Genomic DNA, 72,089 nt, shown 5'->3' with positions numbered 1-72,089 from the left:
TCCAACAGGAAAACTGCAGTTCTTGGGTTTGTCACCATACACAAGCGAGGCTATTGCCCACTTCTTATCATGTCTTCAAGGTCAGACAGTTGTTAGAAAAATCAAAATTATACAAATACCTAGGCCTGGTATTATCACGAGGTACGGCACAACGGCAATAGTTGACGAAATGTCGGATACCGTTAATGGGATTGTAAACACGATGCACACATATAATGAGATCGAGAATGTGTATAAGGAATATGTAGAAAATCATCGAAATTCAAGTGACTTGGAGAGTTTCATTAAACTCTTTGGATCTAGCAATGCAGACGGACTCCATATGATTGAGCTTTGGGAGTATTTCAAAACCTGGCATTCATCAGACAGTCAAATAAATACCGATCCAATATTAGATACAGTCAAGTTCACAAGATTAGAAGAACTTGATTTCACAGAAATCAAATTGAAGGATGCGGGACAGAAACTTCTGACTGTCATTGAACAGGGTCATCTCACCTATCTCACACACTTGATACTACCAGACACTGAATTGAGTATAGCAGTCATGAATGGCATCGTGTTGTGTCTGCCGCAATGTATTCCAAATCTTCAGGCTTTAGATTTTTCATACAACGATTGTAAAGATCGCCAGGTCGTTCGTAACTTGACAAAGTCATTACCAATACTATCACTACATGAGTTAATGGTGAGTGGTATGGGTGCACCAGCAAGCAACATGACAGCCCTGGCTCAAGTAATGCCACAAATTGGCACCAATCTCACCGTATTGCGTATCAGCAATAATTACATGGATGATGAGACTGGTAAGACACTAGTGCGTACACTGCCATACGCGAGTCAATTGAAGCTGTTATGGATAGATGTCAATGGGATGAGTATGGAGACACATAGGAAACTGGTGATGACGATGGGTAAACTCGTACTATTAGAGACTCTGAGGATGTTTAGAAGCCCATATGTAGATGACCTTCTGTTGTGTGTGGGAAAGGTAATAACATCCCTCTCAAATCTAGACTGGCTTACTCTTGGCGCTGAAGACACACGTGATATGAATAGCAGTACTCAGTCACCATGGTCACGTATGTTGATTTTTCTCACGATCAAGAAGTTGAAAAATGCAACTTCGTCATTGCAGTCATTCATGTCCGGTCTGCAACCCATGGCATCACATATGCAATGGTTGGAGCTCCAGAATATCAATCTAGATGAAGAAGACTTACGCAATCTTCTGAGCTTGTGCAGGGAACACAACTTGGCACTTGGGTAAGATACAGATGAAAACTTGAGTTGAAGATAATTATTGGACTCCTTTATTTGTGACCGGACACTACGAATCAGCCATAAAGTCGGCCCTCGGTCTATTTTGTTTTATTTTGTGTTTAGAAAATATTCAGTTTCAGTTTCAGTATATTTCACCTTTAAATAATTATTACAGATAAAGCAAAATCATATGGTAGGAAATCAAACAGAGCAGAGCTCGACAATTTTTGGCCACCCTTTATCATTAGCTTTAAAATGGTATATCATTTGACTTCAAATGATATCCAGAAATGGGGTTATGGTTTGTTGAACTCTGCTCCTTCAACAAATTGGTACCTTTTTTCGGTTCTACATGTGTCTCTGATCCACATTGCTGGTAATAAAGTCAACGAGGTTCAGGAATGTCCTCTCATTGTTAATTGTTGGTTATACATACCTAGACAAAATACAATGCAATTGTAACCCACCACTTAAACAGGATTTAGCCAAAACAAACAAAGACTAAAGCTATTTAATGATTCTATAGAAATAGGTAGAAGATTATTATCCTCTTCAACAATAGGATTATTGATTGGTTTAAACGCTATCAAATGAGAAACATGTCGCGCCTAATTGAGGTACCTATGAATACGACCTTCACGCACATTTTACACTGTATCTCAGAATACAACTTGCTGACTTTACGGCTCATTCGTAGTGTACACTCACATTTATATTCTTTGACAAGTCATTAACAACATAACGTTTTCAAACGTTATGGTAAATGTTCAATAGTGAAGAATGAACATCAATTGTTGAGTTGTCTAAACGAGTAGAACCTAAACACCAGCAAATTGATTGAGAACTTATGAAATTGATATACATGTGAGATCAATGTTGTAAGCTACAATATAATGCAAGCAGAAATCCAAATTCGTCCCAATTTTAACGATGTTGTCAAAGTTGGTGCGATTTGTTCTATTACCGGTAAAAATTGCATGTTTGTTATATTTTTCCCCACTCTCAGATATAATCGACGCCTGTGGCCTGCTGCGATGGATATTCCACGAGATATTACGTTGAGCCTTATTTGATTTGTAAGATTGAAGAACCATAAGGTGTGTTCATCAAGTGACTCAAATAGTATAACGGTAAAAATAATATTAGAATCGGTTATTTTAACCCAGCATAATGGAAATATCAAAAACATTTGGCTTGATCATTTTGATCATGTTATCAATTTGCCCTTCTTTTCGTTGCATTTTCTCAAATTCCATATGACCTACGGATGTTAGTTTGTATGGTTTGAAAGAAAGATATATTTGTATATGATTTTACATTTTATCTTTTTTATCTTTTTTCTGCAGAAAACAGTAATCCACTATTATTCGAGTAATGTTGTACAGCTGGATTACAGAACCTTAGGTAGTGAGTGGTGAAGTTTCATTACTGCTGGTGAATCCAAGAGTAATCGCACGGCCTGGCGCAGGCGGCGCATTACGGCGCAGCACTATGATAGTAAAAACTATCACACGGAGAGGCTGATGGTAAAAATGATCAATGCCAATCAACCAATAGATTTTATGCATGAGTGATATAACACTAATTAATCAGGCGGCGGATGACATGATCGAGCCGGCAACTTGTGAAACCGCCCGGCCGTATGGCATTTTCCAATATAGTCGGTTAGTTTTGTGGGGTTCATTATCGAACCCCAACGGTTTTAGCTTGTATTTATATTATTTATCAACAAAGGCCTATTTGTTTGTGATATTTCAAGCGTTTTAAAATTTCAAAATAATCCCATTCAATTACACGGTTGACGATGAAAATTTACTGAATTTAGATAATGCAATGCGGCCACCACCTGAATTAATAAACGACCACCGAAGTGAGACAAAAATATCAAGGTCATTTTGGGGTCATCCGGTATAGATAATTGTTGCAGGTTCATGGAATTTGGTGGGTATGATCCAATGACCTCTATACATGGATAGCAGGCGGCGACCGAAAAAGTGAAACAACCTGGCCGCCATATTGGTGAGGGCAAAAAAAAAATTCACCTCACTGATGAGTAAAAAAAATCCCCAACCAACTCTGTATAAAGGTATACATTAAAATTGAAATTAAAATTAAAGTTGAAAAAGATCGCTTGCGAAGGCGGCGTAAAAACAATTAGTTCAAATCGTCCTCCAGCAGACATGCAAATACATGGAGTACAAAAGAATCAATACCGCAAACAGGTGATTAGTATTGTACTCACTGACCTTTTACCATATTGGCGAGGGCAAATGGCCATAGTCGGTGGTTAAAATCGGCGACTACCCTATTACGTGCGAGTTCCCCTCTGACGAAAATGAAAGAGGAAATCAGGAAGGCAAAGAATAAGAAAAGGGTCAAGGAGCCCGTTTTCCACCAAAATTCACCCAGATCATGGGCCAAAATAGTTCAAATACAAAATTGTCCCAAGAAAGCCCTTTTCACCGCGATCATGGGCCAAAATTATGTAAAATACAAATTGTTGTCACATTGTCCCAATAAAGCCTTTTTGGAAGCTCGAATACTTTACATGTACAGTGGTCAAGTTGTTGAAACTCTGGAATTCTGACGGGTGTCAGAATTCCGGAATTACGACAACTGTCAAAAAGTTGACATTTTTGTAACGTCGGATGCATGCTATTTTCATAATCAAAGTTTAATGGGATTTTCAGACAGGGTGAAAAACACGATTTAGTTAGAGGCGCACTGGCAAGCTACCGGACAGTCCTATAGGGGCAGCCCTGTTAGTAACTAGGGGTGGCAGGAGGGTTGGGTGGGAGAGGGGTCCTTCTCAGTCCTATGCCGTACGGAACATATTGAAACGGGTATGCACATAAAAGTGACAGTTAATAATAATGCAAAGCGGCGAGGATCAGGGAAGGGGAAATATACTCTGGAATTAAGCCAGCTCGTTCAATTGTATTTTGTATGGTGTTAATATAATTGTTATATTGATGAATGAATGAACTGGAATAAAAGAATGAATGAAAAAACAATGAAACAAACGATTTCTCTATTGTTTTAAATTATTATGAAAAAATGTTAAAAACGTGGTTTACAGTGCTTCTGATCAGTGTGGTCTTTGTGTGTGCGTGCGTTTTCACCAACGAACGAGGACACCCACATTTCACTTATAAACTACAGACACACACAAAAACGAGGACGTCCTCGTTTTTTAACGCTTGCAGAGGGCGCTATACAATGATATACATATGGATTTTCTCTGCCTTGTGATAATACATATTGTGAATGAGGGATTTTTATGCTCAGCTGTCTTAGAAATGTTTATGGCTGGGTCTGGCAATCCCAATTAACCTCACCTATCTAACAATTGCATGGGGGTAGGTCCCCCATTGCTGGTAATATGTCAAAGTCCTCGGTTAGTCGATTAATTGTCAGGTTTTCACACAAAAGTCCACGCTTAGAATGCAAAAATTCAAATGTATAAGGTCCTCGGTTGTACAGTGAAAAGTTAGGTGTCCTCGTTTGGCGGTGGACACGAGTAGGGGAGTGGGTGTGGGGGGGGGGTGAATCCTTAAATGAGATGGTTTGCCAACTCAACCCCCCCCCCCCTCAAATCAAAGCCCATCCCAGTGAAAAATTAACCTTAATTTTGGGCTAGTATTGTGAACTTTAAAAATATTTTGCGCTTCACTAAAAATAACACGGAACCAAAATGATGTCCATGGGATTTTTTTTTGTCTTTGCCCATTCAGACAACTGACCCTGATACGCCTTTGAAGATGTAAAATACTTGAATCCCTACAGGATATTCCCGAAGACTACAATGCTTCTGATGAATTAATAACCATGCAGAATACACCTTAAAATCAGTTTATCGATTATATCATCCACAGTCTAAGTGTATTGAAATCCCTTACATATACAGCCTGTCTCAGAAACAATTGTGCAAGTGAAAAGCACCCTCTTTGGCAATTAGAAAATACCGTTGTGACATAATGCTTACATAAACGTTTAGGGCGTAGTCTTAGCTCTCAAATGCCGTTTGTTCTTAAGAACGAAAGGGTAAAATCACAATTGTGCCACTTTTACTAGGGAAGAGGGCTGTACATGTAAATCAATGATAGCATCACGTTTATCAAGAGTTCCTCCGTGAAATCAAAAGAATGCATCAATTACACAACAATACAAAATTGTTTTTACTGTTTTTACTATTTTCTCATGATAAATGTATAATGATTCTCTGTTTCCACTTACGACAAATTAAAAGATAAATAAATATTTCACATTCTGCTGTAAAATTAAATCCATGATTTTATCATGGTAAATACTGTTCACTTTGTCACTCAAGACATATGAAAAGACAAACAATTATTGCATACTTAGACAAGTTCATGAAAGTTGGCAAATTAATGAAATTAGACAAAATAATGATGTTGATGCGTCTAATGCACAAGCCCCGAAGGGGGGAGTACATTAGACGCATCAGCTATCATTAATTTACATGTACAGCCCTATTCCATAGTAAAAGTGGCACAATTGTAATTTTACCCTTTCGTTGTTAACTTAACATATCTCGAGATTTAAAAAAAGCAAATTTAACAGAACAAACGGTATTTGAGAGCTAAGACTGAGCCCTTGACGTTGATGTAAGCATCATGTCACAGCGGCATTTTCTAATTGCAAAAGAGGGCGCTTTTCACTTGCACAATTTTTTTTGAGACAGGCTGTACATTATAACGTTTATCTCACTTCCCAGCCACATCCAGCTGGTAGTGGTGATGCGCCACAAAATTGTTTCTACTTGAAGTTATCCGTCAAATTTCAGGAATTTTAAAGTTTTATTGTCAAAATTCCAAACATTAATAATTCCTACTTAAAAATGATACAATGGATAAATAAAATAAATAAATAAATAAATAAATAAATACATTTTTTTAATAACGACCCATTGGAATCACGAGTTGCTCCCTTTCAAATAGGAGAAAATGAAGTTGATAATGCATTTTGCGTCACTCCTTCGCTAACGGTCTTATGAACGGTAAGGTGTCATGTTTTATTGAATAGTGGCATTATCAGTGGCGTTCTGCCTGTACTTGTTTAACTCGGTATTCACTACATGTACTGGAAGCTTTAAAATAATAAGCGAGTTAAATGTTAAGTGACCCGTTTTATTTAGTTTGCATATGAATTATATGGTGACCTGCTCTGAATATATATATATATATATATATACAAAGTAATGAACTAAAGTTTCTTCAGAGAGTGCTCAACTTTAAGTGTAAAGGAGCGATAAATAAATAAATAAATAAATATACAGATGGATCAGTTCATTAAATTTCATTAAATTTTATTCATATCCTATTCATATCCTTGTAGGGATTCAAGTATTTTATTCAGGATATGAATAAAATAAAATTTAATGAACTGATCCATCTGTATATTTATTTATATATATATATAAATATATATTGGGAATTTTTGCGAACTAGCAGACACGTAGTTTTGTACCGTTATCCAACTTTAATTATGAAAAATACGCCATTTAGCGATTACCACCATAGATATTGATTGGTAGGTAAGTAATCAACTCCATTAAGTATTATATTATTAAATTGTTGAACTTGTGCAGTGTTGTGGATATTGTGACGGTTATAAATTGGGGTGTTGTTTTGCCGGAAGTACAACAAAGGACATAATATTATCCTGGTTTTTTTTCATGTAAAACATACAAACTGCCTATAATTGCATTATTCTATGTTCAATTCATGTACTCTTTAAATACGGCTCGTGGTAGCCCACAACATAATGTTTACAAATGAATCGCGCTATGCTAAGTGAAAGCCGGAACATGTCAAGATTGTACTTTTGAGAATTTGATGAAGCTATAAGATTGGAAAGTCCGTTTTAAAATGATACCATCAGCTTCGTTTTGTACCATGTCTACTTTAAAGTAGTACTTTTAAGATATGGTACAATGTGTTAATGGTTTTCTGGATCATTGGTATCAATGCAATTGTGAGAAATACAGCAACGATGTTGCAAAATGAAGCCCCAATTGAAGCCATTTGGTGCAACATTTTGGCACTATTATTGTGCATTTGTTTGAAAAAGCCGACAATGTGTGAAATGAAGGCCTGATTAAAGCCATTCGTGGACAACTCTTCACTTTTATTGTATGAATGATTGTAGAGTGCCGGATGTTCAGAGCAGAAGCGAAAAGGGCAACTTTTTTATGCATACGCAAGGTGTGTCTGAGGAGATGTTCCCCCTGAGACATTTGTGAGAAGTTGGAAAATTGTGCAAAAGGAAGGTCCAATTGAAGCCATTCGTAGACCATTATTCCCTATATATGTGCTGTATATGCCATATTATTCGGGTGTTCCAAACAGAGGCGAAAGCGACCTCTTTATGTATACGCGGGGTGGTGCAAACATAAGTCACCCAATTTCGAAAACTGGACGTTGAATGTACACTCTCATATTGATTGGCAACATTTTCCAATATTTCAGCGCTCTAAAATCAGACACAATAGAACAATAAACCCTGCAGTACGTTGATTGATTCAATCCATGATTGCAAACAGACGCAGATGATGAGTACAATCTGCTTGTAGTGCCGGGCGATATATGAAGAGTTTGGTTCCAAAAGGCTGCTTTGTGGAATTTTTTATTTGAAGATATTCCTAAGAGTAGCAGTAACCTTGCCAAACATAATAGAGCAGTAGAATAGTAATAGCAACTTTTGGTTGCAAATCTCTTTAACCTCCCACGTGCCAAAAAGAAAACAATAAAAATTATATATTGGGTGTGCTTTGGGGCGCGACTAGCCGCGCGAGCCTCCGGGGTAAAAGCAGGTAAAAGGGGCGGCAGAAGAGAAGGGGCGGCATAAAGAATTATGAAAGTAAAAAGGGTAGAAAATAATTGTTAAAAATTTTTTATTGTATTTTGCTCTTAACTTTTTCAATCCATTGAAAAAAAAATGTGGGTCAACCTTTTCGGGCTGTTGAGGGGGTGGCAAATGTACCTTTTACTCCAGCGCCCCCCCGATAGGAGGAACCTGGGTACGCCACTAAAACGGGTAGCATTGTAACCGATGCCAGCCACATTATCAATGGAGTTTCTTTCTAGTTTCTGACTGATATTTGTACGTTATTATGTTCATGTATATTGCAGATACGCGTAGATACCAAGTCATGACCAGACATGGATAACTTTGTACGATGTCATGAAGCTGTCCAGCTGGTGTGCTCTGTCATCCTGCCAACCCTCCAGAAGGTACTAGAAGACTGGCATCAAAGAAGTCAACGGAACCTGGGTACATGTACACAGTCATGTCCAAACAAAGGGAAACCAAACCCAAAGAAGGGATTCTGCCAGAGCTGTGTATCTTGGGGAGCAGCAATAGAGCAGGCTTATTTCCCACAATCGAATATCGTCTCTATGAAGTGGAATAACATTGATCCGACGTTATTCTGTAAGGATCCGATAGAGGTCGCTAAAATGTTTGTACTGAGGCTACCACGAGGTCAAATATACGGTTGTTTGGATAACTTTGATGTTGCAAGCTTACTGATGTTGGCAATACACTTTACACCATATCACCAAGGGAACCAAGCCTTCTATGATAAACTCCAAAAGGTATCGGAAATATTAAAAAAAATACACTGCGGTGCTCGGCGCGAAAAAAAACCCCGCAATTATCTATCTATATCTATACTGCTAAAATAATGAGCGAAGTGTGCGTGGGGTGTGTCTGTGTGTGTGCCTGGTTGTCCGGCTGTGCGTCTCGCCGCGCTTCGATGCATCGATCCGATATTTTGGATATGGATAGCTATCGGGAAATCATCGCATCGATCCGATATTTGGGACATGGGTAGTAGTCTCGGTCCCAGCCGATTTGTGCTCCTTCGTCACTAAACAAACCGCGGTTTGTTTAGTGACGGAGGAACACATACCTACTGGGACCGAGACAACATGGGTATGTGCCGGGAAAAGCATGTTGACATGGTAGTTTCAAAGGTCATCACGGAGGTCAAACGTCACCAAAATTTCACGGAGGTCAAAGGTCACTAAACTGGAGGGTCAAAATTTAACACTTCATACGAGTGAAATATATGTGCGAAATAATATCGAGATCAACCGAGGTCAAGTGTCATCTTGGCGCTAAATTTTAAACTTCGCCGGATTAGGCTTAAACTTGGCAAAAGTCATTCTCCATATCACAGCAGCATGTACAAAATCAAAATCAAACCAAGGTCAAACCTTGTTGTATTTTTCCTTAACTTCTAATCTCGTGATTATCTTGTTTTTCATTATAATTTGTTTTTTATAATTATGTTATCTGTAATTTTTTATTTTGTTTTTTATATTTTATCTGCACTTTTATATATATTTTGTTTTAATATTGTTCATCGCTTTGTGATCTTTTTGATGTAATGCGATATATTAAATTTTTCTTAAGAGTACAGTTTGAAAAGTGAACGGGCCGAAAATTCTAATCTAGTGCATTTGCTTGATAATTTAAAATCCGTAGTGTTAAATAGCAGCTGTTCATCGCCAATATAGTGGGCTATATTGTGCCCATATAGGATCCCAGCAAACACAAAACGTTTTCGACATCATTCGCAAAAGGTTATAAAAGGTTGTCAAAAAACATTTAAATGTCGGGTTATATAAAGGGTATATTAAGAGCATAAAACGTTTTCATAACCTTAAAAAACATTTTTTGATAATCTACTGCTCAGCAAACAAAAATGATTTACAGAAAACGTTTAAATGTCGGGTTATATGAAGGGTATATAAACGTTTTAATAACATTCCAAAAACATTCTTGAAAACTGGATACAAAACATTCTAAACAGAATGTTATTTTGGGAGTTGAAAAAATATTTTGCGAAAAATGTTTGCCCAAAATATTTTCAATAACGTTTTAAAAACGTTTTCATGACCTTTATATAACCCGACATTTAAATGTTATTAAAAGGTTTTGAAAAAAACATTTTAAGAACATTTCTGTGTTTGCTGGTTTCAAATATTTTAACATAATGTTATTTAAGTATTGACACAATATTTGGCAAAAATGTTTACAAAAATAGTTTACTATAACATTTTTTGAAAACATTTAAAAATATTGTGATAGTGTGTTTTTCATACAAAACGTTTTAAAACGTTATCATGACCTTTATATAACCCGACATTTTAATGTTATTAAAACGTTTTTACCTAAACCAAAAGCCAAAATATAACTTATTTAAAACGTTTTTAAAACGTTTTTGTGTTTGCTAGGATGCCAACATGCAATGTAAAATTGCCAATAGGAAGCCAAAAATGTTCCAATATGGGTCAGCAAAATAATGTCAGGACTAATCTTATTGTTCATGGCCCAATATTGGGCCAATAGCATCACGATTGTTGGATTCATGCTTGCAGCTGTTCACAACCAATATTTTGTGCCTATATTGAACCAATTTAGGCTGCCACTGTGATGCCAAAATGAAGATTACCAACGAAAAGCCAAGATCGGCCCAATATGGCCAGCCAAATAATGCCAATGCCAAGATTGGCGATCGAAGACCAATATAATGTATGTTATCTTTGATATTTACAGGTTTTTAAGGTACGGAATGAACTTTGCCATCTAAACATCGAGAACAGCATGGAATTAGACGATATTGTCACTGCGCAGTACTTTGATGACATCCACGACCTTATTCCTTGTTTAGCTCCTCGCTATTACACGCAAGATATAGTCGATCAGATACAACTCGATATATCAAAGGTACGTGTGCATGTGGCATAGCCATGTGTCTGGTTGTTATTATGAACGTAATATTAGTCTCATTTCATTTCGCTGCTTTTTGTAACAGAAATTTCGAAGAAAGTTTTACTTTTACTTATATCCCGACGAGTAGGACATGTTACTTAGTTACCAGACTATCTGCTCATACTCTGATCGCTGAAGAAACATTAACCACGAGAGTTCACTAACCACCTCCATCCGGGTGGGCGTTCATTGGACTTTCGCGATTCGTCTTACTTACACCATTGGAGATAAACTAGTTAGTAGACTTTCGCGACTAATATTTCTTGAGCAATCAGAGTTTAAGTAGATAAGCAGTCTGACAATAAAAGGAATATCAGGTCCTATTCGTCGGGCTATAAAACTTACGGTTAGTATTATGATGGCCGGAGATAGTTGGTGGGTGATGTTTAGGATGAAAGTACCGAGATTTAATATTAACTTTAGAAGTAAAATTGAGGTGGTATTTATTATTCTCAAGTTATACTGAATGTGTCCGACAGTATGGTTTTACACTTTGCGTGTGTTGCAGCGCAATTTGTCGAAATAAACATGTGCTGATTTTTTCCAGCGGCAAATATATGCCCTAACAACAAACTATCGACAAAATAGGGCCCCATCAAAGCATTTTCTTTCAACGGTAAATCACAAGGGAGAACAAATGACCATACCATGATACGGTACGCGGGTGTGCAGCGCTCCCCGCAAAAGACCCCTTTTTTTGGACCGCGTAACTCCGAAAGACTTCTGAGAATTTGACCAAAACAGAGCGCTGAAAGACCATTGATGTTGATCATTTCAGCCTAAAAGACCCCTAAATTGCTCATTCTTCACATTTCCCGGCGGTTTTTTAGGCGATATATTTGACCAGAAAGCCAAGATATATCCTTAATTTTGACCGTTCGCAGCTCCGAAAGCCCCTCTTTTACCTGTACACCATCGGTTCTCAACGGCCCACCACCTCAAAAATCCGAGCATACCACCAAAAATGATGATGTGCCCTCCCCGGGATATTACTATATAATGCCTGATATAGACGAATCTCACAAGCCAAGTCATGCGCAGTAAACTGGTGTTTTAACCGCCCAATTGTGTGAATAAAAGCCGCTTAACGCCTAGAGAAGATGCAAGGACGAGGAGGGTTAATAGAATAATAATACAATAGAAATAATTCCGCGTAATCACGTCGCATCTATTCATACATAGTCCTTTTGTTCGTAAGTACTAGACATCCATTTGAAGTAGCGTTTGATATGGTGTATGACTTTTCGTTGTACCCCACGTAAAAGGCAATAGAAGCTGTGTGTTTTGCCGAAGGGAATTCTATTGTATTGTAAACTTTCATCATTCTCTTGTCTACGTGTGTTTTCACCGCTGGTGTAAAACGAGGCAGTTTAAAATTCCCGCCAAGGCCGAATCATTTCACATTTTGGGTGCATTGTAGCCGACTGGGACCCAGTTATGGCTGCCAGTGAGGTGTAGGAATGCGTGAAATGAGATTCGTCTATAGAGGCACCGCTAAAATAAATAAATGTAGTTGTCTGACAAAATAAGGTAGAGAGCTGTATACATGGTAGAGGAAGGAAGAATAGTAACCCCATCACAAGACGAGATTTTGTGCAGACCTCATCCCTATTATGACTATGATTGTTTGTCTAGCTGATTAGAGCACGTGTTGTTACTTTTCCCAACTTATTCTGCAGATTCAGACATCGACAGTAAGTGCACGTATGAAACAACTCGCATTAAGTCCGCTCAGGGAAGCTGCAAAAGAAATGGTGTTAGAACTAATAATTGACGAGAAGTTGAAGTTGCAAGAGGGCAACACAAAGGAAATTCCTGGTCATGCTGGTAAGAACTATATTTCCTTCAGATAATTTTCATTTTGTTATTAGGTGATGTAGTCATACTGGGGAGCCTTGCGCATTCAAGTTATGAAGTGATCAAATTCTATGGAGCGCCAGTACGATTTTGACCAGTGTCATAAGTTGCACACAGAGACGTTAAAGGTCATGTAGGGGTTAGTAGTCTTCTGCTCTGATTTTCATGTTATGACCACCCAACTTGGTCAGAAGAACCGCTAGTCAAGCATATTATTATGGGTCATATTTTGTGAAAAATCTTATGATTGCAACTCTTACTTGACATTATAAGCTGTGATCAAAAACTTGGTGATGAGAAGAGCCACTTACCCAAGCTTCATCATATAAGTTGAGCTATGGGGTCATAGATCAGATCAGGGTCAGTATAAAGGGGTATTGTGCATCTTATGCTCCTAGCAAACTTGTTCTTACCATACCATCCAACATGCCATTGTCTGACGACGAGCGCACTGTCCTCAGTAAGGGACTCAATGTCATTCCTTTAGAATATTCCCGCGGTGAGTTTGACATTTGCTACGACGTCGAAGCATTTTTTCGCAAGCTCCGCCTGAAATACCATTTCCAGGACGAAAATACCTCTGATGTCCAAGACTCTGATCTGTTTGATAATCTTCAACCCAAGACCGCAAAATCCAAAAATGCTGCTTCATTTAAACAAAAAGTGTTGCGTTTTAGCAAAGAAAGGATATATAAGAGCAGATAAGAACTGAAATCAAATTTAATGTTTTTCTTAAAAATGCCCAGAAAGACATTTATGCAGAAATTGTCAGTGTTAGAAAACACAGCTATCTGGAAGCATTTTAAACCACCAATGGAAATGGCACTTGCAAACTGAACTACATGTACAAGGAAACTAATCTGAAAATAGCAAATGTTGGGTATCTTTATTTTTAACTTTTAGCTCTGATAAAGAACTAAAATGCCATTGGTCATGCATTTCATGTTGTTTCAGTTATAATCTGTTGCCATAATCATAACACCTGCATTACCGATTCCGGTGTATCAAATCTTATTTTGTTTATCAGGTCACCTGCACAAATCTGGTTAAGATGTCAATATACATTTGCTCAATCTTTGTGGGTGACATTCTAATGTATAATCAAGATGAGTATGAAGAAGTTACCATTTACAGAACCAAAGTTGTAAGAGTGGACGTACAACTTATGCAATGGCCCTCTTGTTTTGATCCAAGAATCAACCTTTTGAATCCCATACCTAAACATGAATATTGTTGAAGACTGGTCCGTATGCATAAAAATACTAAATCTGATGATTATTTTCAATCTATTCTATAATTCGTTACAGGTGGAAACCAACCGACTAGTCTCGACATCGGTGCATGTAAGCGTCAGCTTAAACAACATTATCTACAAAGTCTTTGTAAAATTCCAAAGCATCCGGGAGATTCTCAAACATATTTGGATATGGATGAAATTTACACCAATTTATCCATACACTATGATATGGCTAAGCCTTGTGCGCCTGTTAAAATACCCTCAACTCCCGCCACGAAACATTTACCAGACAGGTCAATGGCATGTTACCAACACGGATTTTGGTTCTTGGTAGAGGTGGTTCTGGAAAAAGTACTCTTCTTGCACAGATTGCTTATGATTGGGCAACGGAGAATGCCGACTCTCCTCTGAAAGACCTTCCTCTTCTCTTTGTTTTGAACATGAGATGGATGCAGTATACTTCAAGTCTGGAAGAAGCCATTCTTCACCAGTTACTGCCAAAAGACACCAAATTATCGAAAGAGTCTATTAGGTTTTTCTTGGAACAAAACCCTGATAGCGTCATGATCTTGTTGGATTCTTATGATGAGTTCAGTCGTGGGGAGATTATTGGTAGCAATCAAACTGACGGTGGTAATGTTGTTGATACTCTGGCAAACAGGTATTTGACTAGTTGTCGAGTTCTTGTTTCATCGAGGCACTGGAGAGCATCTGATTTTTCTGTTCTCAATAACATTTATGCCAAAATTGAAGTGGAAGGTTTCTCTGAAGAAAGCGTGAGAAAATATATCATGAAGACATTTAAAGAATCCCCAGATTCAGGAAATCGGCTGTGGGATTATATCAACAATAATAACTTGATTCAGATAGCGTCGATCCCACTCATGGCTCAGCTTTTCTGTCTCTTTTGGAATGAAGCAAACGAAGAGGACATTCCAAACAAAATCAACGATCTGTACACATCAATTTTTCGCATATTGCACAACCACTTTCTTGCCAAAAAAAAGAACATAAATACAACATTGTCTCTACTTTCACATGAGGATGTGATTGTGCGACTAGGAGAATGTGCCTGTCTTGGTCTTTGGCCACCACAAAATAAACTCGTGTTTCCGTACGAAGAAGTGAAAGAACTTACATCGGCAGCGTGCGTAGAGGACGGATGCAAAATTGGCATAATTTCCATTGAAAAAATGACGTCAACTTATAAATCTATTCATCGTAGTGAGATTTACGAGCAGAAATCTGTCGTTTTCTTTCACAAATCAGCTCAAGAAAAGTGTGGCGGGGAGTACCTGTCTCATTTAGCGGATAAAAACCCCGATGAGTTGCGAAGCAAACTTCAAAAGCTAGATTCCGCTAAGAAATGTCTCAGTGTACAGATGGTGCTTCGATTTGCGTGTGGAAGTAGTCTCAAAGCAGCCAAGCTTATTCTTGAGAAACTAGTTGAAATCATGAGACTAGAATTGATTGTCGATGTTCGAGCCTACTATGCAAATACACTGAGAGATCCAGAAAAAGCTAAACTAGTTCAAGAATTCATAGAAACGTGCTTACTGTGTAACTACGAGAGTGGATCAACTGGGCAGTTTAACCAACTCTTGGCTGAGGTGTTTCCAACAGGAAAACTGCAGTTTTTAGGTTTGTCACCATACACAAGCGCAGCTATTGCCCATTTCTTATCAAACCTTGAAGGTCAGAGAGTTATTACAAAAATCAAACTTGTTCAAATACCCATACCTGGTATTTGCACGAGGTATGGCAAAACAACGGCAATAGTTGACGAAATGTCGAATACCGTTCAAGGTATTGTAAACTTGATACCCACATATAACCAGATTGAGAATGTTTATAAGCAATATGTAGAAGGCCATCAAAATACAAGTAATTTAGAGAATTTCACCAAAGCCGTTGGATCGGACGCTGTAGTCGGACTCCTTATGATTGAGCTTTGGGAGTATTTCAAAACCTGGCATACATCAGAGAGTCAAATAAATACCGATCCAATACTAGATACAGTCAAGTTCACAAAGTTAGATGAACTTGATTTGACAGATATCAAATTGAAGGATTCGGGACAGAAACTTCTGACTGTCATCAAACAAGGTCATCTCAACCATCTCACTCAACTAATACTTTCAGACACTGGATTGAGTGCAGAAGTCATGAATGGCATGGTGCTGTGTCTACCGCAATGTATTCCAAGTCTTCAGGTTCTAGATACGTCATATAACGATACTGAGAGCCAGGTTATTCTTAACTTAACAAAGACATTACCCGATCTATCACTACATGATTTGAAGGTGGATGACATGTGGGCATCAGCAAACAACATGACAGCCCTGGCACAAGTAATGCCACAAATCTGTACCAATCTCACCGTATTACGTATGAAAGGTAATTACATGGATGATGGTACTGGTAAGACACTAGTGAGTACACTGCCATACGCGCGTCGATTGAAGGTGTTGTGGATTGATGTCGCTGGTATGAGTAAGAAGATACATAGGAAATTGGCGATGACGATGGGAAAACTTGTACTATTAGAATGGCTGGAGGTGTATAGAAGCCATTATGTAGATGACCTGATGTTGTGTATGGGAAAGATAATCACATCCCTCTCAAATCTCGATCAGCTTACTCTAGGAGCATCATATGCTGATGACAATACTGATGTGAGTAGCACTCAGTCACGTCTGTTGAGATTTCTCACGAGAATCGAAAAGTCCCAAAACAAAGCTTGCGCATCCACCATACCAATAATGAACAGGTCTTCATGGCAGTCATTCATGTCCAGTCTGCAACCCATGGCAGCACAGATGCAAAGGCTGTATCTTTTGGATGTCAATCTACATGAAGCAGACCTACGGGATCTCGTAACCTTGTGTAGGGAACACAACATGAAACTTGGGTAAGATGAAAACATGAGTTTAAGATATTACAGTTTCAATTCTACATTTCTGACTTAAGGTTAGTAACTATTTTCAACTGCTGCGATTTGGACGTTCACAACATCCTGCTAATGGTAGTAAGCTTTGAAAAAAATTGTTTTGATCATTTCATAGTGATCATCATGTAGAAGGATTCAAATAGCAAAGATATACTTTTGTAGGTCCTGTGGTTCTTGAGTTATGTTGTAAAGAGAGCTGAAACCACAACACATTTGTAAAACGTATATGGTATAACTCATTAACAACAATAAATCAAGCAAGCTTTCTAAGTATATGATTTGCAGGCTGAACTTCTGCAAAACATCAAGGTATATCAATATATTGATTTAGACAATGAAAATTGATCTTTTTGGCTTCCTCGACCAACAGTACTTAGTCAACCCTTAAATAAATGAATAATCAATAGGAATTTATACAGAGCCTTATAATGTTTATCAAAGGGTTTGTTTACATTTATTTCGATGCCACTAGGATCATGAGGATATGTCACGTCAGTCGGCAGCCATAATCGGATATATCATCCCATAATAAAACTGTGTACAGCTCCACATTCACACCTAGGTGGAGTGAGACAAGTGAGAAAAAAGTTTCTTGTCCAAGGACACAACACGTTGGCAATGCCAGGGTTCGAACCCACAACAAGTGATCATGGGTCTAGCGCCCTAATCATTAGACCACCGTTTACTCATTATAACAAATGATATTCAATGATAAGTCAGTAACGACAACTCAGTTATATTTAGAATGTTTAATTATTCATGTCATTATGTTAATGTTTCATTAATAGTGAAGAATAGACATTGTGTTGTCTAAACTAACGGATATATAGTTCACCTCAGGTTTACATAATAAAAAGTATGTAATTCGGAGGAAGTACGATTCTTAGAATGTTTTAAGTAAATTGGAATGCAATAGGTAAACTATTATTTTCAATGTATACATTTTATGTACAATATAAATGTATGTTTATTTCATCTATCTATTTTCTGTCCGATTAGATATACGAGACGCATGTGGCCAGTTGGGGTGGATATACCACGCGACATTGCGTTGCAACTTATGTAATTTGTGAAAATGAAGGTGTGTTCATCAATTGACCCAACTGCTAATAACACAAGTGTGTATCAGTTTCAAACCTACAATCAAGGAAGAACAAAAAATCAGCCAGGTGGAAAAAGTAGATCAAAACTGTGAGAAAAGGCTGCCTGGGACCTGATAAATGAGATCAGTAGAAAGAAAACTGCCAAGAAAGGAGAACATAGAGCTTGAAGATACATTCTTGGTATTCCCATTTCCACAGACATTTTAGCAGCTACTTGGGAATTCACCAATCATCGCCAATAAGGATGGTATAACACAAATGACCATATGGGTTTACTCCCCCGGTAAGACTCCTGTTTTGGACTGCGCAGCTCCAACAGACCCCTGAATTTGACCAAATACAGCGCTAAAAGACCCTTGATTTTGATATTCTGTTCTAAAGGACTCCTAAATTGCTCATTCCTTACATTTTTGGGTTTTTGAAGGCGGTTTTCAACCAGAAAGCCAAGAAAGACCCTTGATTTGGACTGTACGTCGTCTTTTACCGACAGCTCCCAAATACCAATCTTCTCACAATTCCGAGGGAGTATACCCACCAAAAATATATGATGTGCCCCCGGGGTTCGATACAGCAGGTGCATCGGAAATGTAACATACGTACAGATGCCTTCGATCAGGAAGTGTATGAGACCGCAAATAACATCAGGGTGAGAAGGAAAACGCAGATGAAGATGAAATCCCTCAAGAAATTAATAAAAGATGTAAAAATGACCTTGACGATATCATACTCCACATTTGTAATAAGCCTTTGCTGCATGGTAGGAAACCCGAGCAGTGGTGATCAGTTCTTAATCTCATCTGTATAATACAGTGGCGTAACTTTGGGTCAGGGTGCCCGGGGGCGAAAGTAGATCGGGTGCCCCTGACCAAGAGTGTGCATGGTGTAGAGCAAATCAATTTTGGTATTGAAAGTCATATATACATGTACCTACCGAATAACAGTTACTTACAAATAGTAGCTTTCAGATCAACTTTGTTTCATGTTTCAATGAACTTCATGTTAATAAAAAATCTTGTCCAGTGTCTTTACTTTTGAAGATTCTTCACTAGCTGCGCGGGCGCACGAAAATATGCATAGATACCACTAATTTGGTATAAATGGTCTTTCAAATTACAATTTATGTTGTATTGCGCGCGAAGCGCGCGAAAATTATCTGTTGAAGGGGGCACCCAAATGAAGAGTAATTCTATGCATGGTGGATAAAGGTTTATCAATAAAGGATAAAGTATTATCGTGTCGAAATGGTTTCCAGACCTGGGTGCCCCCTTAGCCCGGGTGCGCGGCCCCCCAGAGCGCATAGGAGTTACGCCACTGTGTACATGGAAATCGATGTCAGTTTCAGAAAAAGAGCATCGCGGTTAATAAGAGTCTTTATAGAATCTACCTCTCAGTTTACCAAAAGGATTTTGTTAATAAACGCATGAAATTGTTATTAGTTATGTTTAACTTTTCTTATTTCTCACGAACTTGAAATTGCTTACCGAGATGAAGCTTTCATCCAGTATTCTCTTGGACGTCTTCAGCCCCAATATTTGGCACGTGGGGCGCTGTTGGCTATTCTGAGCCACCGACACCAGACGGTGTCAGTCGGCTCAGAAGAGAGTTGTACACGGCGGGCAGGTAGTATCTCCCGGCATCCCTGTTGAGGTCGCTCTTATTAATTCTGATGTGGCAACAGGCTTCGCGAACTCCACGACCTGTTCGGTGGGAATGTTATGTCCTGTATCCCTGGCATGTAGCGCTACAGGAGAGGGTTCACGTTAATGCTCGCGATTTCTAACCCCTAGAGGGCGTTTAGTTTCACCGATGTAGTGGCGTTGCATGACTCTACTGACAAGCGATGTTATACACAGTGTGGCACCGTTCTGATCTTGTCCTAGAACTAGAAGTTCGCGAAGAGTGTTGCGGGGCTTGAAATGGACTTGGATCCCTTGTTTAGTGAGCACACGTCGCAATCCCTCGGACACCCTCTTGAATAGGGTATGGTTATGTGACCCCTGCTAGAGGGTACAGATGTGACCTATTGTATCCACTATGACCAAGGGTCTTTTTATCTTTTCAGTTTCCGTAAGTCTTTTGTTCATATACGATATTTATTCATATTACGATCCACATTGGTACAATATATTAAGTTGAATGGTTGCGACAGGATTTTCAAAGTTTACAGTAATATCTAAAAGCAGTAATTAACTTCTAAAAATCCATTTACTACCCTTGCGCATGAACATTCACTCAGATATCCTTGTATCATCACAATTAATAATAATTGTCCGTGCATATGAATTAAGGCAGAATGTACGAGGGGGTAACAAAACGTTTTAGAAGGAGGAAGTGAAGGAGCCAGAAACTTTATTTTGATATGTAATATTTAAGACTTCTTTACATAGTCACAGAGCAAAGTCGCACATTTCTCCGACTATTTATTGACTGTCCATAGACAGCTATAATTGTAGAGATCCTCAGATTGCGAAGATCACATAGTCTCTCTTAAGGCTCACTGCCCAGAGTCACACATTTCACTCACCGTTTCTTGACACTGCGCATGCCACCATTCTAGAGGTCTTCAAATTACGTTGGATGGAAACCACTGTTCCACCTCTTGAATAATTTCATCAGTGTCATCAAATCGCCGATTCGCAGTGGAGTTTTCATCTGTGGGAACAAGAAAATATTACTTGGATGAAGTGATATGGACATTGATAAAGCACCAGCTATCCGCAGTAGATATGGACATTGATAGACTACCTGCTATCAGCAGTAGGTGTGTGTAAACCATATTCTACTGCTGATTTGCCGGTACTTAACCAATACGAACGTTTTCTGTTGATACCAGGAAATTTAACAGTGCACACATCTACTGCTAATAGCAGAAAATTTGTCAATGCCCATATCTATACTGCTGATAGCAGGTAGTTTATCAATGCCCACATCTACTGCTAATAGCAGGTAGTATCAATAGTCGCATCTAATGCTAACATGTAGTTTATCAATGCCCACATCTTTTTAATAGCAGGTAGTTAATCAATGCTTACATCTAATGCTAATAGCAGGTGGTTTATCAATGCTCACATTTACAGCTAATAGCAGGTAGTTTATCAATGCCCATATCATGATATCGACTGCTAAAGCAGGTAGTTTATCAATGCCCACATCCAATTCTAACAGCAGGTAGTTTATCAATGCCTGCATCTAATGCTAATAGCAGGTGGTTAGCAATGCTCACGTCTACTGCTAATAGCTTGTTAGACTTCTCCGTATTCCACTTGCCCATTGTGCATACTCTTAAAACTCTGATTTAATTAATTTGTGCACAATTGATAGATTTTTACATCTGATCTTTTTAGTCACCGTACTCCCTCTGTTTGTTGGCTTCGCGATTTTAACTCGGGCTTTCGCGATTATTAAACTTATAAATTAAAATTAGAACTGTTCAGTATTGAAGTGCCATTATGATATGTACCATTCAATAAGCCTACGTATACTTTACTGTTACTGTCACTAATATAATTATATAAACTTTTTTCATAACCATTTACTAGTATTTTGATGTAATAAAATATATAATATCAGTATAATATCGAGTTCAACTGAATGCGTTCATAATGATTAAATAACATATTTTTATTTATCAAAAATCGACTATGTCTAATATAGACTATATAGTCTAATACAGGGTGTCCAAAAAAAGAGGCCCCTCATTGCGCCCTCTTTTTCTCCTATTTCTGAAAAGTTGATGAAATATATTTTGGTATGTAAAGAAACCTTGAGTCATTAGCTTTAATAAACCAAAACAATTATATCAATCGGCTCACAACTTTTGAAGATATGCTCTTTTCAAGAAATGTACCCGTTTTTCACTCTGTCCACAGAGAAGGTTTGGCTACTTCAAAGATTGAAAAGGAGTACACATACCATGCATGAATATCAAACATTCCTCAATGATAACTTTATAAAATAACTTTATTTATGGAATGGGCTTTACCGGTGGGTTTATGGGCAATGGATTTTGTTAATAGTGTCATTAATTTGTGGATAAAATGGATGCCGAATGGGACTTCTTTTGCTCTACTTGCAATTACTTATTTTTTCTTGGTTATTTATGTCTTTTTGTTTTATTATGTTTCTTACTTTCTTACTTTGTTGTTTCTTGCTTTTTTATTTTTTATTTACAACATAAGTCATTTCTCTTTTTAGGATAAAAGGTAGCCCTAAAAGGCTTTTTGGTTTGTCTTTGGTTCTTCTGAAGTGAGTTTACTGTGCTGCTCTGCCCTCTACCTGGTTGCCTCCTTGGCGAATACAGGTTTCAGCCCTGGTCCTCATTACATCAATTGCGTTGCGTACCATCCTTGTGCGCCGGATACTTGCAAATGCATTCAGTAATACGTTTGCGAAGATCTTGGATTTTGCCACAAAGGAATAAAAATCAAGTGGTGTGAGGTCTGGTGATCGTGCAGGCCACTCCACAACATGAGACATCCCAACCATGTTTGCTATCCGTGGACAGAGTGAAAAACGGGTACTTTTATTCAAAAGGGTATATCTTCAAAAGTTGTGAGCCGATTGAAATAATTGTTTTGGTTTATTAAAGCTAACGAATAAAGGTTTCTTTACATACCAAAATATTTTTAATCAACTTTTCAGAAATAGGAGAAAAAGAGGGAGCAATGAGGGGCCTCTTTTTTTTGGGACACCCTGTAGCTGGTAGTATCAACTGTTAATAGCAGGCATAGGCCTAGACCTAGTTTATCAATACTCACATCTACTGTTAATAGCAGGTAGTTTATCAATGCCCACATCTACTGCTGATTGCAGGTAGTTTATAAATGCCCATATCTACTGCTGATATCAGGTAGTTTATCAATGCCCATATCTACTGCTGATAGGAGGTAGTTTATAAATGAACATACCCCTACTGCTGATGGCAGGAAGTTTATCAATGCCCATATCTACTGCTAATAGCAGGTACAGGGTGTATCAAAATGATTGGTACCGACGACTTCTCATTTTTGCAGATTTTTGTTTACTATTTTTGTACCAGTTTGGGGTTAATTGTTTTAATATTTGAAAATATAGTAGTTTTATCTTCTCTAAGAATTTTAGATCATAAAGATATCACATTCCGTTCAGATGTTACATGATTCTAAAGGAAAGTAGGTGTTTTTACACTTCTCATCGTAACGCTGGATCAGTAGAGCACCATTTTCAAAGCTCTATTTTACTACAAATACCTTTGTTAAGTTCATTCAAGATGGGGCTTCACCTCACACTGCCATAGTCGTAAGGCAAAGACTTCAGGAACTACCTTTCTAAAAGTACATTTTGTGAAGCAATTTTATGTTATGTAGACTGAAATGATATTGATTGAGAGCATGTATGCAATAAATAGTTCAAGCAGTGAACCTATTCATCTTGTGTTCTGTAAGTGAAACTATGATTACGACGATCTTCGTTTAAATGACAATAGCGTCCAGATGAAACAATCTAATATCTTAAGATTATTAGATCAATAAGTCAACACATGCCCCTTTCTATTTATGGTACAAAAACAATATTATTTGGCAATTTTATATTTTTTATTTATTTTTGAAAATGTCCCATATCCCGGTACCAATCATTTTGATACACCTTGTAGTTTATAAATTTTAAAAAATTAAAAAATTAAAGCCCATACCTACTGCTGATGGCAAGTAGTTTATCAATGCCCATATCTACTGCTGATGGCAGGTAGTTTATCAATGCCCATATCTACTGCTGATAGCAGGTAGTTTATAAATGCCAATACCTACTGCTGATGGCAGGTAGTTTATCAATGCCCATATCTACTGCTGATGGCAGGTAGTTTATCAATGCCTATATCTACTGGTGATAGCAGGTAGTTTATAAATGCCAATACCTACTGCTGATGACAGGTAGTTTATCAATGCCCATATCTACTGCTGATGACAGGTAGTTTATCAATGCCCATATCTACTGCTGATGGCAGGTAGTTTATCAATGCCCATATATACTGCTGATGGCAGGTAGTTTATCAATGCCCATATACACTGCTGATAGCAGGTAGTCTATAAATGCCCATATCTACTACTGATGGCAGGTAGTTTATCAATGCCCATTTCTACTGCTGATAGCAGGTAGTTTATCAATGCCCATATCTACTACTGATGGCAGGTAGTTTATCAATGCCCATATCGACTGCTGATAGGAGGTAGTTTATCAATGCCAATTTCTACTGCTGATAGTAGGTAGTTTATCAATGCCCATACCTACTGCTGATGGCAGGTAGTTTATCAATGCCCATATCTACTACTATTTTATAGGACGGGTCTAATTTGCTTCACTATAGCCTAGGCTTTTTTTAAATAATTCAATAGGGCCTATAGGCACCTGCCGCTAGGTAATTTTGAGTGAAATAGCGCCGTCATTACGGGAAATTGGATGTTAGTCAAATATAGTTTATCAATGGCCATATCTACTGCTGATAGAAAGTAGTTTATAAATGCCCATACCTACTGTTGATGGCAGGTAGTTTATCAATGCCCATATCTACTGCTGATAGTAGATAGTTTATCAATGCCCATATCTACTGCTGTAGTTTATCAATGCCCATATCTTCTGATGATATCAGGTAGTTTATCAATGCCCATATATACTGCTGATAGCAGATAGTTTATCAATGCCCATATCTACTGCTGATGGCAGGTAGTTTATCAATGCCTATATCTTCTGATGATAGCAGGTAGTTTATCAATGCCCATATCTACTGCTGATAGCAGATAGTTTATCAATGCCCATACCTACTACTGATGGCAGGTAGTTTATCAATGCCCATATCTTCTGATGATAGCAGGTAGTTTATCAATGCCCATATCTACTGATGATGGCAGGTAGTTTATCAATGCTCATAGCTCTGATGATAGCAGATAGTTTATCAATGCCCATACCTACTGCTGATGGCAGGTAGTTTATCAATGCCCATACCTACTGCTGATGGCAGGTAGTTTATCAATGCCTATATCTTCTGATGATAGTAGGTAGTTTATCAATGCCCATATCTACTGCTGATCGTAGATAGTTTATCAATGCCCATACCTACTGCTGATGGCAGGTAGTTTATCAATGCTCTTATCTACTGCTGATAGTAGATAGTTTATCAATGCCCATATCTACTGCTGTAGTTTATCAATGCCCATATCTTCTGATGATAGCAGGTAGTTTATCAATGCCCATATCTACTGCTGATAGCAGATAGTTTATCAATGCCCATATCTACTGCTGATGGCAGGTAGTTTATCAATGCCCATACCTACTGCTGATGGCAGGTATAGTTTATCAATGCCCATACCTACTGCTGATGACAGGTAGTTTATCAATGCCCATATCTACTGCTGATAGTAGATAGTTTATCAATGCCCATATCTACTGTTGATGGCAGGTAGTTTATCAATGCCCATATCTACTGCTGATGACAGGTAGTTTATCAATGCCCATATCTGCTGCTGATGGCAGGTAGTTTATCAATGCCCATATATACTGCTGATGGCAGGTAGTTTATCAATGCCCATATCTACTGCTGATAGCAGATAGTTTATCAATGCCCATATCTACTGCTGATAGTAGATAGTTTATCAATGCCCATATCTACTGCTGATAGCAGATAGTTTATCAATGCCCAAATCTACTGCTGATGGCAGGTAGTTTATCAATGCCTATATCTTCTGATGATAGCAGGTAGTTTATCAATGCCCATATCTACTGCTGATAGCAGATAGTTTATCAATGCCCATACCTACTGCTGATGGCAGGTAGTTTATCAATGCCCATATCTTCTGATGATAGCAGATAGTTTATCAATGCCCATATCTACTGATGATGGCAGGTAGTTTATCAATGCTCATAGCTTCTGATGATAGCAGGTAGTTTATCAATGCCCATACCTACTGCTGATGGCAGGTAGTTTATCAATGCCCATATCTACTGCTGATGGCAGGTAGTTTATCAATGCCTATATCTTCTGATGATAGTAGGTAGTTTATCAATGCCCATATCTACTGCTGATAGTAGATAGTTTATCAATGCCCATACCTACTGCTGATGGCAGATAGTTTATCAATGCCCATACCTACTGCTGATGGCAGATAGTTTATCAATGCCCATACCTAATGATGATGGCAGGTAGTTTATCAATGCCCATATCTTCTGATGATAGCAGGTAGTTTATCAATGCCCATATCTACTGCTGATAGCAGGTAGTTTATCAATGCCCATATCTACTGCTGATGACAGGTAGTTTATCAATGCCCATACCTACTGCTGATGGCAGGTAGTTTATCAATGCCCATATCTACTGCTGATAGTAGATAGTTTATCAATGCCCATATCTACTGCTGTAGTTTATCAATGCCTATATCTTCTGATGATAGCAGGTAGTTTATCAATGCCCATATCTACTGCTGATAGTAGATAGTTTATCAATGCCCATATCTACTGCTGATAGCAGATAGTTTATCAATGCCCAAATCTACTGCTGATGGCAGGTAGTTTATCAATGCCTATATCTTCTGATGATAGCAGGTAGTTTATCAATGCCCATATCTACTGCTGATAGCAGATAGTTTATCAATGCCCATACCTACTGCTGATGGCAGGTAGTTTATCAATGCCCATATCTTCTGATGATAGCAGGTAGTTTATCAATGCCCATACGTACCTACTGCTGATGGCAGGTAGTTTATCAATGCCCATATCTACTGCTGATGGCAGGTAGTTTATCAATGCCTATATCTTCTGATGATAGTAGGTAGTTTATCAATGCCCATATCTACTGCTGATAGTAGATAGTTTATCAATGTTCATACCTACTGCTGATGGCAGATAGTTTATCAATGCCCATACCTACTGCTGATGGCAGATAGTTTATCAATGCCCATACCTAATGATGATGGCAGGTAGTTTATCAATGCCCATATCTTCTGATGATAGCAGGTATTTTATCATTGCCCATATCTACTGCTGATGACAGGTAGTTTATCAATGCCCATATCTACTGCTGATGGCAGGTAGTTTATCAATGCCCATATCTACTGCTGATAGTAGATAGTTTATCAATGCCCATATCTACTGCTGTAGTTTATCAATGCCTATATCTTCTGATGATAGCAGGTAGTTTATCAATGCCCATATCTACTGCTGATGGTAGATAGTTTGTCAATGCCCATACCTACTGCTGATGGCAGGTAGTTTATCAATGCCCATATCTTATGATGATAGCAGGTAGTTTATCAATGCCCATATCTACTGCTGATGGCAGGAAGTTTATCAATGCCCATACCTACTGCCGATGGCAGGTAGTTTATCAATGCCCATATCTACTGCTGATAGTAGATAGTTTATCAATGCCCATATCTACTGCTGTAGTTTATCAATGCCTATATCTTCTGATGATAGCAGGTAGTTTATCAATGCCCATATCTACTGCTGATAGCAGATAGTTTATCAATGCCCGTATTTTTATATGATAGCAGGTAGTTTATCAATGCCCATATCTACTGATGATGGCAGGCAGTTTATCAATTCCCATATCTACTGCTGATAGCAGATAGTTTATCAATGCCCATACCTACTGCTGATGGCAGGTAGTTTATCAATGCCCATATCTTCTGATGATAGCAGGTAGTTTATCAATGCCCATATTTACTGCTGATAGCAGATAGTTTATCAATGCCCATATCTACTGCTGATGGCAGGTAGTTTATCAAGGCTCATACCGGTATCTTCTGATGATAGCAGGTAGTTTATCAATGCCCATACCTACTGCTGATGGCAAGTAGTTTATTAATGGCCATACCTACTGCTGATGGCAGGTAATTTATTAATGCCCATACCTACTGCTGATGGCAGGTAGTTTATCAATGCCCATATCTACTGCTGATAGTAGATAGTTTATCAATGCCCATATCTACTCCTGATGGCAGGTAGTTTAGCAATGCCCATATCTTCTGATGATAGCAGGTATAGTTTATCAATGCCCATATCTACTGCTGATAGCAGATAGTTTATCAATGCCCATATCTACTGCTGATGGCAGGTAGTTTATCAATGCCCATATCTTCTGATGATAGCAGGTATTTTATCAATGCCCATATCTACTGCTGATAGCAGATAGTTTATCAATGCCCATACCTACTGCTGATAGCAGATAGTTTATCAATGCCCATATCTTCTGATGATAGCAGGTAGTATCTTTGCCCATCTACTACATCTGTTACAATTTCCCTTTACCCTGGGGACATTAGGCCTATTGTAACACGTGACATGCCTGCTGAAATATATTTAGGCCTAATATATCTGTTTTAGCCATATAAATTCTGCTTCGCGCGGGATATTAAGGATGATCGATAAGACCCGAATCTCTCTAATTTAAGCAAATTTAATAACCTGCTACCTATTAAGAGCCTGTTACACTCAAAATGCAAAATCTGTTACAACTGTCCCACGTAGGCCTATTGATATGCTGGAGAGTTAAGATTTGATAGGATAACAAAAGCGTACGGGTCTAATTCGCTTCGCTAGGCTAAAAGTCAATACCGTAAAATGGGGTAACTTTGGGCACTTTTCAGAGTTTTTAAACCACTGCTTCCAGACAAAACCAGTTCTATTTCTAATTACATCTTTTTTATGACATTAGGGTTCCCTTCTACACCTTGAAGTTGAAAAAGATTTAAAAATAATTTTGTAAGGGTGCGATAGGGGTTAAAAATAGCCTGACCAAAGTTACCCCGCATTTGGGGCAACTTTGGTCAGAGTATTATGCCTACATCCCGAAAAAAAAAAATCAAAAAAATTGATCTTCGCTGTATATGGGCAAGTTGTTATTTTTTGTGACATTTGACCCCTTGAAAAATTAATCAAGCACACATCCATGCTCATAAATATCGATTTTTATTTGACCATTCAAAAAATATATTTGACCGACCAAAGTTACCCCGCTGACCGTAGTAACCCCATTTTACGGTATATGGCCAGGCACCTGCCACTAGGTAATTTTGAGTGAAATAGCGCCACCATTACTAGAAATTGGATGTTAGTCAAATCTTCTTCCGATTTCAGTAGCTCTACCACACAGGTGACCGTAATTTGCCGGAACGAAAGAAAGAAAGATGGATGAAAGAAAGAAAGATGACATGAAATGAATTGAAATGAAATATGTGAATGAAATGAAATGAAATGAAATGAAATGAAATGAAATGAAATGAAATGAAATGAAATGAAATGAAATGAAATGAAATGAAATGAAATGAAATGAAATGAAATGAAATGAAATGAAATGAAATGAAATGAAATGAAATGAAATGAAATGAAATGAAATGAAATGAAATGAAATGAAATGAAATGAAATGAAATGAAATGAAATGAAATGAAATGAAATGAAATGAAATGAAATGAAATGAAATGAAATGAAATAATTTTTAATAGGCCTAATTAGGCTAATTCTAAGAAAAAGATTTTATATGCGAAGAAGTTCTCAGTTTTATGGAAGCAGCTCACGGAAATGACATCGTTGATTAGGATTCACAAAGGTCATCAAGAAGCGCTCTGATTGGACGATAGTTCATCCATATTTATAAACTGAAGGCGAAAAAACTCTTCTGTTTTCATTTATTCCTCGCAAACACACGTTTTATTCTGTAATCTTTGTTATTCATAATGTGAAACATTGTTTAATTCATAAAATGAATTATTAACATCAACATTCATAATAAAATAATGTTACACATACTCAAGGTGAACGCACTTTCAGAAAAGGTCAATCCATGTAAACATCGGCCCATCGGAAAGAACGATATTGTACCAGACCGTAGTGAAATAGTGGTGTTGAAATAGGACTAGAATTGACTGTAGTCTGTTTAAAATTATGCAAGGTAAGTCTAAAGAATATATTATAGACTTTGGCTTATGAAATTTGTACGATATTTATGTAAGAAGGTGTGGTACGATTCGTTTGAACTTGAAGTAAAGCTTCCGCAAAATCGATCTACTCAACAACAATGCACACTGATGCATGAATGCATGAATGGCATGCGTTGTAGTATACATTGTACATGCAGTCCGCAGTTGACAATCCATGGTCATGATGGTGGTGGTGCGAGCTGAGGTGACATTGCATTCAATGTCGTGCACATTTTACTTACAAAAGAAGTAAGAAACAAAATCCAATGTTATGCAAGTGACTCTGAAGTGCAAAGTACCGACACGGTTACACGGACGCATACATTGTGCCGACTCTGCAGCAGAGACGCAGCACTACGCACTGTTAACGCGCGCGTATACAACACGTTGTCACTTTGTACTACTAGCCTATCGTGAAATGGATCGCCACATCTTAATGAGTTTACATATCCTCCGGCGGAAATGTCAAACTGTTTATTACAATACACTATAGGCAAAATATTAATTCTTGATCATGATAACCAACTTGGGGTATGCACAGATATTGGGTCGAGCGTACTACACAAAGACTACACGCTTAGGGCGCAAGTACATCTTTTGAGAATTGGCCAATCACAGTATTTGGTCGTACGATCGTCTTGTTCCACAAAAAGTACACTGACGCAGAATGTACATGGTTGTATCCTATATGATCAATAATTAGTTATTTTGCCTATGATAGCGGACTGGTTTTTAAATTTATCCACTATCATCAAACTAATCAAAACTGTAAACTACATTTTATCCAAGAAATTAATAAAAAAGAAGAAATTGGGGTGGAGGTGCCTACGGTTGATGTGTTTTATATTTGATTTTAGTGCCTCTCGAATTTAGTTTTTTTGAGCAACTTTATAACCCAACAAGGTATGAATTTATGTACCGGTACTCATGTTTTGGTATTTAAAAAGGTAGTTTAAAATGTGATCAGTTTTACTCCCAAGCTACATGTTAATTTGTTGCAAGTGTATTGCATTCTGTGTTGTAGATTCTAGGTTTTTCCTGTACATTACTAAGTACCCTGGTATGCATTTATCCCCCAAAATGTTTTTAATGTCATATTTCTCGAGTTACCCTACATGTACTTCTGTAAAAGTTAGAATTTTGTTAAGGAAATTTGATTTAAAAAGGATTTCATGTGATATTGGTTTTTTGTGTAGGGCATGGAGGGAAAAAATTATGTAAAATTTTCACTTTTGAGCACCCCATACAGTAATCTCAGTAAAGCAACATAACTCATTATCAGTTTGCTCTTGAAATCCGACAATGTTATTAGCACTGTATCTAAAAAGGTTTTAGCAGAACAAGTTCAATGTTAGTAAACCAGAGAGGAACAATATTTTATTACTTTTTGAACCGTAAACCGGGGTGCAGTGTTCGATTTAGCAGAAAAAAGTTACTTGCATTTGTGCAGGTACATGTAACATAGAAAATCTACCTGCACAAAGTGAAACTAATAACTTGCAGACAATTTAAAAATAAGAAGTTTGTGCTGTGAAACTAATCATCTTTTTACAGATGAAAAATAAAAATTGGTGTCATTTTGTAAGGGATATATGCCTTATGAAATGACACAATTACTTCTTTGATTTAGAGGCACATTGTATCTCTGATTCCAACTGTGTAATTTAAAATTTTACATGCACTTGTGCAGGTACATAAATCAAACTTACCTGCACAGAATCAAAGTCACCTGCATATATATATGTGCAGGTGGTAAATCGAACACTGCCGGCGTGGCTTTGGACAAATTTAAATAAATAAAATAAATAAATTTCGGATTTATATAGCGCCTTTTTCGAGCTAGATCTTGAAGGATTCAAAGCGCTGTAATTTCGCTGCCATGGTGAATCATCACAATCAGATCGTATCATCTAGGCCAGTTGCAGCCGAACCTCAGACGCAGACCTTTCCGCACTTAGATTGTAACATCCACCAATTATCTGTGCAGCTCCCCAAATTCCATTGGGTGAAGGAAGTTTTTGATAACCAAACAACTAATCACTGATTTTTTTGAAAGCAGGAGGAAACCGGAGATCCAGGGGAAAACCTGCGAGAGCGAGCATGGAATCGGGATAAACCAAGTGCACACGAGTCCTTGGGCCGCGCCGGGGCTTGAACCCGGGACCTCAGTGGTGCAAAGCGAGGGAACTACCGCTGCGCTAACTTGCCCTGTATTGTCGTAAATATTTTTATAATGATCAGTAGAATTCTGAGTTTCATGTTGGGATTGGCAAGTACAGAGGACAGTTCATGCCCATAGAGTCAACTCAAGTTTAGTTTATTTTCGGGTAATTTTGTTTTGGGGGGGGGCAAAGTTTGTCCAAAGTCACCCCTGGGTTTGGGCCCTTGGGTGACTTTGGACACCAGGTATTCAAGTGTGTGATCCTTAGTCACCCTAAACTGAAGAGTAGAGCAATGGAGAGGGTGGAAATAGGTGTGAGGTGTGTAGGAGGTCACTGTTGGGGTAAGGGCATGGTCACTGTGGTGTATTTAAAAAACAAAGTGTCAAATATAGTATTTGTTTATTATATCCGAAGTCAACCCGGAAAGGAACCCAAACCCTGGGGTGACATTGGACACAGCCTGCTTTTAAATTCTTAAGAGTGGGTAGATATCACGAGTACCCAGGTAGGTTATTGATTCATCTGTGTTCACTATCCATCCAACAGGCTTGATGAGTATCCATTGTTAATGATTGTTATGTTCCGGTGGAGTACCGGAAGTTTGACCACCACAAAAATCCTGTATTTTATGGGCCCAGCTAAAAAGTTATGAAAAACATTTAAGATAACACATTTTACTGGGGAACTTTTTAATATCCATACATTACCACATTAGAAATATTAAAAGGTAAAACAGCCGACATGAAATAATAGTTTTTCCTATGTGTGTCCAAAGTCACCCCAGCGTCCAAAGTCACCCCGGTTTAACCAGTTACTTTTCCACCTTATAGTAGGACATTTGTGGCACCCTGTCAACTTAGAAGTTGCAAAATTGTCTACCTTACACTTTCAGCATGATAAATAATTTAAAATATAAAAGTTTTTCTTACAAAATAAACATGCTTTCACACAAAACTAATTTTATTCGTCTCAGATTAATTAATTTTATTTTTTGTAAAAGCATGTTTATTTTAAAACAACTTTAGCAATGAGAATGACATCTTTTTTTGTGTTTTCAAAATTTATTTCAGAAGTTGATTTTCATAGATCATCATGAGTGAGAAAAAACCCAAACCACCTCGTCCACCAGCACCCAACATCTCAAAGAAATCCAAGCGGCCTATAACAGCTGCAACGATCTCCTTCAAAAACCTTAGTGCAGACAGTGATGGTGGACTCAGTGATGAAGAGGACTTTCAAAGACTTATTTTTACTACTAACAGTCACTCTGAAAATGGCAAAACTAATAAATCCCCTACTGTTGGTGTCTCCACAAAACCACCACCAGTGCCTGCTGTTGCCAGTCAAGAAACTAAGCCAAGTCTTGACATTGCCAAAGGAACAAGAACGTGGAAATGATAGTAAAGGGAGCCTGTCCAGCAAAGAACTTGAAGATCTCATCGATAGCTTTGGTGATCCCAAACCAAGTGCATCTTTTAGCAAAAAGAAACCATCTGCAGAAGCAAAACCCATCAAGTCAAAATCCTCTCCACTCGAAGAAAAAAGACCCACTGTAGTTGATAGGGCACCCTCTCTTGATTCAAGAACACCATCCATTGATGAGAAATCATCTCTGGGTGAAAGAACAAATAGTGCAGGCTCTCTAAATGAATATAAAACTAAAGAAGAATCAAAAGCTTTAAATAAACCGGTGGAGAAAGTCCGTCAGCAGTCATTCAGTAATTCTCATTCAGCACCTAGTCTTAATAGAGTTGAGAAAGAAAAGCCGGCCAAGCCATTTCAGAAACCTTTGAAACCAGTTAGATCCTTGAGTGGGCTTGTGACAGTATCCAATGAGGTGCTCCAAGAAGAAGAGGGATTACCAGAGTTGCCTAAAGATTCTATGACAGATCCTTTGAGCTTTCTTGATAAATTTATGGATGATGATGAAGAAGATGAATTTGTGCCTATTAGGAGTCAAAAGAAACCCCCACTAGCAGAAAAGAAGCGTGCGAAAAGCTTAGATTGCGAGAAATTCAACTCGGTATCCAATCATGCAGAATCAGAACCGCTCAATATTGAACAGTTCTACTACAGTATACCTACACCATCAGAAGTCAAAGACGTACCGGTTCGATCCAACTCCGATTCCCAATCCCTAGGTCGCACACCTCCAGAGATGAGTCTAACTTTATCTGGACTCTTATCAAGTCATCGTGATGAATCTGAAGCTGCAGAGACTTATTTACCACCCAGAAACGAATCACCTCCTTCTGTCAGTAGCCCTGATTTTATCAAACAAGATATTGATTCCGATAAAGAACTGTCTGATTTGGGAGATATATACAGTCCATCAACTCCAAAATCACCGGAAAGTGTTGATGAAACGGGGACAGAATCGCCCAAATCTGAGCTACTGGATTTGGAATACACTCCACCAGGGCTGTTCCTGTCAGTAACCACCATGTTCATATTTGCTCTCTTAGTATTTCCACTCCCGGCTTCTCTTAGCGGTTTCTTTGCTGGAATGGCATTTGCATTCTACCTGATACTGTTTGTAGTGTGGCTGTCGGTCCCACAGCTGGAGAGAGAATACAGAGAACTGGAAGACCCGAACACCTTGCCACCTCTACAGATACCGGGACCAAAACTGACAGCATCAAAGGTGCGAGCAAAAGAGCAAGGGAGCATGCTGCATAAGGTAAATGTTTTTCACCGTAGTCTTAATGTATATTTGTTATTGCATGGAAATTTTGAACAATTGCTTGAAGATCTATACAATGTATATCACTATGCATGGAAGTGTATTTGATCACACTGTTTGTCATTTGCATCCGCATTCAAACTGTATGTGCACTCCGGTATTTACACTGTGGATCCTTATCACAACTGTGGAGCTCCACGATTTGAGCCATAAAGGAGTTATAACTCCCCCAGTTTGTGAAACAGACACCTCCAGTAAGTCGATTCTATGTTAGAATGTGTGTGTGAAAATCCATAGTTGAAAACACCAGGGGAGTAATAGGGGATGTGTTTGTGCCCCCCCTGTTGCCAAAGGAGGACAAAAGCATATAATCAACCTGCAACTGCCTGACTGATGATGAAATTAAAATTACACATTGTAAACCCACAGTTGTTCATAGTGACATAACAGCTGGTAGCTCCATGTAACAATCACCATTGTTCAAATACAATTTATATTGTTTCAATATTTGTTACTAGTTGATGGAGGCAAATATTTGTGTTTGCATTCAGATCATGTATATTTGTCAAGTATTTTTTATTTTAATGAAAGTGTAGTGAAGAGACAAATTTGTCGCATGAATATATTGCAATGGGCTATTCCAGTTGAAATCCTTACACCTGAGTTCTATGGAAGACATTCACTGTACATCATGTATCTCCAACACGGGGCGTAAATTTCAAATGGAGTCACCGATTCAGGTAACCCCATTTGAAATCCACACTCCCTGTGTGGAAGATTAAGGTCATGTGTTTCATAGGGGTGTATGTATTTCAACTGGCATAGCCCAATGCAATAAATGCTAGCATGGCCAAAGGTCTAGATGTGATATGAGCGCATTGATCTTTTCTATTAACATTGATGCCTTGTATGATTTAGTCTAATTTTATCCATGATTGTAACCTTTGGCATATTGAAGTGCTCTGTTTGACTTTATTAGCTTTTCTACCTGTTGACTACTCGGTGCAGCTGGCTATGATTCAAATTGATTTGCTCAGTCCTAACTTAAAGCCAGATATATATGATTTCAGTCAAATTTTAATTTTGTTATTCGTCGCCAAAAATAATGGAATAGTAACATCTGTCAGGAAGATCTTATGGTCATGCCAAAATGAGATAAATTCAAAGGAAGCCCCTTGCAGTACTATCTTGACCACTTTTTTATGAGGCACAGTCTTTTAGACAATTTCAAAATGGCTCTGTTTTCCTTCAATGTGTCCTGACCCCAGGACATGTCTAAAATTAAGGTTTGAAACCAATGTACCAAATTCATTTCATAAGATCATACATTTGGACATCTTAATTTAATCAAAGCCCCCGCGCGCATTTGTAAAGTTGCCTCGTATTTTTGCGTGTTATTAAGTTTTTTCGCTGTTTTATTTATTTTTTCCTAATCCACCACACAAAAATCTCACGTCTGACATCGCCAGATGTCAAAATAGCCTAAATCGTAAATCTCAATCAAATCCATTGTCTTGAACACAGTGAAACCTCTGTGAGAGGTGAAAAGGTAGTCTATTGTTATCAAACAATTCATCCCACAGATAAAGAAAAATTTAAGTAAAATAAAACCGCTAAAACCCGCATTCCGCATTAATTAGGTTTTTAACTTAGGAGAAGCCTTGACGAAATATTAAATTATGATGGCCTTATGTCTTTAAAAAAAATTAATAGTTTTATTTGTACATGTATCTAAAAAGAGGCATGGTCTGATTTTTCTTGATCAGTTTTCTATTGATCATAGATAAGCAATACCTGAGTGGAAGAAGGGCCCAACTCCATCAAAACTGTTTTTGAGATAAAAGAAAAAACTTAATATTTGGAAAAGTTTTATAGACAGAATGTTTTCATCTTCAGGGGACCTAATAATACATGAATCATACAATATTACATACATTCAAAATTATATGATGTTTCCATGGTAATGGTACAGGTCTTAATACAAGCTAGAGTTGGGCCCTTCTTCCACTAATATATTGTAAGTGCCAGTTCCGTAAGCAGATGTGTTACAGAAATTTGATAATTATCCATTAATTGCACAAGTAGAAGCATGAAATATGTTAGCAAGAAAGTTTATTGTAGTGAAAAGCAGATATCATGGATGAACAAAATTCCTCTTTAACCCAATATTTGAAAACCATGATTAAGTGTATGTGGAAGAAAAGAGCTCTAGTGGATTTTGGCTCATCTTTCACACACAAGGAAGAACAGTATGCAGGCAATGAAATGCTGGGTCTAACTCATTTAAATTGTAAAAAATTGGAGTTGGGCCCTTCTTCCACTCAGGTATTCAATTATGTTTCCAAATATTGAGTTGCATTGCTGCAGAGGTTTTGGTATGAGAAGCAGAAATGCTATATACACTTCCTGTGTAGTAACCACAAATCGCTACAAAATGTATGTTTTTGTTCATGCACCATTTTTAAAACAAAACATATCTCAGGCATTAAATTTCTCTGCACCAGGGTAATGAGACGAGTTTTCTTCTGATACCAAAATCTCAGTTTTGATGAATAAAAATGGAGGATAAGGCTGTCGATCGGGGGTCATGTATGTATTATGGGGAGGCGGAAGTCTGATTTTAATCTATCTTGCCAAGGGGAGAGTACTAATGGGAGAGAACATTGCCCGGGAACATGTACCTTTTCTGATTTCCTTATTTCTGGAAGTTTAGTCCAAAGTATACAATAAGTTCATTTTTGGAAAGGAAATGATCCTGTGGTACCTTCTGATTTTTAAAAACAAAAATATTCAGTTTATGAAAAAATTACAATTCTTCTTTTTGGCCAAAACTGATCTTTTGTGACAAAATGCAACAAAATTAGTTTGGAGTAGGATTTTTTTTCAGTTAGATTTTCACACTATTTCAGACAGACTATTCAATAGAACCTTATGCTTACCAACCATTCAAGTTATAGAAATAAAATCAGAAAACAGGAACTGAAAGTATATTGATTTGATACAAAGAAATTCAAAAGGCCAATTGAATTATTGCGTGTTCCCTTTCAGAAAACTAGTCACTGTAAAAGTAATAACAAGAGTACATAAAAAATGCATCAAGTATTCATTTCTAGTGTGATATTAATTACGTGTAAATCATTATCATAAAACATGTTTAACGCCGTGAACTCTGAAAAGGAAATCTATAAGCAAAAAAAAAAAAATCTTGTTGATCCTGAATGAATACTTCCAAAAGGATTGTGCACAATGTGATGTAAAGCCTACTTTGTACTTTGTACTATTTTCACTAAACAGGTCATTCTTAAAATTAAAGTTGTAGGTTATTATTATTATTTTGTTTTACGGGTTTTATGAAGAAAAAGTATTTGGTATGATTTTTTGCAAATTATCCTTTAGGTGACGAAAAAAGAAAATCTTGTTCTACGGGCTTGACCAACCCAGCGTTTGAACAAATTGGGAAAAATATTTCCTGTACAAATGAAAGCCGACCCAAATTTCTGAAATTTCAGGAACAAATATGTTTGTTTTTTTGTATTTTCTCAAATTGCAAATTATTTGCAGATTTTGGTGCTTTTTGGGTCATTTTCAAAAAAAAAAGAAAGAAAAAGGCCGACCGACCGAGCCTACTTGAAAGGTCCGTCCGCCTGTAGAACAGGGTTTTTTTTTTTTTTTTTTTATTCTAGTTTTTTTTATTTGTCAACACCTTCATGACTATTTTTGGCTGTACAGTTAATTCATAATTTGCTGACATCAGTTTCATCCACTAGCATAATACATTCACTCGCCTAAAACATCAAAAAACATTGAAATATTGTATACATATCACCATGTGTGTTCAATGACTATTCTATAGATGCAGAAAGTATACAATGAATTTGGTATCATGTATAATTTGTATAGTGCATATTTCAATAGGGAAAACAGTGTTTGGCCAAGAAGAAATTATTGAAAATTTATGTGCAGAAGTATTACAAACAATATAATAATTAAAACAATAGTTTTGAATACTAAATGCAAAAGCTGCATAGCCAATCCGGGCCTGTATAAGCTGACAATCCAATTCATGCGCTGATGTATTGTTATGATTACAATGAACACGATGATCACCTGTGATGTGATTTAATTAAGCTCACGTTTTGTGTGGAAGCTGTTAATTTTACATCATGGGTGATTTGATCCATCTCTCTCAGAGGCAATTTATATGCTAATTTTATGGACAGGATTGGTAGTATATTGGCAGCAAGTGATGTATTTTTAATTTAGCAAATTATTGTACGCATACAATGTGAAATTGGTTGTGTAATTCATAATTGATATCAATGGTAAAATATAGAATTTATTCATTTGTGTGTTTTTTTTTTTTTTTTTAAGCAATATATAGGGAAGTAATTGTAGGGGAAGGGATTATATTTGCTACATGTTGTTATTGTTATTTATGTAAAACTGGGGATTTTTTTTTTGCAAAAACAAAAATGCTGAAATTCAAGGTTACAAATAGGATCTGCAAACCTACATGTATTGAGACTTGATGCCCAGATTATGAGCCTTAAAATAAAAAAGTTCAGGAAGGGGTGTTAATTAATTAGGTCAAATATGGGCTTCCTGATTCCTTAAATAGTACGGTACCCAATTTCACTGTCCACCTTTTTAGCCGTAGTCAATCCCTCCCAACCCATTGGGTTTCCTAAAAATGCAGTATCAAGTATACATTAGATACAGCATATTTATACTGTTTGTGTCAACATTGCTGTGTTGGATTTGGAGACTCATGCATGCAGACATAATTTGTGTTTGATATTTGATGTTTAGGGAGTTTAACTGTATGTTGTGTTTGAGAAATGGTTTTAGGGCCCATATACCTACCAAAGATGTATATTTTTCAAGTGCACAGCCTTCCCCAGCCAAGCTGCTGCAGCTTATGCAGCCACAAAAGCACCCATTGAACGAGGGATTCCCCAGCCAACCTGGTGAAAGCTACACACTGGTATGATAGGTATGGGCCCAATCCTATAAAATGTAGCTTGATGTTCTTTGCTGAAATGAGTTTGAATGCTAAACAGCACTCAAAGTCAAGATAATGGGAGTAATTATTTAAAAACTTGAAATCATATGTATGAGGTATATAACAAGAAGAGGTCACAGGTGATGGGTCCTCCTTTGCTGTCACAAATGGGCTGGCAACTCAATTGCAATATTGCAGTGCTATGGATATTCTTCTGTCCAGATTAGACAATTAGGCAAAAAAATATTTTTTTTAAAAGCCTCATTCGACATTCGTTTTTGAAACTGCCATGGGCTTTGAGGCATAACCATAAAAGCCTTATGTGCAGTGAATTAAGGAAGGATTTGATTTTGACTAAGCTTTAACATACTATATGGCTCAGTTTAAATATTTTCTAATATAGTATCTCCTATTGTCACTTTTAAACGCACAAAGCACATACAATTGAAGTGATTTGTATCTGTTATTGAACAGTAATTTCCAGACTTGAGAAGCTGCACAGTCCTGTATTGAAGTGCTTTGAGGCATGAAACATTTCAATTGAGAACAATAGAATATTCATGAATGATCTATAATTAATAGACAACAATTTTAATTTCTCAGAAAGGCAACAGATTTTTTTTTTATTAAATGTTAGAGTGAACAATAACCCATGAGGAGTGACACAAGGCCCTGCATGGGAAGATTTTCAAGACAGGAATGGATTTACAATTTATACACAACTTAAGGGGGTACTACACCCCTGCACAATTTTGTGCCTATTTTTGCACTTTTCTCAAAAATTATAGCGCATTGATGACAAGTAAGATATGTATATTACAGGGGCAAGGACTACAACTACTGCACTGGAAAATTTATTTCAGCACAGACAACAGTTGTGGAGTTACAGTCAAAAATAAGGAAAACCACTATTTGATCAATAAATCAATAACTACTTGCCTTGAGTTGCTGAATTTTCAGTGCAGTAGTTGTAGTCCTTGCCCCTATAATATACATATTTTACTTGTCACCAATGCGCTATAATTTTTGAGAAAAATGCAAAAATAGGCACAAAATTGGCCAGGGGTGTAGTACCCCCTTAAAAGGGCTCACTGGCACAATTCTAAAACTCATCTCAATTTGTAGAGCTCCAACTCCTAAATTTGTTGCCTATGCTCCCAGATTGCAAGTCAAATCAAAAATTGCACTTTTGAAGATCAGTTTAAGAAGCTCCTGAAGAGCCACCTACAGGATGCTTATCAGCAGTAGTTTTTGAGCTAATGAGCTCCACTAAACATTTTGAAATGAATTTGGCGCAATGACATAAATTTAACTCATTGATTGATTGATGTATGTTAAAACTTTCAAAAATGTTAAGAGATTTTCTTTATAAATGTAGTACCTTAAAAACAATCCATACATATAAATTGAAATATGACTCGAGTAATAATTTTTTCACAGGGGTGGATGAATGAGCTATCAAGTCCATACGACCCAGAGAACTATCACATAGCACAGACACATTCTCTGTATGTGCGTTTGGATCAGTACAAACTACGCTTGTCAAGACCAAAGTACAACATACCAAGAAGAGCCATGTATGATGAGACGGTCATCAAACCTGAGTTTATACACCAAAGACACTATGATATGAGAGGAAGCAAGGTAAGGCTGTGCAATAATTATATATGAGCCTTGGGGGAGGGTACAACGGGGGGCGGGGTAATCAATGTTTGGCCTGCTGGTGGGGGAGCAGTTTTTGGCAACCAGAGTGGGTAAAGCAATTTTTGGCACACATTCATGGGGTGCCTTGTAAATCGAAGGCTCTAAAGTAAACTAGAAACTAAATAGGAAAACAGTGCGGAAACGGAATGTTGTTGGAAATTTTATCCCCCTGGCTCATAATTATTGCACAGCCCCTAATAGCAAAAAGAAACCCAATTATATAGTTAATGCAAATTTTGATACTCATTTGTCTGGATAGCTCAAAATTTGTAGCCATGGCGACTTCTCTTCTTTGTTTTCAGGTGTATCTACTACCAGAAGGCCTCGTAAAGAAACGATTATGGAGCAAAAAGTACCCCATTTGTATTGAATTGCCAAAGAAAGGTGTGTCTGTAGAAAAGAAGGACCCTGAACAAGTGCGAATGGCTGACCTTGATGCCCAGGAATGGGGTTTTGATGTCGTGAAGAAAGAAGAATGCGATGATCAGGTGCTATATCTATTTGCAAGGACAGGTCGTGAAAAAGAAGAGTGGTTTTGGAAGTTTGAACTGGCTTCCAAGTTCCAGAAAGTGAAGGGATACCGACCGATCCCAACTTTATACAAGAAAGTGTTTTTAACAGGTAATGAGTTAACGGAAATAGGAGGTAATCAGTACTTATATCGAGCCGAACCTGATGATCCTAATGCTCGCAAAGGAACAGTGGACTTCTATAAGTTTGTATCTAAGGTTATACCTAAAGAGAAGGATACAAGAGAAGCGCCTCCACAGGTTACTAATGTGAAAACCGGAAGTGTAACATATGCAAGCCCGGCAAGGAAACAGACGGCAGATTTGAACAGTGCGTGTGTGGCTGAATCACCGGTGTCATGGATTAATGCGTTTGTAGGTCGTCTGTTCTGGGACTTTTTGAGGGAGGAATATTGGGCGGATGTTGTCAAAGGAAAGTTACAAAAGAAGTTGAGCAAACTCAAGGTAAGTATGTGCTGTGTGTGTGGTTGGGGTGTGGGGGGGGGTGCGTACGTGTTCGCCGACAAACGAGGACACACACAAGATTTTTCACCCTAAACTGTGGACCTACTTCCAACCGAGGACTGTCCTCGGTCTCAAACTGCAAAAGACCTCAAATGCATGCTAGATGCTTTAAATGCTATTTGCCTGAAACCGAGGACCACACGTGTAAAAACTACCGTCCGCAGGGTGATGGCTAAAATTCCGTTTCGTATTATACACACAAAAAATCCGCCATTTTAGTCCACGGTTAGGCGATGAAAACATCATACACACGTCCTCGGTTAGATAGCAAAACACAATGTCCACGTTTGGAGGCAAACACAGACAGGGGTGAGTGTTTATGTGTGTTTTTCAAAGTTATAATTTTGACTGAATTGACTGAAATATGTTTTTGTGATAAATGATGTAACCAACAAGGTATTTGCTCATACCATTTGCTCCTCGGGCCGTGCATCTACCTGAGAGGTTTTAAGTGCACATTTAGGACTGTTTTCTAAGCAAATTACCTTTGAATATGTAAATTTTTTGCAGGTATAAAATAGGGGGAACTTGTAAGTTATGGATCCTACATTGTACATTTATATAAATCCTATGGAAGAGTTACATTGGGTTGGGGACTTAATGGAATGGGTTTACATTGTAGGAATGATGGTGCATACAGTCTTTGTGTAAGCTATCCCTTTGATTGTGATTGGGGCCTTTGCCATCTCTGCAGTACCACTTTGTACAATTTACAAGTCAACTTCCTTCATTTATCAGATCCCATTCTTCATAGATGAGCTCAAGATCACAGAAATAGACATGGGGTTGTACGCTCCGACTCTACGTCGTGCCTCAAAGCCCCGTATAGATGAGCAAGGAATGTGGGTAGATCTAGACATAGCGTACCAGGGATCATGCTGCATGACTCTCTCTACTAAAGTCAACCTATGGAGACTGGCCAAAGATGGGGGTAAGATTGAGAAGGAGATGGAAGATTTACATAATATCAAAAGAGAAGCCAGGGAGAAAGAAGACAGGTTAGTAGATTGTAAAACATGGTGATTTCTTTTAACTGAATATGGAATGCCTAATCATTACTTACAAATCAATATCACTTACTAATTTGTTAACCTGGCTGGGTTAGCGTTATAGATCTGATGTACTGGTGAGTGTCACCCTCGTTGATGACCAAGAAACTGAAGTGGTAAATAAGTGTCAGACTTACCACTCAGAATCTTTTGGTCTGAGACTGTGCAGTTGTGTACGAGAGTATGCAGTTGTGAAACTGTAGCCCATATTTTACTGATATTTTCTTTTCTTCAATTCCTGTATTTACTTTCCTTTAGGGCCAGTGGTCATAAATTTGCCATAACTTGATTCCCTGTTCAGTACCACAATCTCCCGATAGTATAATGACACTCGCCATATTGGATGTTTACCCAGAATCTTCCAAGTTTTAGAAAAGCCTTAAATTTGACATTTAGAAAAGGGAAACCGGTCCTAGTGTAGGGCTATATGCTCTGTGTACTGGCAGTAAAATGAATTGCTCAACATATTCAGATTGAAAGTACTATGCATCTTGCTGAAGCTTTTAAGATTTTAGAGTACCTCACAGCTTACATGTAAGCCTATGATAAATGTGGTATTTAAGAATTCATATCCTGCGTTGACTGCTAGTAAGACAGGATTACGTGTTGTTCCCTTTTACTGATTAACTAAAAGAACATAGTTCTACTCAACTAGGTATACATACATATATATTCCATGGAGAGGTATATAATCCATTTAAACAAGAAAACATTTTACATAGGATTGTATGCTTACTCTTTCTGAAACTAGAATGTGATTGCAAGATTACAAGCTAAGTAGATAGTAAATTATTGATGCTAGAAATTACACAATATCACCTGCAAATTTCATTAGATTCATGTTTTTGGGTTGTTTTTTTTACTTTTCATTTAAGAAATAAAGGGTAATGCATGATCCTTTACACGAAAATAATGTGTCTGAGGCAGTAAAAACGTAAATAATGGGTGATGCGCAGCCGAACCCATTATTTTCACGATTTTACTGCCGAGGACACATTATTTGCGTGTAAATGATAATGCTGCACCCTTTATTTATATTCTATTACCACAAAATAGTGCGATTTAAAGAGAAAATATCACATTTTTTGCCCAAATATTTCAAGTTGTTTACCTCAAGGTGTAGCGCCTACACGTAGCCAAAGCGTATGCACATTCCAATAACACAACCTAACATTCCATTCTCCCCTATAAGCAGGTATGCACATACAATAACACACCCCTGGCATTCCATTCTCCCCTACATTTATGTGCTGTGCGCTTTGCTGTGCGCTGTGATGATATAAGAACATAAAATTTGTTGCCCTTGACACTTTATCGCTAATTAATGGTCTGTCACATGACGCGTTTCAACAAATCATAGTGCGCGATTTTGAATAATGGGTCGTGGGGGTAATAGAATATGATATAATTTGCTCCTATTCCAGACCAGAGAAAGTAGACAGTGAATTGTTAATAGTGAAATATCATGTGACCCACTCAAGTTATAGGCTTCTAAAGATGACATTCTCATAAAAATATTCAAATTTTTGAATTTCTTCATTTTATGGTATTTGTCTGTGGGGGGCTTTTAAATCCTTGAAAGTACTTTTTATTAAATAGGGGATTATTTTATCATTAATTAAAATTTGAACTACATGTAGGATAATCCCTATTCAATCTTGTGTATAGCAGAAAACTAATTGGCCCATTTCTCAGAATAGCAAATGAGGCAAAAATATCAAGGGAGCATTTACAAAGTTATTTATATTGTGGAAAGTATCAATTGATGCTTTTTATATAATTTTGGGACATGGTCTTTGGAAGGATTTGAAGGCTTGGGTGTGTAAATTCAAAAACCTGGGTGTGTAAATTAAAGATTTTGTGTACTAAGTATAGGCCATGTGGGCAAAAACTGGGTGTGTATTTACAAATTTGGGTGTGTAAAACACTAAGCATAAGCCCTTGTTTTGAGATCATATTGTTTAGAGTACATTTTATATTAAAATAATGAAATGTCAAAAATGTGACTTGTTCCTGGTTTTGTCAGAGAGCCTCACAAATCACTATTAAACTGTAAATATTTCTTTTCATGTTAATTTGCTCATTAGGCTTAAAACAAATGTACTTAAAAATGTACAGTGTGTGGGCACTGTAATTGACTACTTGTAATTAAATGCTGGATGAGTTGATTACTGCTTAATTGGGCAAAATGTGATCTTGTGTTTCAGTTTCATCATGTTTTGTGTTCACAGGCAATAGTTATTTTTAGAGGAAGTTGAAAATTAAAAGACTAATTATGAATAGATTACTATTATAGATAAGTGTGTATTATAAATCAGGGAAACACTTGGGATATGAAATTTGCAGCTGGGGAATTTGGGTTTGGGTAAGGTTAGGGTTTTTGTGCAATTATACACAACAATGCTCTAAATCATATATGAAAACTGTTCTGCCTGCAACAAACACTTACCTACATTAATATTTAACTTATTAGGAGGGTCATTCAAAAAGTTCTGCCTCCAAATTTATAATTTTAGATTAGGAGGTTACAGTTGGGGGCACAGGTACCATAAACCTGACTCAATTTGGGGAAATTCCATTGAATCAAAATTAACAAAAAAATGATTGTATGCTCCCTCAATCATGTTCAATATCCCCAATCACAGATACGCATACCATAGACTACATGTAAAAAAATGATCCTGATATACTAATTATAGGAAATGACTTGGGTACATTAGTAAATGAGAAAATTGCATGTAAATATAGTTGCTTGAATTAGGCCAGTATTTGATATTCAGGGTCAATAAAATAATGTTTGGGTGTATCTGTTGTGTTGCAGTAAAAATTACCATTTATGAGAGCATAAATAGGAATATAGAAACATTTTAATAACAAAACTTTAAAAGTCTTTACAAGAATTTGTTTTGGGGTGGGGTGGGAAAGGGGTGAAGTGAAATGGTAAAATCATAAGATTTTGTATTTGTTGCCCAAAATAGTGGGGTTTCAGTGATTTTGTATTTATTCTGACTGGAGGGTGTGACTGGGGCAGCCCATGTTTGGAGGGGGAATGACACCCCAATATTGTCATGAGAGTGGGTGTTGAAATGAATTTTTCTACGGATTTGCAGAAGTTTGCATTAAGTAGTACTGTTTGACTCTTCCAAAGTGATGAACAGTATCTGCTCACCCAGTCATTGACCATAATTATCTGTAACATATGAACATGGAACAAGAAATATGTTCTACATTGTCAAATTCTCTTAGGCCATCTATATGGTGACATATATTTTATATTTGTTCACTTGAAAGGCAAAAAATCTGTGCATGCGTCTTAATGCCATAGTTCATCTCACGTTTATAGATTTAAATGCCAACTTTAGGCTATTTATTGACTCAGCTGACACTAATATTTATGTCAAGGTCTGCCCACTGATTCTGAAACCTAATTAAAAGAGATTCAGTGTCATTAAGAGCTTTCTGGTGTATTCATGGTTTCATTCTTGTTCTAAATTCAAGTGATCATGTTTAAAGAAATATCTGGACAGCCATTAAAATGGTATTTGATAAGTGGAAAGGTGGGTTTGGGATGTGTAGCAGATTCAGGGCACATTTATTGTCAGGCTCTTGCGTGTCAATTTTAGGTGCAAAAAAAGAAATGGTTTTCAGAAGTGGGGCATATTTTCCAAATTTCCAAAGCCCCTGTGTAACTAAATTTACCCCTATAACTAAATTTTCTACTGCCAGATGATTTAAAGGTGAAAATATGTGACACGATCAAGGGAAATGAGTCGGATATCGCTAATATTGATTTTGATATATTGGCAAAGAAAGTGTTAAAATTCTTTTGTTTTTTATTGTTTTCAGTGGCTGAAAAATTGGCGTAACTTCACAAAGAAAAGTCATATCAACATGGGGTTTTCAGTTTCTGAAAGCTCTGAATGTCCTCTTTAGAAACAGATGTAAAACTCATTTCCGACCAGGGTCGACATGCGACTCATTCCCCTTGATCATGTCACATTTAACATTTAAAAAGAGGAAGTGGCACAAGAATTGTTTTTAATAAGCATGCTTCCTCATTGAATTACAAAATACATTCAGTATTAGAGAACAACCAAAAAGATTGATGTCATCCTAAAAATGAAACTAGTTTCATTTGGGAGGGAGGAAATAAATCTTGGATTATGCCCACCAACAAATTTTAGTTGGGCCCCAGGTTTATAGAAGATGTCATCGATCTTTTGGGTTGTTCCCTTAAATATGTAGTCAAATTTGTTCTGTAACTTGGATTATAAAAGACAATTTTTCTGTTGATATATTTCCATCACATACTGAAGCTTTGCCCTACACTGCATTCAACATACTCTGGAAATTTGTTCTCTAAAATAACTTGGATTGTAAAGAAATAAGAAAGATATTTTCTGTTTTATTTCCATCACATACTGAAGCTTTGCCCTACACTGCATTCAACATACTCTGGATGTATGCAATGTTAGCTTACTATATGTACATAAAATCCCTGAAGGCAGGTCCAGAAATAACCGATATATATAGTATCAGTCAACATGAATGAACCACAGCAGTATTCTCCCATTGATTTCTCTCAATATTTGATTTGAAGGTGTTCTTATAACCATAGATACATAGTGGTTGTAATGTGATGAGACTGTTTGTCTCTTATCTACATAGGTCTGAGATGGATGTTTATGCCTTGCAGTTGAGTGCCAGATAATATAGGGTCCATCAATATTCATTGTGCATTTGAGAAAATTTCTTAGTCGCCACATTATTCCTCTATGATCGACTGGTTATATCAAATTTGTTGAGACTAAATGACTGTGAGATTTGTGCCACCAAATCTCATGCCTGAAGCTGTGGGAAATGCCATATTGGATTGTTGTTTATAGATACCAAAAGAGTATAATCCAGTATTATTTTGGCAAAGGAGACAAATCAAACAATAGTTGGCATCTTAAATTGTAAAGCACGTGCATTATAAATTCCTACCTATTTCTCCTTACAGCACTTTGCATGGTCAGCAGTATTTGGTACATCTCATTACCTTTAGATCACAAACTAGCATACTAAATAAAGAATCAAAGTTCGCTTGGCACATTGTGAAATAATCAGAAAGTATACCCTATAGTGTGTATATTATGTACCCTCACTGAAAAACATGTTTTAACATGGCAGAGTCCGCTCTCTCCTTGTCTAATTAATCTCTTTGGTTCAAACTTTAATGATTGGAAATGTAAATTTATCCCTATACTTTGATCAGCCCATAATTGGCGGGCCTTCGCGGATTAATATCAAAATATTTTATTTTGAAAATTTTCTTGTGACATCTCGCCAGAACCATTACGAATTATTAATTCAAGTCCTATACGCTGTCTAATTTCTTTAACACACAAAATATAGACCAGACAGGTCAATAAATAGCACTCTTAACGTGAGTCTACTTTTCGGCGTAGTGGTAAAAGCCTAACATTTCCCGCCTATTACGAGCTGATCAAACTATAGCGATGTATTCATTGAAATGGTCAATTATGTCTATAGACTCCAATTTTGCTGTGATATTTTAGCCTGGAGATGCACTAGTATTGTTACAGTGCATTTAGATTTGTAGGTGAATATCCAATCACATTTCCTATAGCATTATTCATAGAATAATATACCTAATATATATGCAATGCAGCGACATCTCGATGCAAGTCTTTTTTTTTCATATTGCCAAGGATATATCTAAAACTAGGGTGATCTGATTTTAAACCCAACTGTGTCATGAGGAAGCTTAGAAAGGTGATGCTCACTACATTAACAGCTGTTATGTGTGTGATCGATCGTCAAGCCATGGGCTACTTACTCAAAATGCACTTTTTATACATAAAATAATGTAGTGCCTTTAGGGAGGGTACTATACACTCAGTATAAAATGCAATGAGATCTTGAAATGAGATACAATTGTGTGCCTTCTATTCATCCGATGCCAGAAGAATGTTGAAAATATCGCTGATCATTTTGAGAATTCATTGTTGCGATCATGGATAAATTTGTCTTTATTGGGTTCCTTTGGCATTTATGTGATACATTAGGAGAATATTTTAGCAATATTGTATATGCTTGTTCTGGAAATGTCAGTGTTTTTGGTCCATTAAAGTACTCAGTGGCTTTCAGTTCTTCAGGTTATATTAAAATGCAAGTTGCTTGATTTCAAGGCATTTAATTGCACTGTAAGTTTGCAAGAGCCCAAATTGCTTTAAAGTAAATTTCCACAAATTTAAGAACATTTGCTTTTTATAAAAATTACAAAAGAGTGTAGAATTGGATATGAAATTTCAGGAAATTAAATCAATATTAAAATGCTGATCTGTGGTAATTTACGGAATAGAAAGTACTGGCAAAATTAAGTCTGTACAGTATGAGAAAAACATTAGAAACACTTGAAACTCTTAAATTGAAATTATAGAAACACTTGAAACTACTTGTATGTAACTCTCAAATTGAAATTATATGTGGAAGAAATTCTAATTGTGTATTAAAACTGGCACAAAGCCACCATATTGTAAGATAGTGATGCATAACACCATCTATCATAGGTCAGTACAATATTGCCACACATTACTGCTTCCGTCTCTATGATCATTTTCACACTAATTTTCTTCAACCATCATATTGTAGAATTGCGCATGATCAGGGTTCAACGATTTTCACGGCGCAAAATCCCGCCACACAGTGAAATTTTCCTTTCTCCGCACAATTTCATTTTCTCCATGAAATTCAAGTTATCTGTGCAATGTACTGTGAAATGTGAACGAAAATTGTCATTTTGTTCGCACATTGAATAGTTGGGGATGTATAGTAGGGGTGAAAATAGTGATTCCATGACCAAGTCACGACCAATATGACTGAAAGTGTTTTTTTTGCACTTTGAAGAATGCAAAACGTATGCAATTTGTCAAATGGTGTTAAACTCCAGATAGAGGGTGCTTTTCAAAATGGCCACCAAAATGCCAAAAACTGGTCAAAAATTTCTAAAAATTGTGTGATTTAGATAAATATCATAATGCTAAAAAATATATCCTACATTACACGGTGTATAATTTCATATTTTGACATGTTTTGCTTCCTGTGTTTCATATTTAAGTGTTTTATGTATAAAAGTTCCGCGCAATCTCCACGCAATTGGCTGTTTTTTTTTCAAGCAAATCGTTTGTCCCTGCACATGATGCGTAACATCATCTACTTTCTATTACCAGTAGGTCAGTGCAATATTGCCACACATTGTTGCATCCATCTCGATGATCATTTTCACACCTAGTTTCTTCAACCGTCATAATTTATTTAAGATTGTTTGACACTCAAGCCACAGGAATTGCCTGATATGATGAAGGAAAAGTTCACATAATTTAATTCATTTGCATTCAATGTAAATTAATAGGCAGAGGTACATATATTGTTTCATGGTTAGAGTTTATATTTAAAAAGTTGTGCATTTGAGTCTCTTTTTCAAGAAAATGTTTCCCTTCATTTGTATGCTTTTAAAATCAGATATCTACACAGGGAGGCGGGACTTGCACATAATGTGGGTGTTAGCTAAAAACTGGAATAAGGGGATGGACTTGTTTTGATCAATTGTTTCAAATTAGACTGCAGATGCTATAGAGGGTATTTCACTAATACTGAAATATTAAACAAGCCATGTAGGCCTAAATGTCAAGCATTGGAGGGACCCACATATCGTCAGCCTGCTACGCTAAATGATAAGTCATTATTAAATGTTTCTCATTTGCAATTTTGATTTTCTGAGTAATAAACCCATAATTCATCAGATTTCAGCCACATTCTTCATTGACTTGTGGAATACATCAAAAGAGATGTATTCCACAAGTCAATGAAGAATGTGGCTGAAATTTTGATGAATTTTGGGTTTATTACTCAGAAAATCAAAATTGCAAATGAGAAACATGTAAAAATTACTTAGGCATTTAGCGTAGCAGGCTGACGATATGGTCCTCCTCAAAAGCACCTGAAGCTTCCTTTTTCAAAAAGATGTTGACATTGTCAAAAAGTGAAAACAGCACACTAATGCTTTTTATTCAAGTTATGTAAGTGCATAGCAATTAAGTATAATTTGTAGAATGACTCCTCTCATAGTATTATCCTTCATACATCTATTTCAGTTTTTTTTTTCTTGTTCTCAATTCATTTTATCTCAAAACATATTCTGCAGTCATTTCAATTTATTTGTTACTATTATTTGTGTGGGAATTGATTGTGAGGCGGAAATAATAGTGTCTTTTACTGTACTGGTGTTCACTATCAAAAATGAAAATATCTGCACTATATTAAATTTCATGATTTTTACATTATTATAGATTGCACTTATTGTTATATTTTTAGAAAATTAAAATGTTCAAAGATATTTGGAAATAAGAAATTTATCCGGGTTTAAAATAAATTGCATGAAAATGATCACTTTCAAGTGCATCACCTTAGAGTAACTTGCAGGCACATACAGCAATATAATGCTGAAGGCAGTAATGTAGAAAGCATGGATCAATGTGTAGCTTTTATGAATTAGACTTGACAAAAGTAAATTTGCTATTTGTGCCTGGGAGAGGATAACAACCTTAAAACAACACATAGATGAGGACAATCTTGTAAGATAGCACCCCTATACAGGGTGAGTCAAATTGATTGACTGCCAACTTTGCAAAAATATTTAAAATACTTAGCAGTAATCAACTGATTAAAAATTGCAGGAAATTGCAGCGTAATGTGTTGTTCAATTTAAATGTGAAGGTTCAAATCTTGCAAGACCATTTGAAAAAGATGACATCCAAAATATCAGATTGCACCATGTACATGAATGTTGAATTGAATCACACTTTCTTTTCATGTGACCCTGGCATATCAAAGTACAATAATCATTTTATATGACATCTTCAAGAGCTGGTTTTCAACAGGGGGGCACTTCAATGTGAAATGGATATAGGTGTAGGGCTGACACTTTCACAGTAAGGGGCATTCGGTGAGAGTAAAATGTAAAAATATGGGGTCATTGGGTGAGAGCATGATTCTTGGCATTCGGTGAGAGTAAAATGTAAAAAAATAAGGGGTCATTGGGTGAGAACATGACCTTTTTTTAAAATGAAACCTTTGGGTGAGAGCCGAAACAGTGCCACAGAAACCTCGAACATTGAATTTCTTATGTCTTCAAATTTCTCTGTTCTTTTTGGGAATAAATAACAAAATCATTAATAAATGAAAGTTGCTGTTCAAATTGAAAAATAAGGGTCTTTGGGTGACAGATCAAATGGAAAAATAGGGGTCTTCAGGTGACAGAGCATGTGTTTGTAAACAAATATGGGGTCTCTGGGTGACAGCAGTGGCGTACCGTGGCCGCTCCTACCCCGGGGGGCTGAAGAAAATTCAATTTTGCCGCCTTCATCAACAGCCGAAAAGGTTGACCCAATTTTTTTTACGGTGGTTTGACAAAATGAAGATCAAAAAAAAAAAAAAAAAAAAGGATATAAGCGCTAGCGCCCTAAAAGCAACACATTTTGATGTATAGTACCATTTTTTCAAAATTTTGTATGCTTTTTCAAATGTTTTTCCGCCCTTCTTTCTTTACTAATTCTTTTTGCCGCCCCTTCTTCTTCTGCCGCCCATCTTTTTGCCGCCCCTTCGTTTTGGCCGCCCCCTGCTTTTACCCTGGGGGGCTGGCCAATGGCTTAGCCAGCTTTCTTGGTCAGGGGGGGCAAAATAAAATTTTTGGGGCGCAGACGAAAAAAATTGCAGTTGCATCATACAATACATAGAGACTGCATGTCTTGAGCTTCCCCGAAAAGGGTGTTACGGGATGATGTCTTGGCGTAAGCTTGAAAAAAAAATGGTATTTTACACTATTTTCGCCCATTATCCGGCTAATAAAGGGCTTTATTTTTACAATCTGCGCGCGTAGCGCGGAAAATATTTGTATTCTACACTATTTTGGCCCTGAATTTTGCTAGAAAAGGGGCTCCCTGCCCTTTTTCTTTTCCTTTGCCCTCCTGATTTTCTCTTTCATTTTTTGTCAGAGGGCACTTTTCTTTCATTTTTTGTCAGGGGGCACTCTGCCCCCCCTACCCCCCGCTGGCTACGCTACTGGGGCTGGCGCCCCCCAAAGCCCCCCAAAATATGTGCATGGACAGCGGCGCTGAAAAGGGGGGGCCTTTGGGTGACAGCGACGCTGATAAGGGGGGTCTTAACAGCCCTACATATGCGTCACCTCCAAAGTGGGAGTGGCCCCCACCCCTGGGTTTTCAACATTCATTTGAATTAAATAAGCATATAATTATATAATAATATGCTATGTCTGTTTTTGAGTCGGGTCTCTGACGTCTGGCCGCCTATTTGCTTGAAACTGAGACATGTCCCTCAAACTAGTTGGGTAGGTGTGACTTGGCCACAGCCTGAGCAAGTTTGTGTACTTGTTAGTGGACGAATAACCCTGGGGACCCCATCAATGGGCACAGATTGTTGCAGGTCCATAAAATTTGGTTGAAAATGTTAAATAGGACCACATATATGTACACTTGATTGCACAATGACAAGTTGATCACTCAAATCAGTATGAATTATATCAGTCACAAGTTTGGAACCTGGCCAGGTAAGTATGATGCAAAGAAATGATTCTTGGAAAGTATTCAAAGGTTAAAAAACCAATCTAAATGTACACATGGTTTACTGACTGGCAAAGAACTACATAGTAAATAAGGCCAAAAATATATAATTTAATAAATATAAAACAAGGAAGTATGTGAATCAATACTATACTAGAGCAAACTTTCTCATGACATAATTTACTGGTTAATTTTCTTGATGATAATTAAATATATTTGGACCTATTCTTGAAAAAAAAGGCACAACTATAATATTATATAACCACATTATTTGCTTTCTGACCAACTTTATAATGATAATTCAATGTATTGTTAGACATACAGATTAGTTGGTTTGATAACTTCTTGGTAGAAGGGAAATCAGTCCCAAATTGTACTCTTAAAATAATACATTGTCTTCTGTGACTCATTTCCTATAAAATCAATATATTAATATTAAACAAGCACCATAATCCGAAACCTAAATTGCAGCCCTAAAACTTAACCCTGCAATTCTAATATTTAGCTTGGGTTGTGGAAGCTACTCTATCTTGAATCTTGGCACTATTTCTAACCTTTATTATAGTCACAATGATAGTACCAAATAGGCGAGAAAGTGTTTTTATTGCTCGGTGCACAAATTGAAGTAAAATGCTTTTACGCTATGTACATGCTAGTATAAATTTGCATTGTTACCGCCTATTTGGTACTTATTTTAACTATATAGGCTATAGTCTATATAATATAGTCTATATAATCACTTCCATGATATAATATAGTCTATTATAGTCTATATGGCCTATTAAATATTGAACACATTATTAGCCATGTTTCTCCAGGGATGGTCAGTCAAAATTGTTTCATTAGTTTCCAATTAGCATCAAATTGAAGGGGACAATTCAATCACATTTCATAATGTACTCCCTGTGGATGGAATATGTTGTTGAGTTGCAACAGTAACCATGATGTCAATATTGATATTGATGATGTGGGTGTATTCATTTGATTCTGTTGCATTCCAAATGCCAATACTGTAGTACATGTAGTAGGGGTGTGTCAGGGGTCAGTTGTCATAAGGGGGAGGCAACAGTACAAATAGTGCTGGTGTGCACCTTTTTGGCCCTGTATGTTCAGTGGTGTATATTGTACCTGGAAATATCATTTTAGGAGGAAAATGACATAGCCAGAGGCACACAGATCCTCTTTTTAACCACTTTATTTGACTAAAGTTGAGTTATTTGGCCTGAAGTCATCCTAGTTGCATTCTTTTGGTGCTGACTAAGGGTTGGTGCAATAATTATATGTAACCCAGAGTGGTGAATTGGGGGAGGGAGAAGGGAGGGGAAGGCAATCCATTTTGGCACAGATATTTTCGGCAGTGTATTGATAACGTTAGGAACACATTCAATTATGCTCAATTTCCTACTTGCTATGCTCGTATCACACAATTAGCAAATTTGAGGTTTTAAATTTAGTTGTTATGTAAGGGGGGGGGGGCAAAGTTTTTGGCATGGCCAAAGGGGCAAACAATTTTTGGCAGACCATTTTGACTATGCCCCCATACACATAAATATTGCGCAATCCCTAAAAAGCTGAAGTTGTGCACCCTATACTGACCATCTCTATTAAACATGCATGTGGGGTAGCTATCTATGCTTTTGCACAGCTAACTCTCATTTACATCTAACTTATTCTAACACATTCATCACTTCTTTCTTCATTAAAACAGAAAACCTCCCCAGCACTATAACAAACCAACTACTGGTGAAGAGTCTTCGGTAGCCAAAGCCTACCGACTCAACAGGTCTGAACCACTAATGATGTATGTGTTCAGTGTGACGCTGTTCCTTGTTTTAATATTTAATTTGCTTACTTTTTTAAGTTCTATATATTTTGCTTTTTATTGTGAAATGTCTGCATCTGAAATGCATGTGAATGTGAATTGTGTATGTGTTAAATGCATGGTGACTAGAGATTTGTGATTTAATTTACATTTTAAACTTGACATAAATGCATGGTTATAATGTACATTGAGAGCCCTTACATGTATAGCCATGTTTTGTTATGCTTGAATGAAATATAAAGATGGCACTTTAGTAATTTGGTTTCCATATGTAGTTTTACCACAGGCTAGCTAGAAACTGGAACCTTGGTTCTATAATTTACTCTGTTTTGTTTTGCAGTCTTTTTACAAAAATATAGAATTTACCAAATGTTGTTGTTAATTTTAAAATTATTAATTACTTTTTAGTATATTTATTATTTAGACTGTTAGATTTAGAGCTTTTGAAATATTTTGAGGATATGTCCCATTATCAGGAAATTGATAATAGGATATTCTGTTCATTTTGATTTCTGATTGTTAACTTTAGACGTAGATGCATGTGCAATGGAAATGTTCTTTGCTTTGGTCAAATAAATTGCATGCAGTGGTGTTAGTGCTCATGTGTAGAAATGTGTTAGTTTTGGCTAATGAGGTTGATAGAAAGTGATTAATTATTAAAAGTACATAGATATAGCAACTATAAATACAGCAATTTACTTAGCAGCAGTTTTCTGATTTGCTCTTTTATCTCTCGCTCTCTGTCTGAAGATATAGAATCTACATGTTTAAGAAAAAAAAAGTAGATTTTTAGTGAAATCTTGTGCAAAGGAAATTTTGTTGTTTGACTCCAAAGATATTATATTGAAAGATTACCAACTCACAGTTGCACCTTACGTAATGCTATGGCAAATCCGCTATCATGGTTTGTCGCTCATGGAAGCCATGTACATGTAACTCCGGCACTCGTCATCAAGGTCTTGAAATCTAATGATGTTTTCACACAGAACTCAGTGTGTCGATAGCTGCGACCACATAGCATGTAATATTTTAAACACAGTTGGTACGTGCGCAATATTTAGCTATGCACATTAGCTTGAATACGTGTTTGTTATGCCAAGTTATCAAACAAGTGGCATGCATACATATTTATAAATTTAAAATCTGGCAATACAAGAGGAAGTGGCCACCATGAGCAACACACAAACATGGCGGAGTTGGTACTCTTTGATTCTACCTCCATGAGGAACACAGAAACATGGCAGAGTCAGTACTCTTTGATTCTACCTCATTGATTTACTCTCCAAGTCATTTTATTCATTCAAATATGTAAAGAACCACCCGATATGAGGCCGGTCGAGTGCAGATCCATCAGAACACGCATTTCAATACGGAATAAATGCTAACCTCATCGGGACATTATCCAAGCAGCAAAGTTCATTTCCCATTAAAAAAGCGTTATCCGACGGATCTGCAGTTGACCATTCTTATATATAGTCCATTTATATCTTAATTGTAACTTATGACCTTTTCACCTTTTGACCTGTAGGCAATCTTCTTCAGCTGCATTAGACAGTGATGAAGAAGACAGTGCAGAGTCTTCCGATGATGAATTGCCAGACGAGGCCTTTCCTACTGGAGAAAGTCAGTCTACAGGACTGGGAGATATAGAAGGGTAGGTATATTGGACTACAGGTATACATGTGAGAGAGAGGTTCAGATGCAAATGGACTATTCCACTTGAAATTTATAAACCCCCTATGAAGACATAGTCTTTTAAAATGTCACACAGGGGGGTGTTGATTTCAAATGGAGTTGCCCATTCAGGTAACCCCCATTTGAAATTCACACTCCCTGTGTGGAAGATTAAGGTCATGTCTTCCATAGAGGGTGTATGGATTTCACCTGGAATAGCCCATTGTGATACATCCAAAGGCTGCCTTATACAGTTTGAACTCATATTGTTATTGTGTATATTGATATATCTTTGTAATCGGTAATTAGGGAATATGTGATACGATCTGGTCCATGGTGGCCAAAGGAGGTATTTCGGCAAATTGAGTTACTGCAATTGTTACATTATACATACGATAGGCTATCATTTATTGAAAACACCAAAGGTCTAGCATACTTGGTTCTAAAATTATGAAGTTTTTTATGCATATATTCTTATGTATTTTATTGTTTTTTACTCCATATTTTTACCTTTTTCTCAGTTTCAAATTTGCCGCCTTTGGCCCCCATGGACCAGATCGTGTCACATTATGTTATGTGATCTGTGAATACCCTCCACATGGTAACATTTTTAATTTTTTGAGTTTTGTAGACATAATATAAATGCGATATGTGAAGGGTTTCGGCAGATCACATCACATATGTGACGTGCCACCACGAAATGAACGTAAAGTAGCAAGTTGGCAGTTTCGAAACGCCCTGGCTAATACGTTGGTGGTCTTTGTTTCCTTCGTGAATAGCCCATTGTGCCCCCATCCACACATGACATACAGACATACTTGTGACTTAAGAGGTGCGGAGCAAACAAGCCGATCAACTCGGTCAGCCTGGATATCTTGAACTACCAACGTGCAACTTGATACTCATATTGTTGTTCACATGGTATTACAAGATCATGTCCAATCAAAAGAGAAATGTACTCTAAAAGATTATATAACACTATCAATGACGATCAGAATATACAAGGCAGCATGTTATGGTGTATTTTGCACATGAATTCTTCATATAAATGTGTGAGGTATGTATAGATCTATGATTACAATGTAGTCTGAAATTGATTAGCTGCTGGCTGGAGGATGTTGCAAGATAATTATCTTTTCACCCGATATGCCCACCTGAGTGAGAGAGAGGGGTGTTTAGGTTTCATCTCACAGATGTCATGCGTGTGAGTTGATACCTCAACGTCCCTCTCACAATTGGAACTGGTGGTATATCAAGTGAATAGTTATTAGCTCAGTAGTTGTAATGATTAAAAAATGATGGCCTGTTGAGTAATGATGTTGGTCATTCCCAAAAGCACATCATTTTGAAGGTTTCTATATTTTGTTGTTGTAAAATTAATATTGCTGTAATATTATACAGGCCAAATAGGTTCTTGAATACAATCTGACATTTCAAGCACTTTACTGAAAATAAGTGAGTGGTAACTTAATACGATAAACTAAAAACTCTGCAAATATGAGCAATGAATGACATTTAGACGTAAACAGGAGTGTGATGAAAATGCAGACGGGCTAGTCCTACCTGATTTACTAGCCATGCAGACCTGCATTACTAGTTAAGCATGCATGCATGATAGAGTAGGCAGACAGAATGCACACAGGCAGCTCTCTCCATTTAGAGTTGGTATGTCTTGATGCTCCATTAACGTCACAGGGGCATTAAGAGCTATTTGGGAATTAATGCTAGAAGCACCTGAGGGGATTTCCCTGAGAACATTTTGTCTAATATATGGCAAACTCTGGATCTTTATAATATTTAGATGCTGGTTGAAATCAGACTTATAATGGAAATTGCAGTTCACATTATGTGCTGATGGGTTGTTCCATGTCAGCTAGGAGAGTCTGCTTTTAAGCCAATAAGACTTCAAAAATCACCAATTAAGATTTGGGCATTTTTTTAAAACAAGCATTAATGAGCTAATAAACTGTTTAAATGACATGCATGAAAGCTGTCTGATAAACTCAAAACCTGCCATTTGGCAGAAAGGTTGAATAAAAGTATATAGGCCTATACAGTAAGCCAAAAAATTAAAGTACCAGTTATGTTTACCCCCTGTATATCCTAAACAAAGACAGATCCATAATGTCATAATTGGAACCAGCAGCCAATAGCTGCATCTTTTAGCCCGAATTTAAGACCTCATTCGTTGAAATTGTTCAAGAAATAAAGACACGACGATCCAAAACCCCAAGGAAGGTGCCAATTTAAAAGTTGCAGTTTCTTCCATTGCTTGCGCTATTGATTTGTACACAAAGCGTTCGCGAACAAGGGAACTAGTGCCGTGCTTCCATTGATTAGCACGTTAAAACTAGCGTCATGCTTTCATTGATTTGAACACAAAAGTGCAACTTTTGATTTCGTCTCCTCAGTAGGTTTTAGATCACCGTTTCTTCAATTCTCAACCATTTTCAACATATAAGGTCTTGAATCAGAGCTAAAGAGTTCAGGTATTAGCTGCTTGTTTTAATGTTGACGTATTCGTCTTAATTTAGGATATAATGGAGTGAACACAACTGGTACCTTAATTTTTTGGCTTACTGTATATTATGCAATTGGTGAGACAGTCAATATGGTCAAACTCTAAAACATATTCAGCATGGAATGCAAGCAGCTAACTAGGGCTAGAAGCTATAATAAGCTTGTAAAACAAATCATTTGCAATGTTTCGTGAAATGAGCGTGGGTTAATATAATTAGGCCTAAAAAAAATTGTTTGATTGGCGTAACATGAAAAAAAAATTAGGGTAGATCGGTCGGTAATTTTTTTTTACACACATTTTACGCTAAATTTTAATCTTTTTTCCTTAAATAATTTTAATATTTAAAAAAAAATAAAAAAAGTCTAGGGTCGGGCCTATTTTTAGGGTCGGTCGGGTTACGCCAATCAAAGAATTTTTTTTAGGCCTTATCATATTGAACTATATTTGTAATTGCTGGGAAGAGCTGTAGAGACAGAAAATCTCTAATTGCCAAGATTAGAAATAGAACAAAAGGTCCTTTATTTATCCTGGTTTATGCATCATTGAAATCACTCAAAAGTATAGAGACTCTGAAATGGAGATTTTTTTCTTATAATATGTCAAAATGGCAAAGATCTATCAGTCTTTAATTGTTGCTGCTAGAGCCCTGTCATTTTGAAAACTAACCCATTTAAGTGCATACATAATTAATGAGGCATGTTTTACTTGTTGGTATATTGCTGTATTACGTACCCTCAGGCAACCTTTGATTTACGCTTGCATAGAATGCTCTCTACACATCCTCCATCAATTAAGAAATGTATATTGAGTCAAAACGATGATTGATAAATCTGTGTAATAGAAAGAATATGTAACAGCATTAAGTACATGAGAAGAAATATGGGAATATTTGAATGCGTTTCACTTCAAGAAAGTAGTTATCAGCAGGAAAGTTGCTAGGGAAGTACTTGGCGCTATTCCAGATGAAATCAATACGCCCTCTAAGACATGACCTTAATCTTCTACACAGGGAGTGTGAAAATCTCAAATGGGATTACCTGAATGGTACACCCGCTGTGTTGGGAGATTAAGGTCATGTCTTCCATAGGGGGTGTATGGATTTCAACTGGAATAGCCCATTTTGTACCATCACAGATTAGCAAGAGGTGAGAGAGCAAGTGTAGACAGGGGGCTTTTGATAATCAATGTATTACAGGATACATGTACTGCTTGTAGTTCTAATTGATGCATTGCTGCCAAAAAAGGAGATCTGGAGGGGGAATTCTATCTTTCCCGATGTTAACACAATACATTTGAATAATTCTATACAGAGATACCACTTTTCCTGATTTATCAGGAATTCCTGATTTTTGCCATTTTTAGACATAAATTCAGGATTTATTTGGAAATAAAGGAGTGGCTACGCTTTGCAACTTCCTGATTTTTTTCAACAAGCAAGTGACATCTCTGTCTATAACAGTATTTTATATATCATATTGTTCCTATAATGTAAATTGAAAATCCAGGATTGTTAGACTGCTGAGAGCATTTGAAAAAAAAAATGATTAAAAAACTATAATTTGTTCAGCTACATGTACTATCAGATTCTAATTGCTGGCACCTCAGAGGTACACTGCTGCGCAGGTACTTCATTGGTGCTTTAGATTACCTGTATGGGTACTCAACATGTAGAGTACACATATCAAAATCACACATGCAGTACACCTACTGGTGCTGTCAAGTATAGCCACAAAGTAGCTGGGCAGCAGTGTACCTCTGCGGGTGACAGCAATATAGGAATCTGGTAGTGTAGCAATAGACAAAATTATTTGCATGCCAAGAAAGTTCTATAAGCTCAAGCAAATTCACAGATGCACACTAGTCATCACAATTATGCCAAGATCACTTAAATTCGGCATTGCAATCCACACTGTAGCGGTATTCCTTATTATTATTCAGTACCAATCCACAACATAGACCCTTCCTTCTATAGTCTATGTCCACAATATGTCTTAATGTCCCCTATTATAAGTTGAACAATTTATACATGTAGGAAGTGTTTTCTGTATAAGAAATTTCAAATACTTCTCACATTATTATCAATAATGAAATAGGCCCATTGTGAAATATGCCTGTCTTTGAACAGATCTAAATTATGTAGTTCTCCCTTTGATTTTGATTTAAACTTTTGATTCAAGCACAAAGAATTAATTCCTACCTCGGAATTTTCAGATGGTACTCCATCTTTCATCAGCGAGTGAGTGACTGTATCAGGTCGTGATTTTCTTGACCTTTGACCTGATAACAGACAGTCACTCACTCGCTGATGAAAGATGGAGTACCATCTGAAAATTCCGAGGTAGGAATTAATTCTTTGTGTTTTGATCAAAAGTTTAAATCAAAATCATGTTTTATACCAAACGCAGATGAACTTTCATGAACGTAGTTCTCCCTGTGTTTATTAATTAATATTATTATTGTTTCTCATTGTCTTGTGTCTTTTTTGTAATTATTGTAACAGTTATTGTCTAAATATGAAATGTTAATCATTATTTATTAACCCTGTAATGATTAATACTGTATTAATATGTAACAACAGATTACTGGTAATATGCTGTAATGTACATCAAGGATCTGTGTTTCTAAAAAAATATCACAGCTAATGATCCATTGTTCACTATAATAATCTGGGCAATCTGATTGACTTATCCTTGTGTCCAAGCTGTGTTCTATCAGGAAATACAGAACTGTTTGAACTTTTAAGTTAAAACTACTTTAATACTCCTGTTCTAATATGTGGCTAACACGCTAACATTCTTTGCACCCTATAGGCAACCGTGACGACCAACAAATATTATGTATTATAGCCAATTGATTGATATTTAAGCCAATTATAACAGGTGTACTAATCTAAGGCTAACAGTTCTTAGTTGGAGACAAAGTACTACTTATATAGGTAGTTGGTTAAAATTATAGTCAGTAATCAACTGAACTTGATTTTGGCACTTGGGCACTTGCCCATTGGCAGTTGAGAGTTGTAAATATGCTGGGCAAGTTGTTACACTCCCCTTACTTGCCCGGTTGTCCAGTTATAATTTGGATCACCTTAAGTTAAATCTGACCTATAGGTGGCAGTAACTGATCCATTACTCTATACTAATGGGCAAGTTCATCAAAATGTCAAGCATGGGCCCTAACAATGTTATTATTAACACACAATTAACTTTTTGGTAGGCGTGTCAGATAACTATAATGGGGCGCTAATGAATAAAACATTAACTCAGGTTTAGGTGAAAAAAAACCCTGTTCTGTTCAGACAGACGGACTGAATTGGTGGTCGGGAACTTTTTATCTATTTTTTTTTTCGGAAGTGGCTAAATGACTCCAAAATTCATCAAAAGCTTGAAAATGGAAAAAAATTCTAAACTTTTTGCAAACTTATTTTCAACAAAATTGATTGCACTTAAACTTACAATCAATCCACTTTATTGCTAAAAATAGCTGTTTTTAATTTCATACAGAGGGAAAAAAATCCCCAAAATGCACAATCTGCCCGGGTCAGTCGGGCCCATATAACAGGCTTTTTATTTTGTCAACTTTATATCAAAATATCACAAACATTTATGACTACTCTATTTGGGACTTATTTTCTATTTAAATTTATTTTCATTTATTAAGAAGAGGACTTTTTGATGGTAGGGAACTAACTCATGGGCTGCTGATTTACTCAAACTCATCACCAAATTTTAACACAAAGCACTTTAATAATAATTTGAAACAATTCATGAATGAATTATTGGTCGCATTGCAGGGTAGCTAAAAAGCTTTTGCCTATTGTTGTTGGGGAACCAGAACTATTCAAAGATGAGTATAATATATTGTAAATAAATGCTGATTAAGGTGAGTCGGAGGGGTGCCTGAACTAGGGATGTTAGTGCTCAAATAAAGCCCACACTCATAGGGGAATGTATGGGTTCAATATGTGAGATACCAAGGCTCATTGTAATGGGTTTTATTTTTCCCAGTGTGCATGATTTTCATTGGAAGGGGAGAAATATCAAAAACTTTTGTTTTGACATATCATTTGTCATAACTCAATAACTGCAATACATGGAAATGGAAATGTGATGTGGCTTCCTTGACTCATTTCCAAGAAAATCAGTTACTGCTCTGCAGAAATAAACTATCATTTAAGCAAAATAATAAAAACTGGAAAAATATGACCGGAAGGCTCCGACTCACCTTAAATATGGTACCATTAGTAAATGGTGTTTTTATGAGCAACTTGTATTTGTGGTAACCATTATACTGTGAAAACCATTGTAATTCTCTATAATTAAAGCCATAATATACGATTTGTGTTCAATTTTACTTGCATTTTTCTTTGCCAAGAAAATTAGGAAATATTATTAGTAACAACTGTCAAGGAGGGTTTGTGGTCATTTTGAGCCTTACAAATATGCCTGGAAATCAGATTTGAAAAAAAATCATCAAATTAATTTTAAAAGATCGTACATTATGGCTTTAACACACCATATCCCTGAACACACTAGCAGCTTTGCAAATGCTGGTCCCAAATATCGATTGATCAGTGATGTCAAGAAAAAGTTCTATAGAGTGCTTTAATTATGTTGATCAGAAAATGCTCCATTATACCCTTTTAAAGATTTTTTTCAAAGATGCTATAATAAGGTAATATATTTTCTGTATGAGTTTGTCATTATAAATATTTCATCATTGTCTTAGGAATTACATGCATGTACATGTTTTTGTATTAATAATTATTGTACCAATTAGAAAATCCTTTCATCATTTGTATAAAATTTAGATTTACAGGTCCTCAAGTGTTTTTGTTCTGCCCATTTGTGCACTTGTTGTCAATAGATACTGATGTACATGTAGAAAGTTTTGAACACAATTAGGCCTATATATTTGATTTTTGACAGTATTTCTTTTTTCTCTATCTCTTTAAGGGGCATGAAGAGTTCAAGTAAACTACTACGATTTGTGAACAAAATCACACATTCCGAGTACTTCCAAAAAGCCACACAGTACAAATATGTGAAACGCGCCTTCGACGGTGTATCCAATACACCAGTAGAACTGACAGTAGAGGTCAAAGAATTAAGAGGGACATTGACGCTAAACATCCCGCCACCTCCAACAGATAGACTATGGTAAGCTTCATTATACTTTAGTTTGAGGTGAAGCGCAGAAAATTATTGTGTGCGAAGTGTCATGCATGCCACTGAGCGCACAGTAATTTCCTGTACCAAACCGACGCTGAACCTAATAATAAATTTAGCATACCACCAAGTCATTCTAAATATTTAGTCAACATAGCCTTTCTCGCGCAGAGATAGAGACAGGGATGTCAGCTGATTTCCTCGTTTTTTGGTTGGCAACATTTACGTGTTTTCTTTTATTTTCAGCCCATATTTGGTGTTTTACCCTGATTTTATGCTGTTTTTCAGCATTTGTTAGTAATTTTCCTCTTTTTTGGTCTGTGGCCTCTCACACCCCTGTAGAGATAACCCATTCAAATAATGGACAGCTCCAAATTCACATAATTATGGGAATAATACACTTATGTATATGATGCAATCAAGCAAAATGAGTCTGATGTTGATCAAAATCAAAATTCAGTTTTCAATTTCATTACATGAGCTATTCTCAGAGCTTTATTTTGCTGAAAATCCCATCATCATATAGACTTATAGTTCCAGAGATATGGCCATTTTATTGTTGCTCAGAACAATAAAATACAAAGGATGTTGAAAACTATTATTGGCTATATCTCAAAATCAATATTCCCGACATCCAACTCATTTTGCTTGATCACATCACATAATGTTCTGACTGACTAGATATAACATTTTGCACTCGCTGACTGGATGTGAGAATATATCTAGTTGGAGGTGTTCTTTGATGTTTCCCTTGACTTAGTGGTATGATAAATTCTAATACCCTGCCACACAGTACAAATATGTGAAACACACCTTTAATGGGCTTACCACCACAATGCCCCCCCCAAGTTTTTCTTTGTACCCCCCCCCCCCCAGTTAGCTTCCCCCAGTCAGAAAAAAAAATCACAAAATTAATTTCCACTATTTTTGGCAACTATGCTAAAATTCAATTGCCCCCCCAAGTCACTTTGCTCCCCATTGCCCTCGGAAAAAGATTCTTGGTGCCGCCACTGGATAGGGGGGGGGGTATCCAATACACGGGTAGAACTGACAGAAGAGGTCAAAGAATTAAAAGGGACATTCACACTTAACAGCCCACCTCCTCCAACAGATAGACTGTGGTAAGTTTTATGCCCAAATATCACATATATTCAAAATAGACAGCACTGCATTTGGTGTATGTTACTGTTTGCATATAGGTTCTGTCTAGTCGATTTTAAATGTATCCTGTAACTCAATCCAGTCCTTGCAATTTAATAAAAGTTGTATGGATTCTCTTGGAATTTGGTTTTGTGTGATTTCTATGGCTGCATTATTGCACAGAACATCTGTTCATACAATGTTTTTATTATATAATTTATTATCAAGTAAGCAGACCATCTAAACCATGGTAGATGCAGGTGCACAGCTTCATCTTATTTTGCTTGAACTATCGCTAAAATTAAGCAATTTTTTATTGTTTGGTGCAAATTATAATATAAGTTGTAAATCTGGGGAGGGGGATGGTTGTAACACAGCCATTTAGTTGGCTGGATGTCAGTTTGACCCAGCGAACAGATTTATCGAAAAAATAAATAAATAAGTTTTATTAGATATTATTGAAATTCGCCTTTTAACGCGGCTGTGTACTCTAGCCATTGTTTCTTTCTCAAAATTGAGTTTTTATGATATGTTTGTACCTTGTTATGTTTTTTATAAATACAAGGAATGAAAATCCAGATTTGTAAACTCCAACTGCAATATTTTAAGGATTTTATTTCACTATTCCACTCGTGTTTGAAATTGAAAAGGAAAGAAAATCTTTGTTGTACCAGCAAGGTACACGCTGCGCAACAACTCATCGCGTTGCGTATCGCGCAATTTGTTAACGCACAAATACGCGACGCTTATCTGCATGCGCGGCGCATCTTATGGAAACACCACGGAAGCACTGATTTCACAAAAACCTAGTGGTCAAAATGGCTCCGTTTTAGCTGATAAAATGTGGGTTTTTCAAGTTCTTTCCCCGATTTAAATATCAAGTTATGAATGGATTTCGCTCAAACTTCTCAAGGGGCTGTGGATTTACCCGATGTTCACGTAATATAAGTTTCAAAAACGAAAACTGTCGCATTCTCCTGTGAGATTCGATGAAAGTGCAAAATGTGACCACTTTAAACTTCAACGGCCATTATTTCAATGTTCATTTTCTCGGTAAAATGACGATTTAGGTACACGATAACTCAATAAATACAGCATCTATAGGTAAGCAAATATGATCATCGTAAAAAGCATGATCGACTCAAAAACGGTTTTCTCATTTTTTTATATTTTGGTCTATTTCCGATTTTGGGCATCATTTTGTGCAAGTAGGCGTTTTTGAATTTTAAAAAGTTCATTTTGATGCCTTATATGGTCAATATCTCAAAAAATAAGGCCAATATCAAAAAAATTAAAAAACCGTTTTTGGAATGGAGCCTCAAGATTAAGCTAAAAACAAAATAAAATATTTTGGAAAGAGTGTTTTTTGTTATGATGTACCTAACAAATATTGCCAAAAACTCACTTTTTGTGATTTTCTTCAAAATTGTTTTTTACCCCCAAATCTGTATTTATATTAAGATTTATTGATGTCTTGCCTTCATAAAAATGTATACTTTTTTATTTTTTTCTCGAATAATTACAAAGTTATTGCACTTTTACTGCATGCATGTCTGAGAGTACACAGCCACCTTAACTATGATGCAATAAATATGATTATTAAGGCGTGTCAGAGTAGTAAGTCATGGCCGTTTAACTCCAAAAAATCTATTTTCATTGTCTAGATTAGGAGTTAATGAAAAGTTTGTGTGTCTGTGTCATCAATATTGTACAGGAAAGACTGCTGCTTGGTTAAATAAATGATTGGAAGACTTATGGGTCGTTCAACATTTTCGCCATATGGGTCGTTCAACATTTTCGCCATTTCCCCATACGTTTTAAGCATACATATTTTTTCAATCTCCTCCCCATTGTGATTTGTACATAAAATATTGCAACAATTTCATCGCTTTACGGTGGGGAAAAAAATCACCATTTATTCATTTCCTTTCTTATGAACTGTTGTTTTTACCCCCTCCTCCCCTCACACACACACACACTTTCTACTTGAGGGAAAATGGCAAACATGTTGAGCGACCTATAGTGTGGAGCTGCATTTCATGTAATATCACTCTACAGTCATGTAGTGATACATTAAAATTAATATATTACTTTCTACTTCTCTTTTTAGGTATGGTTTCCGAGGCAAGCCTTATCTATGGTTATCTGCTAAACCCAAATTAGGTACCCGCCAAGTCACTATAACCCATATCACTGATTACATTGAAAAGAAGTTAGAACTAGAATTCCAGGTGAGTAACTATAATATACTGCGCCAAAAAAGTATCCTTACACTTATCAAAAAATTCTTATTTTAAAATTAAACCATACTTGGATAAATTTATTTGTTTAAGAGATGTACTATCTAATCCTGCACATTATGACACCACATTGAATCCAGTGTGACTTCAAGAAGCAAAGTTACAAGCATTTGATTAGACGAAGGTCCAGTTTCAAAAGTGACAAACTGGCCTATTCAGAACTCCACAGACTAGACATCTGATTTGAGAGTGGCGAATGGCTAATTTATGCATCCCTTTAATTTAAAACAAAAGGAACAAAAGAAAACTGAAACAAAAGAATTGATCAATAAAATGAGAGTTATGAAAAGTACAGAGAAGTAAAAAGTGAAATAGACACTGCTTTTAATAAAGCTTCATTAGAGAAACTGTGCTGTCTCTTTGTTGCGCTTGTTGGAATCTTTTTGCGCCTTCTATATGCCAGTTTGTCACTTTTAAAACTGGACCTTCGTCTACTCAGTTGCTTTTAATAAAGCTTCATTAGAGAAACTGTGCTGTCTCTTTGTTGGAATCTTTTTGCGCCTTCTATATGCCAGTTTGTCATTTTTAAAACTGGACCTTCGTCTACTCAATTGCTTGTAACTTTACTTCTGGAGGTCACATTGGATTGAATGTGGTGTCATAATGTGCAGGATAGTGCATTTATTAAAAAACAAATTAACCTCAATATAGTTCAGTTTTGAAGTTATGATTATTTTTCCAAGTGTAAGGAATTTTTTGGCGCAGTATATAATCAAGTGTTGAATCTTGAAATCTCAATGCTATGAGGAATAGTTTCTTGGCACACCCATAGAAGTTTAACAGTTTCAACTTTAGGGGTGAGTGGGGTGACTGGAAACACACAAATATTGCTGTCCATCCTCAAGGCTCATTCGTACTTCACTGTATCTGTAGTGCAGTGCTCCATCAGGCTATTTCAGTTGAAATCCATACACCCTATGGAAGATATGACCTTATAATCTTCCACACATGGAGTGTGAATTTCAAATGGGGTACCTGAATTTTGCCATGAGGGGAGGTTAAGGTCATGTCTTCTATAGAGGTGTAGGGGTGTATGGATATCAACTGGATATAGCCCATTGCAGCAATCCAATGCAATGTCCTGCAGTTCTGTGCAATGAATCCCCACAATGCTGTGATGTGCATCTCTGCATATATAGCAACATAATGTTGATGATTGTATCCTCCAACTTGGCGTTATGTTGTCAATATAAATCATTGCGGATTAAGTTTTTAATTTGTCAAAACCAGTTGAAGAAAATATTTGCGATTCCTGCTTACTGAAGAAGACCTAAAGATAAACGCAAAAATTACCAACTCCAAATTGCACCATACGTAATGCTACATGGTAAATCTGCTATTTTAGTTTATTGCTCATGGAGGCCACTTAATGTACCTTAGGCATTTCAAGGGTTTGAGCATGCAACACTAAGCGCACATATTTAACATAAAGCATTACACTCATCTCTTCATCTCTTTTGATGTATTCCACAAGTTAATGAAGAATGCAGCTGGAAATATTATTAATTATAGGTTTATTACTCAGAAAATCAAAATTGCAAATGAGAAACATGTAATAATGACTTAGGCACTTTGGTTATGAGGGTGACAACATTAACTCTGCACTGTCCTTCCAAACGCTTTAAAAACAAACAAATTTTACATTAAATGTACATTTGTCTCTCCATATTTTTCTTTGTCTACAGAAAGTATTTGTCTTGCCTAACATGGACGACTTACCCATCCCTGTCATGCACATGAACTTTGACGAATGTCGTTTCTGAGCACCAACGTAGCCTATAAGAAATGCATTAACTCTTGTGTGCCGCAATGAATGTTGATGTGGGATATTTTGGTATTGTATAAGGTGTATATATCAATATAAGAGATTAACCAAAGATACTGTAGCTATCAACATATATTACTAAAATAAAGAAAGTATATATTATATTCTGAAATATATAAATTGTTGGATAACTATAGAGAATCATATAAAAGGTGTATTTTAAGCTTTATATACAATGTACTTGTTCTGTGCACCAAGAGCTGATATTACCAGGGATTTACCTTAACACAGTCACCCACCTTGCCAGTAGCGTTTTTGCCAGTCGGGTAACATTTCAATAGTCCCTCCCGGCTAGTGGTTATCAATTTTACACAAGTGTTAGGCAATGCAGCAGCAAGGTCCTAAGGCTCCGACCAGCACCCAAGCAAGCAAATGCATAGATTCTGGGTTCCTCTACCGGAATCCGGCTTGATCAAAATTACCGTCTATTCGTATCCTTGAACAACTCTTAGCATTATGTCGCACAGGAATGTGTACTGTACGTTCTGCTGATAGTGTGTGCTAACGGACACGCATTTAGCACCCCACATATTCTATTGTGGGAAGGAATATTTTCAGTCAAACTCACGACTTGAGGTAGAGAAACCCAGGGCTGGATAACTCAGATGGTAGAGCCGGTACTGGACTCAATTAATAGATCACTGGTCCAAACCCTACTTGTCTCTTCTCCTCATCACTCAACTTATAGAAAAACTATTTAATTTGTGTACATTGTGGAACATTCAACTACACTTGTTACTCCGCGACTAATCATGCTAATACACAAGCTTACAACGCTACTCTACGCATCCATATTAGCAAGGATATCTGCTTACAACAGCTTACTACCCACAGCCACGCAAAGAGTATGTTTCACGATGTACACAAATTATATAAATTTCTATAGTACCTTTTCTGTATAATTTGTAAATCACCTGTAACACTGCAATGTAAAATTCTCTCTTATTTTAGGCCCCACAAAGTTGATTCCCAGTCTGTCACATGTGTTCAGAAATTAACATGGTAACGTATTCATGATTCATTATTTTCCAAGTTTCATTATTAGTCAAAATGCAGAATTAAACAAAGTCCTCAGGCATAATTTTACGCATTGAAAATTTGGAGAACTTACTTAGGTACGCTCCCACGGGTGAAGTACTTGAAGCAAATTCAGTTTAGTAAAAACAAAGTGCACAGGGTTAAAACATGAGCAGGTAACAGGAAAT

At 36.8% G+C, this 72,089-nt stretch overlaps 3 protein-coding genes across 5 annotated transcripts in view; all 3 read left to right on the top strand.

The window, feature by feature from the left end:
* The window catches only part of LOC140169655 (uncharacterized), a 3,174-nt gene extending 819 nt beyond the window's left edge, over window positions 1-2,355 (top strand). The window contains exons 1-2 of the mRNA XM_072192944.1: window positions 1-1,266; window positions 2,270-2,355. The exon at window positions 1-1,266 is cut by the window's left edge and continues 819 nt beyond it. Coding sequence (XP_072049045.1) covers window positions 1-1,266; window positions 2,270-2,336 — 1,333 coding nt within the window. The 3' untranslated portion in view covers window positions 2,337-2,355. The remainder of the gene's footprint in view (window positions 1,267-2,269) is intronic.
* Window positions 1-21,654, top strand: part of LOC140167350 (NLR family CARD domain-containing protein 4-like) — a 23,197-nt gene extending 1,543 nt beyond the window's left edge. The window contains exons 2-6 of the mRNA XM_072190668.1: window positions 8,476-8,882; window positions 10,852-11,022; window positions 12,747-12,894; window positions 14,414-17,072; window positions 18,111-21,654. Coding sequence (XP_072046769.1) covers window positions 8,476-8,882; window positions 10,852-11,022; window positions 12,747-12,894; window positions 14,414-17,072; window positions 18,111-18,177 — 3,452 coding nt within the window. The 3' untranslated portion in view covers window positions 18,178-21,654. The remainder of the gene's footprint in view (window positions 1-8,475; window positions 8,883-10,851; window positions 11,023-12,746; window positions 12,895-14,413; window positions 17,073-18,110) is intronic.
* Window positions 21,655-33,416: 11,762 nt separating this feature from the next.
* Window positions 33,417-71,389, top strand: LOC140169634 (testis-expressed protein 2-like). Of its 3 annotated transcripts, none has more exons than XM_072192925.1 (9): window positions 33,417-35,002; window positions 41,448-41,651; window positions 42,014-42,685; window positions 43,484-43,743; window positions 56,146-56,220; window positions 57,788-57,913; window positions 65,407-65,610; window positions 68,870-68,990; window positions 70,745-71,389. In XM_072192925.1, the coding sequence occupies exons 1-9, from the start codon at window positions 33,530-33,532 to the stop codon at window positions 70,820-70,822; spliced, it is 3,213 nt and encodes a 1,070-aa protein (XP_072049026.1). In that variant the 5' UTR covers window positions 33,417-33,529; the 3' UTR covers window positions 70,823-71,389. The 3 variants fall into 3 exon arrangements, with proteins under 3 accessions (XP_072049026.1, XP_072049017.1, XP_072049033.1); XM_072192916.1 differs by having other exon boundaries at window positions 56,146-56,238; XM_072192932.1 differs by lacking the exon at window positions 56,146-56,220.
* Window positions 71,390-72,089: the final 700 nt, after the last annotated feature.

The sequence above is a fragment of the Amphiura filiformis genome, chromosome 1, assembly GCF_039555335.1.
Source record: "Amphiura filiformis chromosome 1, Afil_fr2py, whole genome shotgun sequence".
NCBI classification, from domain to species: Eukaryota; Metazoa; Echinodermata; class Ophiuroidea; order Amphilepidida; family Amphiuridae; genus Amphiura; species Amphiura filiformis.
Note: the sequence above shows the minus strand (reverse complement) of the source record. Positions and strands in the feature narration are given on the sequence as shown.

Bases quoted from the DNA above. Each gene is read 5' to 3' on its own strand.
- LOC140169634 (XM_072192916.1), top strand. From the start codon at position 33,530: ATGGTGGACTCAGTGATGAAGAGGACTTTCAAAGACTTATTTTTACTA. The intron at 35,003-41,447 runs GTAAATGTTTTT...ATTTTTTCACAG, and splicing joins AAGGGAGCATGCTGCATAAG to GGGTGGATGAATGAGCTATC. The intron at 41,652-42,013 runs GTAAGGCTGTGC...CTTTGTTTTCAG, and splicing joins ATGATATGAGAGGAAGCAAG to GTGTATCTACTACCAGAAGG.